Source organism: Triticum dicoccoides, chromosome 1A (genome assembly GCF_002162155.2).
Source record: "Triticum dicoccoides isolate Atlit2015 ecotype Zavitan chromosome 1A, WEW_v2.0, whole genome shotgun sequence".
Taxonomy (NCBI): domain Eukaryota; kingdom Viridiplantae; phylum Streptophyta; class Magnoliopsida; order Poales; family Poaceae; genus Triticum; species Triticum dicoccoides.
In genome coordinates this window covers 431,626,644-431,690,694 of record NC_041380.1, presented here as the reverse complement: position 1 = coordinate 431,690,694, position 64,051 = coordinate 431,626,644, and the positions used below count along the sequence as shown (strand labels likewise).

The window sequence follows — 64,051 nt, the reverse complement described above, 5'->3', positions numbered from 1 at the left end:
CCGCGACGCGGGGGAGATGGGCCGCGGGGGCCGGCCTTGGGCTTCCCAGGCCCGGGCGGCGCGGCGATCTGGGGACCGGGCGCGGGCGAATGGCGTGATGCCACGTGGCGGCGGCGGCGGGATTCGGACGTGTCCGTCGGCGGCTGATTTGTCCGGCGGCACGCGATGACGAGTGGATCTAGGGTTTTCGGGGGGAGGAGAAGGAGATTTTCGAGGGAGATGCATATTTATACATAGAGGGAGCTAGGAGAGTCCAAATGAGGTGCGGTTCTAGGCCACGCAATCATGATCGAACACTCTAGATGATGGAGAGGATTTTGGTGGGTTTTGGGCCAAATTGGAGGGGTGTTGGGCTGCAACACACACGAGGCCTTTTCGTCCCTTGGTTAACCGTTGGAGTATCAAACGAAGTCCAAATGATACGAAACTTGACAGGCGGTCTACCGGTAGTAAACTAAGGCTGCTTGGCAAGTCTTGGCCCAATCAGGAAATGTTTAATCCCCACACACGAAAGAAAACTAAAAATGACCACCGGAGGAGAACGAAGCGCCGGAATGCAAAACGGACAACGGGGAAAATGCTCGAATGCATGAGACGAACATGTATGCAAATGCAATGCACATGGTGACATGATATGAGATGCATGACAACGATAAAAACACACGGAGACAAAAACCCGAACCTGAGAAAATAAAATAACTTAACGTCGGAAACGACAAGAGTTGGAGTACAAATTGGGAAAGTCATATCCGGGGTGTTATAATGGGGCAGCACAACCTGAATTTAAACCTGATTTTCTGGCCGATTTAGTGCGGATTTGTGGTGATGAAAATCTGCCACTACTAGTCGGAGGGGATTTTAATATCATTCGGAGAAGAGAAGAAAAGAATAATGACAATTTCGATGGACGTTGGTCTATGATGTTTAATATGATTATCGAGAGTCTCAATTTGAGAGAAATTGAGCTCACCGGTAGACAGTTTACATGGGCCAACTCGTTACCTGTTTCGACTTATGAAAAGTTGGATAGGGTACTTGCTAGTGTGGAGTGGGAACAAAAATATCCATTGGTGTCGGTTCATGCGTTGCAGAGAGCGATCTCGATCATACACCACTCTTTTTAGATTCGGGCGAGCCTACCCATGTTGCAAATAAAAATATCTTCTCCTTCGAACAAAGCTGGTTTGAGCGAGAAGGATTTATGGAGATGATTGCACGCGAATGGACTAAGCCGGTTACGGGAAGAACACGTGTCGAGAGATGGCAGAATAAGATTAGACACCTATGACAATTTCTGAGAGGATGGGCCAGAAATGAGAGCGAGATTTATAAACAGAAAAAAGAACGTTTAACTCAACTCATTGAGGCACTAGATGTAAAGGCTGAAACCACTCTCCTTTCTGTTAATGACCATCGCTTCAAGTCTGAGGCTGAGCAAGGCCTACGTGCTCTCCTGAGGGAGGAGGAGCTCAAGTGGGCTTTGCGTGTGAAAACACTTAAGGTTGTCCAAGGGGATGACAACACATAGTTCTTTCATATGGTTGCAAATGGTAAACATAGGAAGAAGAGGATCATACAGCTTGAACAGGATGAGGGGACAATAGTGGGGCATGCAAATCTGAAAGCATATATTTCCAACTATTATAAAAACCTATTTGGACCCCCGAATACATCCACAGTGTCTCTTTATGAGTCTGTTATTGATGATATACCTCAATTACAGGCAGCAGAGAACGATGTTCTCTCTGCACCGTTTACTGAAAAAGAAGTTTATCTGGCCATAACCCAAATGAAGCCGAATAAAGCACCGGGACCAGATGGGTTTCCAGCTGAATACTATAAGAAATGTTGGTATATCATTAAAGATGATCTTATGCCTATGTTTCACGATTTTTTTCGATGGCCATTTGGAGTTGTTCCACCTCAACTTTGGTACGATAACGTTGTTACCTAAGAAGAATGAGGCGGTTCGGATCGAACAATTCCGACCCATTTGCCTGTTGAATGTGAGTTTTAAGATTTTCACAAAGGTTGGAACCAATAGATTGACACAAATTGCTCACTCAGTGGTTCAACCTAGTCAGACAGCTTTCATGCCGGGACGACATATACTAGAAGGGGTGGTCGTCTTACATGAAACACTCCACGAGATCCACTTGAAGAAACTAGATGGGGTTATCTTCAAAGTGGATTTCGAGAAGGCTTATGATAAAGTCAAATGGCCTTTTCTTCAGCAGGCAATGCGCATGAAAGGTTTTAGCGAAACTTGGAGGAACCAAGTGAATACTCAAATCCAGAAAGGTAGTGTCGGAGTTAAGGTGAACGATGACATTGGTCACTACTTCCAAACGCATAAGGGGTTGAGACAAGGGGATTCCATGTCGCCTCTTCTGTTCAATATTGTGGCAGATATGTTGGCCGTCATTATTGGCAGGGCCAAGCAGCATGGCCATGTAGAGGGTCTAGTTCCTCATCTCGTTGATGGAGGGGTGTCTATTCTACAATATGCTGATGACACTATTCTGTTCATGGAACATGACATGGCTCAGGCACGTAACATGAAACTTATTTTGTGTCTATTCGAATAATTGTCTGGCTTAAAAATTAAATTTCATAAGAGTGAGGTGTTCTGTTTTGGGAAGGCCAAAGACGAGGAACATACTTACAGACAACTGTTTGGATGCGAATTAGGTGCCTTACTGTTCAATTACTTGGGTATTCCGATTCATCACCGTAAGCTATCCAATAAAGAATGGAAATGTATTGAAGAACGAATTGAAAAAAAACTCAGCTGCTGGAAGGGCAAGCTGATGTCATACGGAGGTCGGCTAGTTTTGATTAACTCAGTATTGACTAGCATGCCAATGTTTTTACTTCCGTTCTTCAAAATTCCGAAAGGGGTCCGAAAGCGACTTGATTTCTTTAGATCTCGTTTCTTTTGGCAATCTGATGAGGCCAAGAGGAAATACCGCCTCGCGCAATGGGATATCCTTTGTCGACCTAAAGACCAAGGAGGCCTCGGTATTGAGAACTTGGAAATTAAGAATAGATGTCTTATGAGCAAATGGCTGTACAGGTTAGAGACAGAGCCGGAGGGCATGTGGTCTCAAATCTTGCGCAATAAGTGTTTGTACTCGAAAACACTAGCCCAGATTACCATCAGACCGACTGATTCGCCGTTCTGGAAGGGACTTATGAGAACGAAGGATATGTTCTTTCGTAGGGTTAAATTCTTGGTTGGCAACGGGATGTCAACAAGATTTTGGGAGGATACGTGGTTAGGAGAGACGCCTCTGGCCTTACAATATCCCACCCTTTATAATATTGTGCAACGTAAGGAGGATTACGTAGGTATCGTCCTCGAAACTATTCCCTTGAACATCCAGTTCAGACGTACGTTAGTGGGTGAGAGGTGGACATCCTGGATGCACTTGGTTCGGAGATTGATTGAAGTTCGACTCTCCGACATGCCGGACTCAACACAATGGAAGTTAACTAAAAATGGGATATTTACGGTGAAATCTTTTTATACGGATCTGATTAGTTCTGGCCCTCTCTCACGGTCACTACATATATGGAAGGTTAAGGTTCCTTTGCGGATTAAAATTTTTATATGGTTTGTCCACAAGCAAGTAATACTCACCAAGGACAACCTTCTTAAGAGGCGATGGGTTGGTAATTCGCGGTGTTGTTTTTGTGCTCAGGATGAGATAATATAACATTTATTCCTTGAATGCCCACTTGCCAAGTTACTTTGGAGAACGATTCATATAGCCTTTAATATCAATCCACCAGTAGATATTGCGTCTTTGTTTGGGACGTGGTTAGCTGGGGTTGAACAGATCACGGCGGCTCGTATTCGGATTAGAATATGTGCGTTATTATGGGATATATGGAACTGCAGAAATGATTTTTAACAGACAACACAACTTAATTTTTTTGCAGGTTATCTTCAGAGCTACAGCTTGGATCCGTACGTGGTCCTTACTCACTCCTGTGGACTCCAGGGAGCCTTTGATTACTGGATGCAACCAATGGGAGATGGTGGCTCGGGTTATATTCAACCGGTTCGGATGGCGTTCGCATAACAGGATAGGAGTCTAGAGAGCTTATCCTTATTATCACCGTTACGGTTGTTTTTGTCCACTTGTATTTTTCCGGGTTATGTACTTTGCTTTACTCCGTTCGCGAGCTGTAAGACCTTTACGTTGATACTCTCTGGATTTTTAATAAGAGGGCCGCATGCATCATCATGATGCAGAGGCCGGGGGTATACCTCCATTTCCAAAAAAAAGATTCACTCGTTTTGCTCCGTATGTAGTCTCTTATTTAAATCTCTAAAAAGACTTATATTTTGGAATGGAGGGAGTATTCATGAAGTAATTACTCACTGATGGTCGGTGTCCTTTAGGATACGGGGGTGGCATAGGCAAGAATTGGTAATATATAATTACCAGAATTTCTAGTGTTCGTTAGGTCCTGAAATGGTGTCCGGATCCCATTATATTGAGAGGATGCCATATTCAACTGTGAATCAACATTGGACAGGAAACATCAACTTTCAAAGACATTAATAAGCAATGGCAAGATTCTCTCAAATTCATTGGCATGAATATTTTACCTGAATTTTGTGGGGGAATTTGAATGCTCTGCACACTTCTTGAATCTTTTGCTCGTAAAATATCCACATCACTTGCTCCTCTTTGCAGGATAGAGGCTTCACATTCGAGCTCCCAACAACTGAATCCAAAACAGTGGCTTAACACTATTCACGGTTTTGGGTATCGAGCGAAATTCCGAGCTCTCGCGCGGTTACCGCGTTTACCGCCCCCCTCGAGAAACACGCATACCGAGCAAAAAATCTCGAATAATTTGAAATTTTTGAATTCAAACGCTCACAGTATAATTAAATGAAGCCCATCTCTAATACAATCACAAAGATGTTGGCGGTCTAGTGGTAAAGCTAACCTTTCATGAGTAGGTACAAGCAGGTTCGAATCTCGGCTCTCGCATTTTTATTTCTTTTCGGGGACGCGAAAAATTTGAAAAAGCAGCCAAATTGTGGGAGCGACCAGGGGTCCAACTCACGACGTCTGTGCATGTTGTAGCTGCGGTTGAATAGCCGCTAGACAACCTAAGTGATATTTTAGACTGATAAACTTATCTATATCTACCTCAAAAAAATTAAATTCAAAATTTGATTTTAAATTTTGTCCGATTTTTTTCCGGAATTTCGTGGTAACCGCGAATTCCGGTGCCCCACGAGAAAAAAGGTCCGTTCGGGATCCAAAATCTTGTTCAGTACAAGTGTATATGGGGAGATGGTGATGGACGCTCTTGTTAGATTTCCATCAAGTAGCAGGCCAATAAAATACCAAGATAATTAGCAGAATTCAAGAGGAGATGGAGAACTTGGTGGCCGCCTTGCCGGATTCCTTCTCCGCAGCTTGACACCGTGCCGCCGACGCCAGTGTGTGCACGCGCTCCTCGCCGCATCGCCTTACGGTTCCATTCAATGCGTGATGCATCGTCTTACTGCTACGACATGTGGCCGCTGAAACTAATCACATACATGCATGCATTCAACGCGTGATGCATCGTCTTACTGCAACGACATCAGGTGTTACCGGCAAGCCCCTGCGACCTGTTCGATCAAGATTGGCGGCTCAAGACTACAGATGCACATGAAGCTTATAGACAAACATTGGGTACAGAGCAGGACGACCACGGAGGCCTATGTGGGAGGCGCAAGAAGGTGATGCGCCCCGGTGGTACTGCCGTCCAGATCAAGGGCGTGTATGGCCTCGGAGCGGAGGAGACGAAGCCGGGGCTATGCAGATGGATGAGGGTATGGACGCGGCCGACGGCAGTCTTGCGATAGCCCACCGGCGGCGACGTGGGAGCGCACCTCGCCGCGTCGCCCGGTCGTGCAGCAAGAAGATGAGGTGGCGGCGGCTTGGCGGTTGGGAGGCACAGAGGTGAGGCGGAGAAGAGGCAGGGGGAGGTTATGGCATCGGCGGCGGCTGCGGGAGGCGGCTCCGCGCGCAGCAGTGCGGATCCTGTGGCTAATGGCGGCGCAAGGCTGCGGGAGGAACGGCGGGGCGGCGAACGGCGCGGGAGGAGGGGTCGAGAGACGTGCGAGGAGGAGGGGGCGAGAGAGGTCGTGCGAGGAGGAGGGGAGAGGTCGTGCGGTCGTGTGCGGGCAGCGTTTTTTTTTTCTTTCTGAACGGCTGGGCAGATTAGGGATCGATGGGTTGGCTTAATGCGTGGTTTCTTGCGTCAAACATCGGAGGATTAAGAGTCATTAGATCTTATTGGTGGATGGGTCTGATTGTTTGGTCCTCCGCCCTCTCTTCTTTTTATATATAGGGGTAGTAGATGAACGGCCGGGCAGATTAGGAATCGATAGGTTTGGCTTAATGTGTGGTTTCTTGCGTCAAACATCGGATAATTAAAGGTCATTAGATCTTGTTAATGAATGGGTCTGATTATTTAGTTCTTCGTCCTCTCTTTTTTTTATAGGGATAGTAGAATAGTAGATAGATAATAAATATGCACACTTGTGCAAATTTGAGGGAAAAAAAAAAGACGACGGACGGGGATGCCACTCCGCCGCCAACGCCAGCCCGACGCTTTCGGTTTTGACGGCGTAGTAGTGGGACGCTACTAGTAGAGCGTTTTCCGTGGTAGCGGACGCGAATCGCAGCCCGCAGGCGTGAGGTTCTCGTCAGGTTTGGTCGCGGCCGCACCCAGGTTCAAGTCTCATTTCTGTCTCTCAAAAAGAAAGTCTCATTTTTAGGAGTACTTTCCTTTTTTTTACCACAGTTCTACCTTAATTAATGTGTCACGAACAAGTATTATCATGTGTGTCTTAGTTCTACTACCACTTTCTCCTTCTCTGAATTAGATCATCTCCAATAAATGATGTAGATATATAAATAACTGTTTTTTATATTTTTGAGGCCTAAAAATCATTGTCCCAGTAAATGATATAGATGTAAACAGGAAATTACATCACCTCCTTCAGGTGATGTAGAATACAACACTTGAAGATGCAAATTCATCTCCGGATGCTTGGTGATATAAAACGTCCAGCCACGCAAACAGCCAACCGCGGAAACTGAAAGTTCCACCCGCCTCCGCTGATGGCGATTTTTCCTAGAAACGCCGCCGCGACCACCCGTCCGCCCACCCCCGATCCTGTCGTGACCCCGCCGCCTATCCCCGTAGACGACCTGTCGATTTGATTCCGTCCCACCGACAGCACGGCCGATTCGGATATTCGTTGGAGCTCTGGCGGCCATAATGGTTGTAGAAGCTCTCAGACGCCTTCTGATAGCCGTTGCCCGCCGCCAGAGCTAAAAGGGCGGCCGCGCGACCATAACAACCCGCTGAGCCGGTGGTTTGTCAGTTGTTTCCGCCGCCGGCCCGTCGCCGCGAGCTAAGTCTTTCGAAAATCACGTGGTCATCCAAAGGCCTTCTGTAGTCGCCGCCCACCCCATACGGGCTTCGTGTCGCCCATCAACACTCTGGCCCGCCACCGGCCGATTTCTTCCACCTCGCATGCAACGTGTTCGAGAAAATTCCTCCAAGGTAAAAATCGTGCAACCCAGGAGTTTTTATCGAGCATGAAGTTATAGTTTGACGGTGATTTCCGTATTGTAGATGAGCTCGTGTGGTTCCTTTTTCGTGGACGATTCCTCGTAGGATGAGGAATTTGATTTGATGGAAGAAGAGGACATGCTATGCTAGTGGCGATACACGAGAGGGAGAAGTCAGAGCACGACGGTTCTGTGTTTGGCCGTGAGTTCATCCGGAGAGAACGGTTGATGCACAAATATTTCGTACACTACCCCTTTTTCATAGAGGTACTTTAGTCACTAGTTCAAGATGTCTAAGGATTTGTTCGTTCACATTTGCAATTACGTGGAGCGACATGGTCGATCCTTCCAACGGAGGAGGAATTGTGCCGGTTTGCTCGGACATAGCACCTCTTGTGCATCACTTATATTTTTTGAGTTAAAGCAGTTTGCTCATGTGCTTCATTTATATCTTTAGAGCATGGCGGTACTTATATTTTATACAAAATCATTTGCACTCGCATGCCTCACTTATATCTTTTTAAGAGTTTAATTAAGAAGTGGTAATTTGCACGAGCTATATGTTTTGTCTAAAAATGATAGGTATACAAGAGTGGTATAACAAAAACTTTCATGTAGATCACTGAATGCGAAGCGTATGATCAACGGTATTGAAGTTATAATATGGAATCTTAATAGTTAATAAACATTAGTTACTAAGAATATCGGTGTTAAGGTTTATGATTCACTATTTCATTAAAGTGTCGATCGTGGCATGACCAGGACGTTGAAGGGTTTGGTATCCCTGATTGATATCCGTTGTGTTCTTCGGGCTGGGGTGCGTGGTGGTTAACTCCTTCCAACCTCATCCTTAGGGGTGAGATATAGTCGCTGCGCTCCCTTTTTTTCTTCTACATTTCTCTTTTTAAGTGCACGCTAACGAACGGCCCGTTATTGTAGACGCTTAAGCGAGAGATCCTACCATTTCGCTATAAGCGAGATATAGTCGTTGTGCTCCCCACCACCTTGTATCGGTTGGGCCGTTTATTCTGTATATATATAGTGGCAAAGCAGTATAGAAAATTATCTATCTATTAGTTAAACGCCTTTGACCGAACGGAATCGTGACAAAATGGTACAAGCATAAAGGGACCCAACGTGCTTGGACAAGACCTGGTTCTTTTTAAGATAGGGGCAAAACAAACGGGTGCGCTAAGTAGCGGCTCGAATGTAATTGTCCTAATTTAATAATGATTTAGCATTTAGAATGTAATCCTATATACTTAAAAAGTTCACCCCCACTACTTGATTTATCTCAACATGCAAAGTAGACACGTCAGCATCCAATCACAACTAGCCACGTCACACATCATGAAGTCCCACACAGCCCACCTCCAGAGGTCATTTACTCGGAAAAAAAAATCTGTCTCAATCATTCCCCACGTGGCCACGCCCTGGTCAGACCAGGAGAATCCTGTGATTTTTTCTACTCCGACTCCTCCTCCTCTAGCCGCGAGCCTCCCTCGCCGGTTGTCAGCCACCTCCTTAGAGCATGCTTGGATACGTTTTAGTCCCATGACTAAAAGTAGTGGGACTAAAACTTGCTAGTCTCACCCATGCTTGGATCCAAATACTAAAGAGACTAAAATCTAGTTATTGAGCATTTATTATCCTCCAAACCCTCCAATCCAGAACTAAGGAGAGGAATTAAATGAGGAGAAAGAGAGCTAATACATATTTTAGTAGGTTTCCCATGACTAAAAGATTTTAGCCTCAAGACTAGTCCTAGCCTCTCTTTAGTCAGGGGTGCTTGGAACTTTAGCCTCTAAAAGAGACTATTTTTAGTCAGACTAAAAATAGTCCCTTGTATCCAAGCACCCTCTTATCCGATTCTTCCGCCGCGGACCACGGATGGCCAGATCTGCAGCTTATGGGTTGAACCCCTGCACTGCAATCCCCCTTGCACTGGCTCCACCTTTCTCTTCCTCTTCCACTTCCTCTTTCTCTTCCTTTTCCCCTTCCTCTTCCACCTCCTCTTTTAATTGCCAACCAGTCCAGCCTCCCGGGCCCATCTTCTTGGTTCACCTAAGAAATCTTCCACCTGTTTAAGTCGCCGGCTCCAAGGCTGCCATCCACGCCAAATCGGTGGCCGCTAGCACTGCGCCCAACAGCCACTGCTCGGCTCCTTGCACCTGCCGCTGCTCGACGGATCCGAGGGGGGCGAGAAGGACAGGGCGTGTGGCAGCTGTGAGGGAAAGAGAAGCAGGTTACCATGGGGGCGTGTGGGACAAATCTCTAATGTACCAGGTTAGTCCAGATTACACTCTCGCCGACTCCAATCCTCATCTATTGTCTTGCTGGTTTGCCACTGATCTAGGTATATAAGATGCCATTTCTCATACGTTTGTTGCTTTGTTCATACATGAGTGAATACATCCACTGCTATGGAACCATGTACATAAATTTTTTGCATTCCTCTGAATTCCATTGACTCGAGTGAATGCATGCACCCAAATCTGAACATTATTTTTATTGATTTGCACATACACCTACAAATCTTTATCCTGTTGGATTCATTGAAAACACACAGTTCTTAAGATTCCTGTATATCTCATTTAGACTTGGGGTGGCTACTTCTTATGATTCTCCATGTATCAGTTCCCTCGATGATACATTTTATTTATTATTGTATTACCTTCAGATCTAATGGTTACAACTTTTATTGTCCTGTGTTTCAAGGTTCAACATAAGCATCTGGTGGATTGGTAAAATATGCCTGAGTTTCTTTTTTGACTTTTCAGGATCCTTGCTTGCTGGCATGCACATCAATTATTAGCCAAAATTTAATACTAAAGTGGGTGAAGTTTCTGCACATGGTTGTTAGTCAGCTGTAAATATTGCAGCATTTCAACCAAGTCTATAGAGGCAAGTAATTTGATTGCCAGGTATATCTACACATGGAATTATAAGTTGGGCAGTTTATGTTTATCAACATGTGATCCTCTTTTTTCATAGATGATTGTCTTAACGTGTTCAACACACTGATTAGATTTTCGTCAACTGTTTCAGTATGCTGTTTGTGGCTTTTATGGCTGTCACATTTTGGCCTGACAACAGTTTCCTACATCATTATTGCCTATAGGATTCCTTCGCTTGAATCGTGGTCTCTAGAACTATTCTGCAAGATTTGGTATGTACACTCCCTGTTGGTCTACTACTCAAATCTGAAAATTTTGTATGTCCTTGGTAACAACTTATTCCTCTCACTATTTATATATTTTGAACCCACTGACATCTTTATCACTAATGCCATCCTCCTCTTCTTTTCATCATAGCCAAGAATCAACAACATGCGCACCGGGACATTCACAATATATGCTAATGACCACCAAATTTCACCTTCATCCAGTGTTGTAAATCAATAAAATAAATATATGCTAGGATCTGAATTTTAGTCATTTTGGTAGGGCCTCAAAAGCATTAGAGTTTCTCATACAACGGTTGCATGTCATGGAAGCAATCTTAATGACTCTCAGCCCATGAAGCGGCGTGGTTGCAAAGAATGACAGGACTGAACGGCCGATGGCCATCATACAATCTGGTAGGTCTATGCCCAATCCTGCTTCTTCTATCTTTCTTTCTTGCATAGAAACTAAAACATTTAAATGTTTCCTTTTGAGAATAAATATAGCATGGTATATTATTTCTTTCATTATCATTGGTGCATAACTTTAAATGACTTCCTTGGTAAGAAACTACTTTGATCCCGCAACAACTGCTCTATTGTTGGATAGATTTGGATTATTCGAACGTCTAGGGAATGCATAATGGCTTAAACAAGAAGGTAAGTAATGAATTTGCGCGGGGTAAATATTCTGGATGTTTAAAGACGTGACATTGTCCAATAACATGTTGAACCCAACTATCATCTTGAGGGTTGTACCAAGATCATGTGGTTTTCACTTTCTCTCAGTTTACTTATGTTACTAATGCATGTTTCTTCTTTAGTACGAGTATTAATATTGTCAGCCATCATTCCTTGCCTATTAGGAAAACTGGAGAACATATATATCTTGCAAACAATTTGTTCCAAGTCTGCTGAATACACTACCAAGTGAGTTGAACCAAGGATTCCCCTGCTAAATTTGTGGTTGTACCTCTTTTTCCCTCCTGTACCTATCTACCAATTTTTTTGTTCACTTATCTGACATTTAAAATAGGCCATATAGCCTATAAATAATCATACTGTCAGAGAAAGCTTGGAGCAAGGGAGCTGTCAAGTGCATATTTTTTTGCACGATGTACATAGCTTTTAAGGCTAGCAGAACCTTGAGAAAAAGCTTAAAGCAAGGATGCATGTAGATCTGTCAAGCATGCATGTACATGTAGTGTTTAAGGCTACCAGAACCTTCATATGTCCATTTGTTGTATATAGTTATATCTGATGATATTGTATGAAGATTAGTTGCTCTCTATTGGCCAAATTACGGCTGTAGTTCCACATGTTTGTCAGACATGGAAATCCTATGGGAATTTTTATTGTATAATAATAATAGTTACTAATAATTATTAGTCAGTATTTGGTTTTCATTTGACAGTACTTACCTTTCATTTGACATGCCTCATGCTTCCACGCTTAGAAAAATAATAAGGTACAAGTTAACCTACTAATGGTGTCCTACACAAATGTCCCGCAGCAACGCGCGGGGTATTATCTAGTTGTCCCAACACAGACGACACATGATCCAGGAACCCGGTTTGACGAGACGTGTGGCATTGGTGAAGTGTCGCTTCGAGACAAGAGAAATCCCGCGTATCGGAAGCAAACGCTGGTTCGCGATGGTAATCGGTGCGCGATGGGCCATTTGTATGGATGATAATAATGCACAATGGACCATTCTTGACTGCTACTCCCTCCGTAAACTAATATAAGAGTGTTTAGATCACTATTTTAATGATCCAAACGCTCTTATATTAGTTTACAGAGGGAGTACCTCTGTAAGTTTTTTGACGGTCAAGAAATTCCTGATTATTACATTTTGTGCGGGGGAATTAGCGAGAATGTGCACGGCTACACGGCATTGGTTAACAAAAAAAAAGGGCATCGGTAACGCGGGATGATGCCCCCGGCCCGAATGTGCTCGGATCGTTTCATCCGGCCAATCAATCAGCTACCGCGTAGTATGAGGTCCCGTTTGCTCCACGAAATATCGCGGCGATCTCAGATTTGGTTCCCGGTCTTTTCCCCTGTCCCGCGCTGCCGCGTGAATAACAAATGGCCGAAGAAATATAGGACCTTTTTTCCTTTCGAAAATCATCAGGCAACTCACGGCAGCTCGTGGTTTCCAAAAACGGAACAGCCGCGTGGGCCACTTCGACCGGCGTCGTGCCCTCTCGACTCCTGTGCGTTCGTGCGCGTTGAGCGAAAACGCCTACTACAAATATCCCTCCGCACCGAGCCCGGAGCGGGATCTGCGAACGGACAAGCTCTCTCTCTCCACCTCTCAATCAAGTCCACTCGTTTCAAAAAGAAGTCCACCCGTTTCAAACTTCCCCGGCGGCTCCAGGGCCGAGATCAGGGATGGGAGGGTGCTTCTCCGGCGACGTCCGCGGCGGCATGGAGGCCGTCGGCGGGGGCGCGAGGGGGGCGACGGCGGCGGCGGGGCAGGGCCAGGGCCAGGGCGGGCCCAACGAGGCGGTCGACCACTTCTTCCAGGGCCAGGCGCTGCGCCTCTACACCCCTCTCGAGGTACGCTCCCTCGCTCCCCTCCCCTCCACGGGAAACCCTAGCTAGTGTCCAGTCCAGCCCTGCTCGCTAGCCGCGGAGACTTTCCCAGAATGGTATGCTTCGCTGATTCGTGGTCACCATTCGAGCGCGGGTTTTTGGGGTGGGAAGGAATTTGGGGGCCGTCGCGGATCGCGATCGGCTACGGCGACCGGAATTTGGTGGGCTTTCGCTGTCAAATGAGGTGGATTTCGGGTGCCATTGTTTGTTTATTTTCGTAGATGCGCTTCTCTGTCACAGCGTACAGATGTTTCGATTATTGCCACCAAAGACCAGACCTCTCGGCATTGCAATTGTCGCTTTGGTTTTGGTTTGGATGATTGGATCCCACATTTTTTATCTGCAAGCGCGCCTCGCTTTGCGCCATTTTTTTAATGCGCGCAAATTTAGGGGGCTTTTACTCGAGAGTTTGGGTTTGAGGCGGGTTTTGTGAAATGCCAGCGCTCGGCTCTGATTTTTTTTTTGCATCAACTGCATGCGTGCAATTATATTCGTTACAGTTTTTATTTACAAAATGGCATACGAGTTCTTGGTGACCTGCTTGTGCACAAATAAGATCCTGACGAAAGTGACGAAGTGCTGTTTTTCAGTTTCCGCATGCGGTTCCTCAATTGGTGATCGCATATAATTTGATGGACTGGTCTCTGGAAAACATTTTTTTAATATTGATTAATATTTTTGACGCTGTAGTATTTTCTGGAAGTGGATCAGGAATGATTAAATATACTTTAGGTTGGAGTGGGTGGTGGACACCAATCGTTTGCTTTAAAAATGGAACCATGTTGTGCAGAGAGTCGCACTAACGTTCACACACTGGACGATGAACTTTATGTCCTACATAGTACCAAACAATTTATTTTATTTTATGAAGATTTACTCAATCTATTTCAATTAAAAGAAGTTGTTCAGACAATATAATACCATGTCTTCGAATTCTCAAGGATCTAAGGATGTGCTTGCAGTGAGTTGTGCGCCACCTATGTATCATGATTTGTGACAATGGGTACAAGAAATGTGTGGTCTCTTGTTTCATACTCCCTCCGTTCCAAAATAGATGACTCAACTTTATACTAACTTTAGTGCAAAGTTGGGTCATCTATTTTGGAACGGAGGGAGTATTTTAGAGTTCATCTGTTAGAATGTTTATAATGTTTCCAATGCATGTTCAAGGATACCATATGCTTGGATATGTTCCAGCCAGCGATATAATGTAGAACCAGTTCGGTGTACGTCGGTGCTGCGTGCTAATATGTTCTCAACTAGCCAATAGTAAAAATTCGAAAAATAAAATAAACTAGCGGATAGTGGATGTCAATATGATCTGCCTTGATTGACATGTCGCAATCTTCCTGCATTGCAGCTATCCTTTTCAGCTTCCAAGTTGAGAAATATGGATGCTCTTTCTAAGGTAAAAACTACCATCCAGTTCTTCCATGCATTTCGATCTGTACGTATATTTATATTCCCTTTCCTGTAGTGCATCTTACTGTACCCTAACTTAAAAAGTGAAGTTAAACTCTGTTGGAACTGAAGTAGATGCTGCTCAATGTTGGATATCCTTTGGCTTTTTGCTAAAAAATGTCAAGTTTAAAACAAAGAAAACTATATGTTATTATGTATGAACAGGTGCAGAATTGTGATTCTGTATCCACATGCCATTTGTTTACCCTCTTATTGTACTGTTTTCACCTTTTCTAGGGCCAAAATAAGTGTACATGAACAATATTTGAAGTTTTAAATTGGCATTGATTCTCCTTGTAGTTCTATGATCAAAGTTGTGATACATAAGGAAAACAGAAATAAATTTCTATTTTGGCCCTATAAGTTATATGTAAAGAACAACAATGCAAGCTAATATTCAGTTTTAGCCAACAACAAGAAGGCTTACATTTCGAATAGCTGAAACATGAAACCACCATCCCGGAAAGTGGCATGCTCATTTTCAAGATATACTGCTGTCTTTTTCAGTTTATTTTGATATCTGTTTGTACATCAAAGATCATTGCATTGCCAATCTATTCATATTCAATCATTATGTTTGAGTATGTTTCCCTTGCACCAGCTACACTAGAAACATGCATCCTACTGTCAAAATTTTCATTGTAGTGTACAAAATCTTTTACAACAAAGTGTGTAACAGAAAATTATGGTGCTTAATTCTGTTTAGTTGTTTTTCTTGTGTATGTGTATGTATCCTCCTCAGCTATAACTCTGCTTGGTGCAGAGTGATCCTATGTTGGTGGTTTACACAAAAATGGATGGAAGGCTAGAAGAGATCGGCCGCACTGAAGTGATATTGAATTCACTGGAACCATTGTGGATCACAAAAGCTATGATAAATTACCAATTTGAGATTGTGCAACCGCTCGTGTAAGTTTATAAAACTATATACATACTGATTACTTGTAGAAAGCTCATACTTACTGCTACCTCTTTTTGGGCTCATGATAGGTTCAGGATATATGACGTTGACACAAAGTACCATAACACACCACTGAAGGTATATTCTGTGCCCTTAATTCATGTTTTTGCTTCACCCAAATTCAGTTTGAGTACTTAATATCTGTGTAGCCATGCTTCAAATCAAGACATGCTTTCTTGTTTGTATTTCACTGTTCTTTGTTATTTTCTTATGGCTACATTTAGTGTGTCAATTTTCTATAACCTTTCCTGCTAATATAAAATAATAATTTTTTAAAAGAGGTTTGTGGTCAGTACAAGACAAGGCAGTCATGCAGGAGAAAAGGGACAATATGTTAAAACATAGTGAAGGTGCCAAGTAAAGTGGTGAAGAACTTCAGTACAATGTTTTCTACCAAAAAGTACTACAGGATGATGCATGTTTGCTCATCAAAGAGTTAACCCTCCTAAACTAATGGACGCAGTAACTGTGTTAGATATACAGTAGCCAGATTACATGTTTAGGGCCTCATTCTTTTTTCCTCACACATGTAGCATGCTAGCTGTTGTTTTTTTGCTCATTTTTTTCGCCCCTGCATAATGTAACATCGGGTCAAAAGATGGAAGGTATGAAAATTTACATAAATATTGTGCACATACAGTCAATGAGTGCTCAAAACAAGCGGCAGAATTTTCACAGTTGTCAATATTTGGTCAAAATAATCTGGGTGATGAGGTGATGGTAGAGTTGTCTTAACAGTTTCATTGCACAGAAAAATAATTATAAGTTTGCTGTGGGCTATCTTTTACCTTCAGTGACTCACACAAGGCAGCAACATTATAGCCTGCTTAGAATTTGTAGTCTATTACTTCTATATGCAACTATAGAAGCCTGAGTCATTTGTATTATGCAGATGTTGAACTTGGCTCAGCAAGATTTTCTAGGGGAAGCATTCTGCAATTTATCTGAGGTTGTGCAAAATCAGTTAGATGATACAGTACAATGCATAATCCAGCTGCAGTATATAATTTCTCTAAATAAATGCAAATGAAGAAGAGAGACACACAAATGCACTCTCCTGATATTTATTTTGCACCCCTTTGCTCTTTTCACAGATAGTCACAAAGTTCAACCATAGCCTGACTTTGAACCTCCGAAATGGTTCTGGACATGCCCTTCAGGGCACAGTGACAGTACATGCCGAAGAAACTGCTTCATCAAGGATGGCAGTTGATATGCAATTCCACTGCCTGAACTTGGATAACAAAGACACGTTCTCCAAAAGTGTATGGATAACTTCCTTGGTAGTTATAAGGTGGCAAATTAATTGCAGTTCTAAATAAATGGTTTTTATTGTGCAGGATCCTTTCTTGAGAGTATCAAGACTGTCAGAAAGTGCTGTTGCCATTCCTATATGTAAAACAGAGGTGATCAAGAACAATTTAAACCCTGTTTGGAGGCCTATAACACTGACATCACAGCAGTACAGTAGCAAGGCAAGTAACATTTTTCTAGTATATGAATTTTTCTGTCGGACTTGTTTAACACATGTGTAATTCAAGGTTAATCTAATTTTTTTCTTCTAATATGTGACTTTATTTCAGGATGACCCACTGCTAGTTGAGTGTTTTGATTTTGATGCCAGCGGCAACCATGAACTTATTGGGTAGGTTGGGTGAGGAAGTATTCTGGCATCTTTTGTCATTGATCCCGATATTAATTGTTTTTTTATTTTTCTGACAAATAGGGCTCTCCAGACAACTATCGCTCAGCTTGAAAATCTATATAACTCAAAGGCTGGAGCAAATTTTTACAGCCATAAGGGACAAAAGAAGGTTAGGTTTCAACTATTTGACACAATAATTAACAAAAAATTACTCCATCTAACCTCTCGACGTAACCAATCTGTGTTCAGTTGAAAGGACAGCTGTTCTTGGATAAGTTCCAGGAAAAAGTTCAACATACTTTCTTGGACTATATTTCCAGCGGGTTTGAGCTCAATTTTATGGTGGCTGTAGATTTTACTGGTTAGTTTTAATTGTGAGCTTCAATGATTTATCTGTAGCTCTGTCAATCATCTGTGGCTTATGTGTGGTTATTATTCCATGTGTTTCCAGCATCAAATGGTGACCCCCGTGTACCACAATCTTTGCACTACATTGACCCCTCTGGCAGACCAAACTCATACCAGCAGGTTGGGAATTTTCTGACGTTGCTAGGATATTCTTTAAACTGAAAGCCTTCTTATTGAACCATTTGATGTACCAGGCAATTCTAGGGGTAAGCGAAGTTCTACAGTTTTATGACAATGATAGACGATTCCCTGCATGGGGTTTTGGTGCAAAGATACCACGAGGATCTGTATCCCACTGTTTCAACTTGAATGCAAGCACCAATGACTGTGAGGTGAGATTAATGCCTGATGAGCTACTGCCAATTTTATTTAATTAGTTTTTGACAATGGATGATATCAAAAAGAAACATTCCCCTATAAACCAACTCTCGGACATTTGTGTATCATAAGACTAAACTTTTTGAGCTATGGGCTTTGTTTGTTTCCTTGTCTTGCTTTTGCAGTAGTATTAACTGAACAACTAATGCTTCACACATGAGAATGTAGTGCTGCAAACCAAATTCTGTTCAGCTGCATCTCCTGCTTTTGGCTTCCTTACAAATGTTAGTGTGCAGATATTAATGACTAAGAAATTAGATTCCTGTTGGACTCATGAATCTCATTAGTTACAAAATAGTGATATGGCTTTATCATACTTCCCTGTCTCATCCTCTTTAATTACTTATATTTAGTAGATGTCACCTATTGGCACGGCAAATATAGTGCTACAAATGATGTGTGGTATTGTTCCTGAAATGTTGCTGAATGTTAGCAAAAAATAAAAGCAGCCTATAGAATACTTGATTGTATTATATTGCTTAGATCAGTTTTTCAGATCTTTTATATTTACCGGCTGATGGCACCTAGATTTCTTAGACCGCAGTTGATGTTTAGAGATTTTTCTGTTCCTATCACAGGTAGTTGGAGTTGAAGGCATCATGTCAGCATACTCTTCTACTCTTTACAGCGTTTCTCTCGCGGGGCCAACCTTGTTTGGGCCAGTGATCAGCAAAGCTGCAGAAATTGCCAGCCATTCTGTGCAATATGGAAACAACAAATATTTTGTCCTGCTCATTATCACGGTATGTAACCATATATATCCAACAGGAATCTGTCATGTGACCTCTGTTCAAAAATTTTACCTGAGCATTGTATGCAGGATGGAGTTATCACTGACCAGCAAGAAACAAAAGATTCTATTGTAAGGGCATCAGATTTGCCGTTGTCGATTCTCATCGTGGGAGTAGGGAATGCTGATTTCACTCAAATGAGGGTAAATCATTTACTGAATATGTGATAAATATTTCATCCCCTGAACATTTTTCTTGCCATCTCGGTCTTGAATGAGCTGCATGCTGTCATGCCTTGGCATCTGGCTATTTCTTAGTAGCTTTAGTTTTGGCCCGGCAGTTTGTCGCTGCACTTGTTAATTGCATCTGTAGTGCCATGCGTCCAACGAAGCCGCAGGCATGCACTTGCACCTACCAGAAAGTTTGCTCTAGTTATCACATGCAGTTTGCCTGATAAACAAAGGCCGCCGGGACCGGAACATGCTGCTCTGTGATCTTTATTTTTGTCACCGCAACACGAAGTAGCAGTAACATCTTATCTGGCAATTTTCTTTGGCTTTGTCAGATCCTGGATGCGGACTTCGGTAAGCGGCTTGAAAGCTCAACAGGCAGGGTTGCAACGCGTGACATAGTCCAGTTCGTCCCCATGAGGGAAGTCCAAGGTCAGCATCGGTTTCGCATTCTGTCACCATCAACTTACTCCAGCTCTTTGCACATAGTACCACCGCTGAAAACAAGAGTGACCGATCGACGACGATTTTTATCAGCAGGTGGGCAGGTCACCGTTGTCCAGAGCCTGCTGGAGGAGCTGCCTGGGCAGTTCCTGGAGTACATGCGCACCCGGGACATCAAGCCGCGACCGCCCCAGCATGCCTCGGCGCCGCCAGCCTACCCCCCTCCTCCCCAGCTGTGAAGGAACCCCGCCGGGCCCGCCACCCCACACAAGCTGGTCTGCGCGTATGTACCAGCTGGCAATTGTATAGATTCTGCCGTCTATCTGTCTGACTAACACCCGTCGCCTCTGCTCTCCACATCCTACGTTAGGTACTGAACCCCGTAGATAACTTTTCCGCCCAGGTTTAGAACGTCGCTGCAAACACTACGTATGAAAATTGAAAAATGAGATAGCTCCTAGTGATTTTTCTCGCTGAACTGCTGCTATGTTGGCCACTTTGTCACCGACAAGGAGTTATCTCCTAGGCGACCCATCTTGTTATTGTGTACATTTGCTTAAGGTTTTGCTTATCGTTGTTATCATCTATGGTATGCAATTCATGGGTCGGCAATCAATGGTCGCCTGTTGGCTGTTGCTGTAGAAGATGAATGAAAAAAATTCCAGGAGGCTTAGTATCACATTTGTTAAGCAGAGACATGTATAATGTATCCAAGACTCGTTTCTTTTGTCTGATGATATTCTATCTTTTCCTTGGTGGAACAAGAAATCATTTTATTCAATGAAATTCCTCTTGGTCTCAGGGAGAGATATAAGGCCGGTTTTACTTTTTCTCCTAAAATACCATTTGTCCATGAAATCTTGCATGCTCGTAGCACGCTCGATCAATTCTGGAGTCAATAATCCTTTCTTAAGGTTAGTACTGTCATCTATGTCATGCAATTTTTTCAATGGGTTGGCATTGGGTATCCAGTAGTCGCATGTGGCTGGAGACAATGAAGGAGTGAAATTTGTCTGACTGCGAATAAATTTGTCGACTTAACTCAACATTTTAAAAACCTCTCTCCTTTCCTTAGCGATGAAACACAAACCAATTTTATGCAACAAAGCTCTTGGTTTCTGGTAGGGCCGGGCGGAGATGATAACGCGGGAAATGAGCCGTGCCGTCGTATCCTAACGTGGGCGGAGGTCCAACGATCTCGCTATTTCTCTAAGACAACAAAAGAGCACACAACTGCGATAAAAGTGATTGCTTCCGAGAAAGAAAAAAAACAGAGTGGGCTAATTAATCATAGTATAATTAATTAAGCGGGTGCTGCAGAACGGAATGTGGCAGCATCAAATCGGTGGTGGTGGTGGTTATGAGTTGACCGTGCCTGCTATGGCTAGCACTAGTTGCTGGCCAACCGGCATGGCATGGCATGCGGCATGTGGCCGCACTGGACGCCAGCCTAGCGCTGGCGGGCACATGCTGGTACTCCGCAGTCCGGAACAATTACCGGTGAGCCCGCGAGGCGCCAGCCGATCCATGCCCGCCCGCCGCCCTGTCTTTGTCCCGCCGCGCCCGCCGCGCCCGCCGGAGTAGTATATCTCTCTCTCTCCCCCTCCCCCTTCCTTCGTTTGGCCCTTTCCCGACAACTGGAATGCGCTGGCCTCCTCCGTGCGATTAGTGCCTTCTCTCTCTCTCTCTCTCTCTCTCTCTCCCGCCCGCGCCAAGTTAAGCTCGATTATTATCGCAGAGGGTTGAAAGAATTCCAGTTTCAGTGTGCAGTATTGTACTCGGACTTTCTTTCTGCCATGGAAATGCCTGCTTTTATATACTACTGCCTATGCATTGAACTGCAAAAAAACGTCTTATATTTTGGTACAGAGGGGTACATGCTGTTAGTCGAATTCACGCTTTCGCAGGCACGAGAACGAAAGCTTGGATCGAAGCGAGAGTGACGTGCTGGAACATCCTCTATGCCAGCGGCGAAACAGATTTAACAAACTGTAGCTCTTCTTCTTCCTCTTCTATGACAGTAATGCCCAGGAACATTTCAGGCAACTCCGCACCCTGCTAGACATCACTGTCTTTTCCTTTTCTCAACACATGCCAAAGCGACCCACAAAATGATCATTCTGATTGACAGGCACAGCATCACCATGCATATGTCGCTTTTCTCTTTCTTTTCTCGGTTGATTGATGAAAGAGAAGGTTCCCCTCTCTCACTTTTCTTTTCCTTTTGCAATTTTACTATGCTTCCGAGAAGATCTTCTTCCTTTCTTGTACTAGTATTATTATTATCATCAGAACAAATATGGATATTAGTATTTCTGTAGAATAGTCATCTGCTAATAACGTAGGAGTATCTTCAATTTGCACCACACATTGACCTTTCACCGGGCAACTGACCCAGCACCTGCGGGGAGTGCTCGGCAAGATTGGTGCGCCTAGCGATTTGTTCTTTTCCCCTGAATACACCCGACACTATTTCATGTGCAGCTGCCATTTTTATCAGATGCATCACGAATTCCCTTTCTCGAAAAAAAGATGGATTAAGAAGAAAAGAGAGGGTGACATGCCAGCTCCCCCGTAGGAGGACTGAGAGGGATAGTTCCAATTGGCGCGCTTCTGCCTTTCAGTAGCCTGCCTGTCCTTGTCCATGCCTCCATTCTCATTGCATTGCATGGTTGGTGAATTACTTTCACTGCCACTTCAAGCAAGCAAAAAACATGGGGACGATCGTTAAAGGAAAAGATCCAAAGCCCCCCAAAATGCATGTACGAGCACGTACCCCCTCCGTCCACAAATATAAAATATTTCAACCTTCTTTTGATTCGGGCATATAAAAACATATTTTAATGTATTTGTTCACTCATTTTAATTCATATGTAGTTCATATTAAAATATCCAAAATATCATATATTTCTGAATGGAGGGAGTAACATTTTAACAACTAGCTGGGAGTGGAGTGGTTGTCACTACAATTTGTTAGTCATTTACCTTCCATTCTTTCGCAAAATTTGTCAAAAATTATGTTGACATAATATTGATGCAAACTTGTCAAAATTTGTGATGTGTAAATATTTATGTTGATATAAAGGTAAAAAGATTTTTTTTCAAAATTTGTCAAAAAGTCTTTTTTTTCTGTCGGGATTTTGACAAGTTTGCAAGTATGGTGATGTATAAAATTTGTCAAAAAATGTGATGTATAAATATTGTTGTACGTGGCAATCCACACTCTTTTTTCTATCGGGATTTTGACAAGTTTGCAAGTATCACATCGATTGAGCTTGAAAGTTTTTCTCGAATTTTCTGTAAATGCGAAAGAACGCCGGAATTTTACACGAGCTGACTTTGCTTGAACTTACCGAGTGGTTGCCGCTCAGTCGGCACACATAAATCCTCTTGACTTTGCTTAAATTTTAAACTAGTAGCATAACAAACACCATTTTTTAAATTAAAAACAGCTTAATTAGATGCACATTAACCGTCTCTCATAGACAAGGAAAACACCATCATTAAAATTTCAAAAAGAAAAACGAGAGCATGCAAGCAAAACCGTTGGGACAAAAGAAGGGGGGAAGATGAGGGGGGAAAAAGAGGGAGGGGGGGAGGGAGGTGGGAATCACACCACCTTGTCTTCCCTGTCCCTCACTGCCAGTCTGCCACCATACCATATCCATTGCTCCCTCCCCCCTCTCTCCTGTCCTAATTCACTACGCCGCTATTTATTTTACTATTAATTGCCCCGACTCCGTCCCCGTCCGCGTCCCCGCCTCCTACGCCGTCGCCACCCCAAATTCCCACGCAAACCCTAAGCCAGCCAGCCAGCTAGCTCGGCAGCCCAGCCCAGCCCAGCCCAGCCCAATGGCGGAGGACGCCGGCGACAGGGACCAGCAGCAGCAGCAGCCCGCCGCGGCCGTGGGGCCCGGAGCAGGGCACGCCTGCGGGGAGGACGGCGGCGGCAGGGACGAGAGCTCCGTCAAGCTCTTCGTCGGCCAGGTGCCCAAGCTCATGACGGAGGCCGAGCTGGCCGCCATGTTCCGCGACGTCGCCGTCGTCGACGAGGTCACCGTCATCCGCGACAAGGCCACCAAGGCGTCCCGAGGTCCGGATCCGTACGCCCCCGCCCCGCCGGATTTCCCCCCCTTGCAATGCCGTTCCCTGCGTGCTTTGCCGCTCTGTTTGTTTCCCTGGGTCGGGATCTGGGCGCGGTTACCGTTTGCTTGCGGCTTTTCCTGCTCCTCCCGCCCGCGGCGGTTCCGCTGTGCTCTCTGTCTGTGCTCTGCTGGTGGCTGGCAATGCCGCCCGGCCATTTGAGCTGCCTGATTTCTGCTTCTTCCGGCTGAAAGTTCTCGCGCTCTGCTGGGAATTGGGCTTCTTCCGTGCCGATTTAGGCGCAATTCTCGCTGCCCGTGGGGAATTTTGTGCAAGGGGAGGGCTGAATTGCTAGCTTCTGCTATGGTGTGAACTCCCTGCGGAGAAAAGTCAAAACGTTTGCCCAAGTCTGCTTTATCCCGCGTTTTTCATTTGGATGTTCTCAACTTCTCATCTCTTGTGTAGGAGCTCCGAGCTGCATCAGATTCTCTGCTCCTCGGCCGCTCGAGCTCGGATTTTGTGCTGAATCAGTGGGGTTTTACCCATGCCAGTAAAAAATGTTGGAATTTAGTGTTGCTCGCAAGCGTTGGGTCTGAACTCCGAATTTCATTTTTTCTGGTGTCGGATTGGTAAATTTTCTTCTCTGGAGAACTTTGTTGCTTCTCGGGTGCGTGCGTGCGTGCGTGTGTGTTTTTCGATCATGGGATGTGGAATTAAACGTTTGGTCATGGCTAAATTTTTAGATGGACTTGAGCTCGAATTTAAGCTGGCAGATTGGACCACAGATATAAGCTGTCCTTGTTAGTACATAAATTCATTTCAACCAATAGCTGGACGAAGGTGTGTCTTCTCTGTACGTGCGATAGGCTGGAATTTAGGACCAGTGGAATTGTAATGTGTTTGTTGCCGTTTCGGTGGATTTCAGAATTCCGTTGGTCCCATCAAGGAATTTACCTTCGCGTGGTATTTCGAGGTTTTGCTCTGGATTTTTTTTGGGCTATTTTACCTTACATTTCCCTACTACGAGATCATGATTCAAGATTATGAAATCTGATGGTAACTATTTAGAACTTGTCCTAGGAGAGTACTTCCCTATACCATGGGGAATCAGTGCTTCTTCGATTTGATTGGTTTGAATTATATCTGTTCTTGTTAGTAGGGATTGATTGTTTTGCATTTGTTCTCCCAGGAGTAGTTACATGTGAACGTCATAAGATGTTTTGCTGCATATGCAAATTCACAATCCTGTTTGCGACAAACTTCGGTATTACACTGGTGTTTTCATATGAGAGTCTTTTGTTGGTATTGGTGTCCCAGTAGGTTTTTAGTTGTATTTTGTGTTCTGTTTTTGCTCGACTGTAGTCTCTCCTCATGATGTTTTAGTTTGATCTTGATATACAGTATGTTGTACATTGCAGGCTGCTGCTTCCTGATCTGCCCATCAAGGGAGGAGGCTGACAAGGCAGTGAATGCATTTCACAACAAACGCACGCTTCCTGGGGTATGCAGACACAACCCTTCTTGTTTCACATGTATCTGCCTGGGTAACTCGGGTATAATTTAACCAACTGATGCATCTAAAGGGTTCTTTCTGGATCTGTTGTTGTTGGGAGCTCTTGAATGTTGGGTATTCTTGGCAGTGGATGAACCAGGAATGCAGTACATGTCTATGCTGGTCTAGTTAGGGTTAAGTCTTAAGTGAATACTTAGTGGGAGATTCCCAGGAAGTTGGTTCATTATTGGTGATCTGTAAAGTTTTTTTCTGACTGACCATTGTCGCTATATTTGCATTTAAGATAACCATTTTGAGTTTGCCTATTTGGCCCAAATGATCCTGCGTATAGACTATGATGTAGAAGAATGATTTGTCTGACTTGCATTCAAGATTTTGGTTAACTGATGAATACTGTCAACAAAATCGTCCATGCCCACACTTGACCAACTGATGGATTGTTAGTACAGTTAATCTAACTTATTAATTTGGCACTTTCTTTTAGTTTGTTCTTAGAAAAAAGTTGCTCCAGGTGTGTCCTTAATCTGGTCAAGGCAAACTGTGTTAATGTCTATGTGGAATGCATGTCATCATCCATTATGCTAGCCGTAGACACAGTACAGTAGTGCAGACAAAAGTGTTTCAAATATTTTATGAATCACTTCAGTTATTATTACTGCTCCAAATTGCTCTGTTGGCACCCCTAGAATATGAAGGATGTTACATTGTTGTACATGACTGGTATCAAGTGGATTTCTGTCAGACTTATCTTTTCTTGTAGAATTGATGTAGCTGATCAGATCTAAAACCTTGTAGCCAGGAATCTTTGATATGTCGATTTTGGATAAATTCAGAAAGCAGGTGCCTAAGCTTAGCTAAGAGTGATGCACCAGCGGTCCCAATTATGATATTTTAGACCATGTTGGCTGGTAGATATGGAAAGGGCAGTCCAATGGCTTAGTAGTAGTTCTTTTGGTGATCACAGGTTTTCTTTTGGCCAGCACGAAAAGCGAAATGACCAAAGGGATTGGGGCTGTTTTGGCACCAAGCCTTTTTGAGGTTATATGAACGTGAATAAAATGTCTATATCTACTTCAGAAAGATGTGACACATCCTTATCATGATCAATGAGCATAACCAACATCTTCTTTGCATATTCACCGAACATCAATACAATTTTGCAAGGGCTGCTGTTACTTCTCTCTGAATGTCATTAACATTTTTTCCCATTTTGTCTGTGTTTGGAACCAGGCCCCAAGTCCATTGCAAGTAAAATATGCCGATGGAGAGTTGGAAAGGCTGGGTATGAGGCTCTCTAAAATTATTTCATTCACAAGCAAACTTGTGTATCAATTATTGATCGAAGTTTGTTTTGTTTCTCATTGTGCTGACATGTCTTCACCGATACTTCCAGAGCACAAACTTTTCATCGGAATGCTCCCCAAAAATGTAACAGATGCTGAAATGACTGATTTATTTTCACAATATGGAAATATCAAAGATTTGCAGATTTTGAGAGGTTCACAACAGACGAGCAAAGGTAAAAATTTCTTGTGGGACCAGTTGATTTTCTTATGACTTCAAATGAACATTACTTTTCTTCTACACTTGCTTGCACATTTAGCTGCTTACCAACTGTGGGTGTTGCAGCCGGCTGTGCCTTTCTGAAGTATGAAACAAAAGACCAGGCTGTGGCAGCTATCGAAGCTTTAAATGGGAAGCACAAAATAGAGGTTTGTGAAAACATGAGGACTCAAAGCAATTGCAGTTCTCTTTAGCCAAATTCAAAATCACTTGCAGTGCATAAAGAAAGTGAGGGAAGACGAAGGTTTTAATACATGCAGCAAAATTTTAGTATATCCAGATCAAATAACCATTGTTGAGTGCAGAAATTGCTTCGCCCACATGTGTGGTGGATTCTGCTGACCTATTTGATCTGAACATTCTTGATCTCTCATACAAGTAATGGCACCAGGCTTACAAAAACAGGAATTATCCAGTTTGTTTGCTACATTTTGAGTTAAAAAAACAAAATATAATGGTTGGAAATTGGAATCTTGGACAATATTATGCACATTTGTATTAGTTATTTCCCTTTCTTCTGCAACTTCATGATTGGTAAATATACCCTGACATGCCTTGATCTTTTTTCTCAGGGTTCAAGTGTACCTTTGGTTGTAAAATGGGCTGACACAGAAAAAGAAAGGCAGGTTCGAAAAGCACAAAAGGCTCAATTTCCGCCGTCTAATATGTCAAATGCAAATGCCATGCAACAGAGTTCATTATTTGGTGCCTTACAGATGGGATATGTGCCTCCATATAACGGATTTGGCTACCAGGTGAATTTATGATACTGAAACCTTGAGCTTATTGTGCCCATACAATAAAAGGCTATTCCTATAATCTTGAGCTTATTCTTAGAATAGATTTTCAGTTTGCTGAAAGAAATGACTGTTCAAGAGCATGTTTTGAGGAAAGTGGAAATGTTTGTTTCCACCTTTCGCTATTCATGTTGTTCTATGTCTATAACCTTTGTATAGTTGTTGCACATGTACTGTTGCAACCAACCAAACAGAAAAGGCATTGTTTTGAACTGCTGCGATTTCCTATCTTTCTTAAAAAAATAGAATAGGAGGTTGAAACCCCCGGCCTCTGCATCATTGTGATGCACATAGCCATCTTTATTGAAGTTGATGTAAGGCAACAAAGCCAAAACATCAACAGACAGAGTACCAAACATGGAAAACTACATCAGAACCATTACAAGATATAATTTTAACACCAATGACCTATCTTTCTTAATGTGCTAGTAGTGTTAAGCAAGGTCCAAAATGGCTTGAATCAATGGCATGTTAATGCTCTATGACCTTTGATTAGTGCCCACCACACTAGCCCTGAATATGATACGCCTTGTGTTGTGGTATATAACTCTCAGTTATTGATATGTGCAGCCACAAGGAACCTATGGGCTTATGCAGTACCCTTTATCTCCAATGCAAAATCAAGCAGGCTTCCAGAATATGGTTCAGCCTGTCAATCAAGGAAGCTCAATACGGGGCGTTAATTCTGAACTATCCCCTAATTCAGTTGCAAGGTCATTCAATTCAATGCAGTTGGGCAGCCCTTATCCAGCTGGGCCTGGTATGCAGTATCCTGGGTCATATCCTGGTGGTGGCATCAATAGTCGTCCTTACATGAATTCTCTTAATTCAGTTAAAGTTCCGAATGCAAATGCTACATCTCCCACATCTTCAAGTACCAGCAGCAACACTGGTCCTCAGCTAGAGGGTTTGTCTCCTTTAATATAGTCATTCCATTTTTTATTTCTTCTCAGGTATGTTTTACAGATGATGTGTTTCATGTGCACAGGTCCTCCTGGAGCTAACTTGTTTATCTATCACATCCCGCAAGAATTCGGCGACCAAGATCTAGCAAATGCATTTCAGAGTTTTGGTAGAGTATTGAGTGCCAAAGTGTTTGTAGACAAAACGACCGGTGCTAGTAAATGCTTTGGTAACTAATTCTTCCTTCTAGCTGGATTTCTTAGGACTGGCATCATACCATCATGATTTTTGTTAATTCGTTCCTGGCTGGATGCAGGTTTTGTAAGCTACGATTCTCCTGCTCCTGCGCAGGCAGCCATAAGTATGATGAATGGGTTCCAATTAGGTGGTAAAAAGCTGAAAGTACAACTCAAGAGAGACAACAGCAAGCACAATAAACTTTATTGACAGCGCCCAGTCGATACCCCCCAACACGATCAGGAAAAACCGGTACATATGTGTCGCACAATTGATCGTTCGTCCCATTGTTTCTTCTGGCCACCACCATGTGTCGTCTTCGGTGGGGGCTTGTGTATCTTGGCTCAATTCAATTCAACATTCTTGAAAACTGCTAAAGTGTGTATTTTGTCGCAGCATAGTTGTAGCATCTGTACCATCAGATTCAGACCCATTGTACATCAGACATTGATTCATTCAATTGCTCCCTTTTTTCTACTGAATTCCGCTTGTTTTCCTAAAGGTTTGACGTGCCCTAGTGTCTTGATGAATTTTGTGTGTGAATAGCCCTTTTCGTATACTGTATGGGATGGAGTGGCTTCTTGAAGTCTCATGGGCCTGCCTTTAGGATGAGCTGAGCGTAGCTATTACTACATCAACAACATATTACTACTAGGTTAAATTAGCTCGATTGTGAGGAGTAGATCGTAACATGTTACTACTAGGCTAAATTAGCTCGATTGCAAGGAGTAGGGTGTTTTGGAGGACGGGCTCCATGGAGCCTGTTATTTTAATTCAAAATTTTAACTTTCAGTTTCAAAATTTCTGAAAAGAAACATACACGTTTACGAGGGTGTAATGTACATATGTGTGTAAAATTTGATGATGAAATACCTTGAATTGTGAGCTGAAAAAAAATCGTGGACTTCATGTGCTAAGAAGGCACAAAGTTTTTCCTTTTCTGTAGCTCTCATTTTAATGTATTTCAACATGAAATTTTATACATGTGTACATTATGTGTTTGGTATATGTGAATTTTTTCAGAATCTTTTGAAACATAAAAGTATGATATATATTTTTAAAGTCGCCCTACATGGAGCTCAAGCTCCATTTAGCATTTTCAGGCTGCTGAGTCATTTACTTCCAGTCGACTTAAAAATGGCTGTTCTGAACCACTCAGTCACAACTGCAGCTCCATGGACACAGTTTCACAAAGTTGGTGCTTCACCTGAAATGAAGCTCACAATCACGCTGCTTTGCATCGACCATATGCTATTGCCGACCACGTGAAAGAAAGAAAAAAAAACGCATTTTCAGACACAAATTTCCTAGATCCCAAGTGAAATTTGGAAACATGCTCAGGTGAATCCCAGCCAGCCAAAAATGGCTTGCCTTGAAATCCCTGCAACTGCCATCAGGGGTTTGAAACCCTGGTTTGTCAGAATGATCATGTAGGATGTCAAATTCAAGGCGCAATGTGTCATCAAAACACATCATCACGCCTTCTGATGCTCAGGTTTACTATTCAGGAGAATCATTGAGCATCGGTCCACGCAAAATTCAAACCCCTGAGAATTTGAACCGGAGGCAACCGCTACACGCGGACAACAAACAGTATAAACTTTTATACTGGATTCCATCATCTTTTGTTCACCACTGCACAGCAAGACTGGGCAAAACATGTGCAACGACACTGAAGGGCCCGCCGCCTCTGGCTTTGACCACTATACACAGAGATGCCCAGTTGCCTGGCTTATATCCCAACACCAGAGATGCCCAGTTGCCTGGCTTATATCCCAACACCAGAGATGCCCAGTTGCCTGGCTTATATCCCAACACCAGTATTTACATGCTATAAAAAACACCCCCTGCTCATAGGGTGCACAGTTTTTCACGCCTAATGCGACCTCCTGAAAACAGCATGCTAGCTCTTGAAGGCTTTTTTTTATTTTGGACTGCCTTCAGCATGCTACCTTAGCTCTGTCATGGTAGACCAGCCAGCAAACACAATAGCATCGCAAGTGCCCATTGACAGGAATGCCTTCGGGTGGCAAATGCTGTAATAACAAAACAGCGGATGGTAAGTTGCAGGAGAGGATATGCTGCTAATTTACATGACAGGTAGGTATCAGGATGTATAATTGGATAGTCTACACGTGACAACACAGATAACAGGATGAAAAATTTCCTAGCATGAATAAAAAATATTGAAACAGCGAACAAAGATGATACTAAGCATGTCTTTTTGTAAGGATTCCTTGAGACATGCATTAAGCTATTAGCTAGTCTCATCAGTATCACCGACATAGCAGTGCAGTTTAGATGGACTCGTTTAGCATCACAAATTCACAGTACACCAAATCATTTTAGTAAATCACTCAAATTGCAGTGACAAGCACGATAACTGATCGCTGAGGTCTGCATGGAATAAAACTGCTATTCTGTACATAGAACAATCTACCAACTCCAAGCCTTGATAAATGTTGGTTGATATTAGCAATGTCTGGCAGCTGTGGAAATGAGAAAAGATAGAGAAGACTCACATGTGTTGGGAGCAGGGGCCACAGCTGGCACTTGAGCAGGATGATGTGCATGAGCGAGAGACACTGTATGCAGCGGGGGCTTCACATTTGCTGGAGATGGAGCAGGGGAACTATGGTGCCTGTTGGGAATATTTGTAGAGTGACGAGCAGAAGGTGATGGACTGACAGAAGATGGTGACACTGCATGAGGCATGGTGGGAGGGGAAGCATAATGATGATTCCTAACTACTGGCTCAGCCGCTGGGGCCACAGGAGCCTTATTTTTTGGCTTATTGGTGTATCCATATGAATAACCAGATGGGGATGGAGATCTATATTTGGGCTGTTCCACAGGAGGATGTACAGGTGCAGGAGATGGAGGCAAATGCCTAATTACTTCATGACTACGGTGGTGGCTATGGTGGTGGTGATGGTGGTGGTGGTGGTGGTGGCGATGATGATGGTGGTGGTGATGGCGATGATCTTCATGAGTCATGGGTGCGGGGCTTGGTGCATCACTATCACTCCCGCTGTGCAAAGAATGCCGCAGATACGACGAAAGACTTATCTGCTTTACTTTGCCAAATACAGTGTGATTTAGTCCCAAGTTTCCTGAAGATGAATTAGCAATCGTTTGTGCCAACTGCTTCATTCTTGGAGGGGAAGGCTGGTGATTCCCAACTTCTAGAATAATGGAGGACCGAACAACTGTTGGAGGAGCAACCGTTGAACCTTCCAAATTTGTCAATTTGATATAAAGGATCTGCAAAGCATGTGAACAGGGGATCAACTAAAAAAGAAAAGCAGCATATAATATTCACTTCACATATTATGACCTTGGAAAATTATGCTTCCCCGTCCAACATTTTGGAACGTTCAACAAAATAAGAGTCTTAGGGCAAGTATGGAGTTCCAAGTTACGATCTCTACCCATACTGTCGTACTGCTATTGAGTATTGATTGCTGTGTTAGATCATTTATATTGCATATACTCCCTCCGTCCACGAATAAGTGTACATCTAGCTTTTGTCTTAAGTCAAAGTTTTAAAACTTTGACCACCTTTCTAGGAAAAAGTAAAAGCATTTATGGCACCAAATTAGTATCACTAGATTCTTCTTGAAATGTACTTTGATAATATAGCAATTTTATGTCATATATGTTACTACTATTTTCTATAAAGTTAGTCAAAATTTAAAACTTTGACTTAGAACAAAAGCTAGATGTACACTTATTCGCGGACGGAGGGAGTAAGTATGTTCTTTTCGTTCTTAATATTTAACTCTACAAAAATAGGAAAATGGGAAGGAAAAAAAATCCCATATGTGTTTCTTGCATGTTCGCCCATACGGCCATACATGTATACAAAAACAAAATATTCCTGGTGTACTTTGTCCCTAGCAGAGAAACTACTCAGAGGACATGGAGTTCAGGTACATGAGTATAAAATGAATTTTATGTGGTCATGTACATGGTTGTTCTGCTTTTGCATACAAATGCGGACGCAGGAATCAAACCCAAGACAAATAACAAGAAGCAAGCATTCCTTTCAAAAAAAAAGAAAAAAACCAAGCATCCAACCTTTCAGATTTGGTTCTACAGCAATTTGGCGGTGACAAGTGTGTAAAACTAAACTAACATGACATGGTAGTTATTGCTAGAATGGAAAATATTAAATAGAACTCAACCAGATGCTAGCACCAACCTCATTGGTATCGAGAAGTAGTCCTGCCCTCATTTGGTCTTTCAACTCATTTGTTTTATCCTGTACCTTGTCGATTGGGAAATTCAGAGTGAAGTTGAAAGATGCATAAGGCTTCTGCACAAGAAAAGCAGCTTGCGGAGGGATAATGGTTATTCCTCCAGGGAACTTAAGCACCTCGAAGAATGATGAGTTCCCAAACAGCGACTCTGTCAATTGGAGTGTTGACTGCTGTACAACCAAGGACATGAAATGAGACCTAAGAATGCTCAACCATGTTGATGACATAGTTGAGTATTTTGGATAAGGCACAACGCTGAAGATGACATTTGTCCAGTTTGATGCACCTGATGGTTGTAGAAAATTTACAGCAACCTGTACAATCATTTAGGAATCAGGAATTACGTTGACAGATTGTGGGGCACACTGTACATGACAGGAAGAAGATTCGCAAAAAAAAAACATGAAGTAAATAAATAAGGTGCAGCATTTCTGCCTTACAGTAGAGTTAGGGATGCCAATTTCCTCATAGATGTCAAACTCAAGCTTAGGTATACTTTCATTCAACTCTGAAACCGTCTTTTGTAGCACAAAGCTTGCCACTATATCAGCTGCAAAAAGAGGAGTACTTCAATTGCCAAATATTCTCAATAATGTCATGCTGAAATATTTATTTTAAAGCTCAACAGAAAAGATCACAACACACTAGTTCTCGAGAAGTCAAAATGGGAATCATTAGTGAAGTAAACAAGTAAAAGAGACAGACATTACCTCAACTGAGCGGACATGAGTATTAAACTATTAATGATTGTTAAAGGTCATGGGCATGTTTGGTTGCCATCCACACTTTGCCACACTTCTGTGCCACAAGTGTGGCAAACTGTGGCAAGCGTTTGGTTACAGCCACAACTGTGGCACTCCGCACTTTTTTAGTCACATACCTCACTTGCCATAGACTCGGTTGCTAGCCAACTTTTGCCATAAGTGTGGCGACCAATTTGGCCACCACAAAAACTGTGGCATGCCACACTTGTGGCACAAAAGTGTGACTAAATGTGGAGGCCAACCAAACATGCCCCATATTTGTAAATAAGATTCAAGGCATTTTTTCTCCTAGCCGCATCATGTGGATGCAAATGTAGAAGGACCATGTTCCATTTTTTCTACTTTTGTGTGATCAAAGCTACTTAGACAGGTTTCACACAATATCTAGTATCATAACTAAGACCTTGCTATTTGTTGGATGCCCTAGGTGTTCGTTTCATTTATAAATTGGCATTCTTAAAACTGATAACACCCTTTCTTGCATATAGGAACCCAATTATTTCAATGTTTCGATCTATTTCCCTGATTCCCTGAAAGATTAGAGCTCACTGTAGACAAAATTATGCATACACTGAACTAGCGAACTCACACTTCCGTGCATTGACCATACTCTCCTCAAAGGTTCTTTACATCAAAATTATATCTCCAAGAGCTGACATAATCACTTCCATCAGTTCAATATAGCTACCACCATTCCGTATATGAAAAGAAAATTATTTCTAACATCAACTTCTAATGTCACCATTTTATAAACTTTTGCCTTTTCTATCGCGGCAGTTTTTGTTAAGGCATGGAAACTTCAGGCATCACTATTTTATAAGTAATCTTTTTTCCAGGGAAGCACTTTTTGTCGAGTCTTCTAACGTCACCATTACGTAAAGTATTGACTCTTCTACCACGGCAAGTTTTGTTGGGACCTCATGACATAACCCGTCATTAAACTGTTGTCTCTTCTTGCACAATTTTTTTATTTGGACTTTATAACATCACCATTGAAAAAGGAGTTCCTTATCTATCGCAGCTTTTTGTCGTGAACATGTCTATTCGGCAAAGCATTGACGTTTTCACGGCAACTTTTGTCATGATCTTGGAAGTCTAACGTTATCTATTGATCTAATCTATCCAAAAGGTGCCTTTCTTTTATGGCAATTTTTGTCGGGATATTATCTCACCGGCCCATGAAAGGTTGCCGTTTCTTAAACTGAAAATCGTGTCAGGATGTCATAACATCAATACATAACTATTCGGTAAAATCTTGTATTTCTATGCAGTTGCCATGATCTTCTAATGTGACCTTTCAATAATTTTTTGGCAAGAACTAAGATCTATAAAACGATGTTTTCATGAACAAATACCATAGATAGCCAACAAGGCCCATTTTTAGTTCTCCTACCGCCAGCTCAAGCATATATCTATACCCAGATCTTCAATACACAAAAACTCCCACTGCGGCATGTACTAAGAAAATGGATTTATTCTTTTCGTCCACCATAGTTCTAGAGACAATACAATAAGAGAATACACCACAACTGATTTTAAACCTTTGTTAGCTAACATTAATAACTAAATGCACGCATCGTTCACACATTGAGCTCCACAGTAACTAAGAAAAAAAAATCACAAATCTGCACCAGAAACTCCCCTAGAAGCGCCACCAAGAGCACCCTAAAAAATTTGTTTGCTATCCAGATAGGGAAAAAAACTGAGTGAACACAATGTGGCAACTCAGCGGCCATCCAGACTGGCCGAAATTGGCACAAAGAAGATTTGGTGGTTTGGCCGACATTTCCTATCATGTTTACCAGCAAGATAGCACCTAGATAACTGTGTTATACCGTATGTGTCCGAATTTGGGCTGGCAGAAGCTAATAAAAACATGTATTGGAGAAAAAAGGAAACAGATAAAAGAACTACCAGATGCAAGTATTTTGGTTCATATTTACTCTCAGAGGCGCAAAACTATGCTTGAATCACCCGCGAATCTCCAAAGTCTAGTCGCTGATTTAGTCACCACTCGTGGCGTTGGCGTCCACACAACGAGATCGATTTAAAAACTAAGCAATTTAAAAACTGAAGGTGGCCGAGATCTCGCAATGCGAGCTGACCTGCGAGCGCGTCCCCCGGGGGATCCGGCGGCCCAGCTCGGCGGCCGCGGTGGCGCCCGGCGAAGGGCGGCAGCCAGAACAGGGCGGAGAGGACCACGGCGGCGCCGAGAAGGAGCGCGGCCACGCATTGCGGACGCACGGACCGGCGGCATCCGCTGCAGCTTCTTCCTCTTCTTCTTCCTTCTCCCCCTACCTCCGCCGCCGCCCCCGGCGGCTGCTGCTCCCGCTGCCCCCCGGCCGCCTTTCCCATGGCGCGCGCCCTCACGCATCACCGCCCGCCACCATTGCCGCCGGGTGGAGCAGAGCAGGGGCGGGGACGGGACCCACGTGAGGCTCGCTAGGGTTTGGGCTTGTGGCGTCGCCGCGTATGCTACACAGCACAGCAGAGCAGTGCGGCGCGCACGGGTGAGGACTGAGGAGGTGGGGTGGTGGAGTGGAAATGGTGGGAGAGAGAGGGGGGGGGCTGCGTGCGAGGACAAGGGGTGATGGCCTGGCCGCTGCATTTATTGCGCAAGTCTGCTGACAGCGTAAATGATTTTAGCTTGTCACTATTAGTGATAAATAAAATCCTTATATGTTTTTCTTAAACAAAATTATAAATTTAAGAAAAACGTTTCTAACCCATCGGTTGATGATGCCACAAGTGTCGTCCGTCCTTGCCACGCGTCCTCGTGCATCCTCCACGTAGCACACGCCGAATTATCCACGAACCACCTTCATTCCTAGGAGAATGTCCGGTGCTACCGAGGGCCACGCGCTACCGTGATATGGACTCATGGCCCTCGGATTCTTAGATCAGATGGCTTCCAAGAACTCTGCAACATTTGCAAAAAAAACATTTTAGGTGTTCGAAAATTGAACATAGATCCAGCAGATACAACAACTTCCAGATGTCGTTCGATCTGAGAATCTGATGGCCTAGGAGCCCGTATCACAGTAGCACCTGGCCCTCGGTAGCACCAAACATTCTCCTCTTCATTCCCTTTCCCTCATCTATCACGATCAGGCTCCTTTTTTTACGATTCACGCGCCACAAGCTTTTGGCCGCCATGCGCAACCAGGGAATATCACCACGACTGCAAGCCGTCGTCGCTATTCTAATGTTGCAAGTACTTCCCTGCATCGCTGGCGTGCTCCCCTTTCTTCTCATTATCCCTTCCACACCTGGTCAGTGGAGCTCACCATGCCACTACTATGAGGGACGACAGTTGTGCTGCAAGAACAACCACTGTGGCTTGCGTCGTGTTGCGGGTTGACTCGTTGTTCGCCGTGGACTGATGCAAGCCTCCCCATCGGTGCTGCAAGGAGGCACGCGGTGTTGGAAGGTCGGAGAGGGAACATTTAGCGTGTTGTTCACTGTTACGATAGTGCGTCAATGGTGTGTGCTAGGAGCCCCTCGATGTTTGTAAGGTGTTCCGCGCGATGACAACACTCGGCGTTGCAAGGTGTGGGGGTGACCGACATGTTATCTATTGCTTTGCAGATGGTGTGTCGGTGGTCCGGGGGTCGCCACGTGCCTTCGCTACTGCGAGTGACAACCGGTATTGTTGGCCAATAAGGGAAAGCGCTATTGTGGGGGCATCATTAGGAGTTGGACGATGATACTTAGTGGGCCGATGGCTGTGTTATAGCGATGGTGTTGCGAGGGACACTGCTACTAGTGATAGGCATTGGGATTTCCCCGAAGAGGAAGGGTGATGTAGTATAGCAGCAAATAGTATTCCCTTAGTTAAGAACCAAGGTTTATCGAACCAATAGGAGACACCACACAAAACATATAAGCGGTACATACACATACATAAAGCAAATACTTGCACCCAATGCGGGCAAGAGGGTTGTCAATCCACTTGTACTCGTTAATTGCAAGGACTAAGTCTGATAGTGTTAGATAGATGAATAAAAAGGAAAATTAAAGTGACAAAATTGCCACAAGTATTTTTAGGGTTTTAGTAAATATAAAGTGAATGGACCAGGGGCCCATCGCGTTCACTAGAGGCATCTCTCTCATGAGCATAATACGGTGGGTAGACAAATTATTGTTGGGCAATTGATATAAAAGCATATAGTTATGATGATATCCATGGCATGATCAATATACAGGCATTACATCCGAGACAAGTAGACCGACGTCCATTTGCATCTATAACTATTAGTCCACCCCTCAACCGCTATCCAACATGCATCTTAAGGTATTAAGTTCATAACAAACAGAGTAATGCTTGAAGCATGATGACATAATGTAGACAAAGCAAGATTAATTAATATTATCGAGCCCCATCATTTTACCCCTAGTAGCAACAATACAGATACGTACCTTGCAACTCCTCCTGTCACTAAGTAAGGACACCGCAATATTGAACCTACTACCAAGCACATCTCCCACTGAAGATAAATCAATCTAATTGGCCAGAAGAGATAGATAGATGGACTGGAGAGAAATACAAGGCTATAAAATAATCACACATAATAAAGTTTAGAAAAGAATCAATTACTTTCAATGAAAAATCTAATAATAAACCCACAATTCATCTTATCCCAACAAACACACACCGCAAGAATTACATCGAATATGTCTCCGAAGAGACCGCCATGTGAGCGTGTGGCCCTTTCGTGGATCTTCTGGCATTCCCTCGGAGCTTCTAGGGTCTCTTCTGGTTCATAAAAAATCACTGTAAAGTTTCATCGTGTTTGGACTTCATTTGGTATGGTTTTTCTACAGAACAAAGAAATAACAAAAAACGCGAACTGGCACTAGGCACTGAGTTAATAGGTTAGTTCCCAAAAATAATATAAAATAGCCTATAAAGCATACAAGATTGATAAATAATATAAAATGGCCTATAAAGCATACAAGATTGATAATATAATAGCATGAAACAATAAAAAAATATAGATACGTTGGAGACGTATCATACGCCACTGGCGCGCCGGTGCGTCCCGTGTGTCAAGGGAAAGTGGATTTGCCAACTTTACTGCTATCATATTTTCCTTACTTGGGTCATAGAAACCCAGGAAGGAATATGAGAGGGGCCCACATACAGGGGCATCGACTTCCATAAACTTGTTGACCTCGGTTGTCTTACCGAGGGGGCCTCGGGGCACCGGGACTTCGTGGAGGAGGCGAACTAAGATACCATGATGGAGACGGCCAAGGCAATCGACTAAGACACTAATAAATTGTTGGAAATATGGCCTAGAGGCAATAATAAATTGGTTATTATCATATTTCCCATTCATGATAAATGTTTATCATTCATGCTAGAATTGTATTGGTCGGAAACTTAAATACAAGTGTGAATACATAAACTACACCGTGTCCCTAGTAAGCCTCTACTAGACTAGCTTGTTGATCAAAGATGGGTAAGGTTTCTAACCATGGACATGAGTTGTCATTTGATAATTGGATCACATCATTAGGAGAGTGATGTGATGGACAATACCAAACCGTGAGCTTAGCATAAGATTGTATCACTTAGTTTATTTGCTATAGCTTTCTTCATGTCAAGTATTAGTTTTTTAGACCATGAGATCATGCCACTCCCAGATATCGGAGGAATACTTAGTGTGCTATCAAACGTCACTTCATAACTGGGTGATCATAAATGTGATCTACATGTATTTCCAAAGGTGTTTGTTGGGTTGGATGAATCGAGGCTGGGATTTGTCGTTCCGTGTGACGGAGATATATCTTTGGGTCCTCTCGGTAATACAACATCACAAGAAGCTTGCAAGCATGTGACTAATGAGTTTAGTCATGGGATCTTGTATTACGGAATGAGTAAAGAGACTTGCCAGTAACGAGATTAAACTAGGTATGGAGATACCGACGATCAAATTTCGGGCAAGTAACATATTGCCGGACAAAGGGAATAGCATACGGGATTGCCAGAATCCTTGACATCGTGGTTCAACCGATAAAGATCTTCGTGGTATATGTAGGAACTAATATGGGCATCTAGGTCCCGCTATTGGTTATTGACTAGAGAGGAGTCTCGCTCATGTCTACATGATTCTCGAACCCGTAGGGTTGCACACTTAACGTTCAGTAACACTAGGGTAGTACTGAGATATTAATAGTGGAAAGTACGAAGATTGTTCGGAGTCCTGGATGGGATCAGGGACATCACGAGGAGCTCCAAAATGGTCCGGAGGTAAAGATTTATATATGAAAAGTTGTTGTCGGGGTTTCGGAAAAAATTCAGTTTTCTTCCTACCGGGAAGCTTCCAGAAGGTTCCGGAGAACTCTGGAGGGGTCCGGAAGTCCGTAAAGGGTTCCACCATGTCCCATACAACAGAATGGGCTGTAGAGGGGCGCCCTGGCCTTATTGGGACAGGTGCACCAACCCCTACAAGGCACATGCGCCTGGGGAAGGGAAACCCTAAGGAGGGCCCTCCACTTGGCTTGGAGGGCACTCATCCCCCCTTGGCCGCCGCCCCCTGCCTTGGTAGGGGGGGGGTTAGGACTAGCACGCCCCTCCCTCACCCCTATATATAGTGGGGAGGCGCAGGGGGTAGCCAGCCCTTCCGCGCTTGCCTCATCTCCCTCCCGTTACTCCTCCTCCACGTCCCGTCAGTGCTTGGCGAAGCCCTGCCAGAATTCCGCTGCCACCATCACCACCACGTCATGTTGGTTCGGATCTCATATACCTCCTCTCCCGCACTTGCTGGATCAAGAAGGAGAGGAGGTCACCGATCTGTATGTGTGCTAAACTCGGAGGTGCCATCCGTTCGGCACTAGATCGGATTGGATCATGATTGGATTGTGAAGAGTATGACTACATCAACCGCGCTACGACGCTAATGCTTTCGGTCTACAAGGGTATGTAGACATACTCCCCTCTCATTGCCTTACACCTCCTAGATTTGATCTTGGGTCTTCGTAGGATTTTTTTATTTTCATGCTTCGTTCCACATTAGTGGCATCATGAGCTAGGTCTATGCATAGATGTATATGCACGAGTAGAACACAAAGGAGTTGTGGACGTTGTTGTTCAAATTGCTTACTTCCTTTATCTTATTTGGATTCGGCGGTATTGTGCGATGAAGCATCTCAGACCAACCTTACTTGTCCACGCACAAGAGACCGGTTCCACTGACTGACATGCAACTTGTATTGCATAAAAGTGACTTTGCGGGTGTCTGTCTCTCCCGCCTTAGATGGATCTAATTTGACAACGACGGTCCTCGTAGAATGTTAAAAGGCAACTTGTATATCACCGTTGTGGTTTTGCGTAGATAAGAACGGTTCTTATAGTTTGCCCTAGTAGCCACGTAAAAATTGCAACAACAAAGTAGAGGGCGTCTAACTTGTTTTTGCGGGGCATGTTATGATGTGGTATGGCCAAAACATGATGTGATATATGTTGATGTATGAGATGAACATGTTTTGTAATAGGTCAACGACTTGCATGTCGATGAGTACGAAAACCGACATGAGCCATAGGGTTGTCTTTAATTTATTGTATGACCTGCGTGTTAGTGATTTAGTGCCATGTAATTGCTTTACTTTATTGCTATGCGTTAGCAATAGTTGGCGGAGACAGCCATGTGATGACATGATGATGGAGATCGTGGTGTCATGCTGGTGACGATGGAGATCATGTTAGTGCTTTGGAGATGGAGATCAAAAGCACAAGATGATAATATCATGTCACATATTTATTGCATGTGATGTTTATCTTTTTATGCATCTTATTTTTTCTTAGGACGAAGGTGGCATTATAAGATGATCCCTTCACTTAATTTCAAGATAAAAGTGTTCTCCCTCAATATGCACCGCTGTGAAAGTTCATCGTTTTGAAGAACCTCGTGATGATCGTGTGTGATAGACTCTACGTTCGCATACAATGGGTGTAAGCCAGTTTTACACATGCAGAATAATTGGGTTAAACTTGATGAGCCTAGCATGTACACACATGGCCTCGGAACACGGAGAATCGAAAGGTCGAACATGCATTGTCGGTGTCAAAACCGGCGGATCTCGGGTAGGGGGTCCCGAACTGTGCGTCTAAGGCGGATGGTAATAGGAGGCAGGGGACACGATGTTTACCCAGGTTCGGGCCCTCTTGATGGAGGTAATACCCTACGTCCTGATTGATTGTTCTTGATGATATGAGTAGTACAAGAGTTGATCTACCACGAGATCAAAGAGGCTAAACCCTAGAAGCTAGCCTATGGTATGATTGTCTATTGTCCTACGGAGTAAAACCCTCCGGTTTATATAGACACCGGAGGGGGCTTATATAAACACCGGAGGGGGCTAGGGTTACACAAGGTCGGTTACAAAGGAGGAGATATACATATCCGTATTGCCTAGCTTGCCTTCCACGCCAAGGAGAGTCCCATCCGGACACGGGACGAAGTATTCAATCTTGTATCTTCATAGTCCAATAGTCTGGCCAAAGGATATAGTCCGGCTGTCCGGAGACCCCCTAAACCAGGACTCCCTCAGTAGCCCCTGAACCAGGCTTCAATGACAATGAGTCCGGCGCGCAGTGTTGTCTTTGGTATTGCAAGGCGGGTTCCTCCTCTGAATACACCATTGAAGAGTTTGAATACAAGGATAGTGTCCGACCCTGCAAAATAAGTTCCACATACCACCGTAGAGAGAATAATATTTCCACAAATCTAATCTGTTGACACGTTTTGACAGCATGACATCATGCCATGGCCCGGTTATTATTCGAACCGCTTTTCTCAACCAGCTCCGCACATATCGCGAGGCGGTTTTCTTGACACGTCTTGTCAAAGCAGAGATCGTGTTCCCCTTATCACGGGATTCTCATCAATTCGGACGTGGGTAACCCAACCGCGCCATCAATTACGGCGCCTGGGGAATAAGCGGTTTTGCCAGGCAAGTGGGGAGACACATCACCTCTTCCGCCCTTATAAAGGGACAAAGATTTACTTTTTTCACCCATGCCTTCTTCCTCCTCGCTTACCCATTCCCGCACACTCGAGCTCTAGCGCCCAAGCTCGCGTTCTTCTTCTCAAACCACTCCAAGCATGTCTGGAGTAGGAGGCAAGTGGATGGTCTCCTCCGTCACGGAGGAGAACATCAAAGAGTTACGGGAAGCCGGATACCTGGCTGCGGATATCGCGCACCGGCTGCCCAATGCGGGGCAGATCGTCCCAACGCCCGAACCCCATGAGAGGGTAGTTTTTCTTACCCATTTTGTCCGCGGACTGGGATTTCCTCTCCACCCGTTCGTCCGCGGGCTCATGTTCTACTATGGGCTGGATTTTCATGATCTGGTCCCCAACTTCATCCTCAACACCTTGGCGTTTATCGTCGTGTGCGAGGCCTTCCTCCGCATCAGGCCCCACTTCGGCTTATGGCTAAAAACCTTCAATGTTAAACCGAAGGTAGTGGGTGGCCAGCAAGCAGAGTGCGGAGGCGCCATGGTGGGCAAGATGCCTAATGTCACCTGGCTCGAGGGCACCTATGTGGATACCATAAAGGGGTGGCAATCGGGGTGGTTCTACATCACCGAGCCGCGCGGCTCCAACTGGGTGGCGGCCCCCAAATTTCGATCCAGAATCCCCATGCGGCTCACCTCCTGGAAAAAGAAGGGCATGTCCTAGGGCTCTTCAGTAGAGTTGACCGGACTCCAGACCTGCATCCAGAACATGACGAGCAGAAAAATCAAGCTTGTCAATGTGGTCCAGGTTATGCTCTTCCGTCGGATCCTTCCGTGCCAAAGACGGGCATTCAATTTGTGGGAGTTCGACTTGGCCAAGCACCAGACGCTGCGAGATCTCTATGACACGACACATGAGGACGTCTGGAGGGTGTTGTTCAAGAGCGCCGAGACGCCTCCCTCCCTCACTGAGGACTGCAGACTCAGCGCAAAGCGCCGCGCCAATCCGGTAGGCTTTTATATCTCTCAGGGTATTTATTTGCCCTGGTTTAGTTATGTGCTGGATCTAGGCTTCCATGACATTAACAGGACTGGATAGAGACAGCGGAGCAGCTTGATTGTCCAGCCCCCCTACTCGAAGATCCCGCAGACGCTCTTCTAACGAAGATGCTGACTCCGGCACCTTACGAGGTGCCGGCAAATAAGGCCAAGAAGAAGGCCACGGGGACGCGAAAGGGTCTCCGACGCAAGGTTGTATCGGACTCATCGTCCGATGACTCCGACGCGCACTCCTCCCACGGAAACGAGGAGGAGGAGGAGGAGGAGGAGAAAAGTTCTCCCCCCAGCTCGGGGAGACAAGAAAAGGAAGGCCGACCCATCCGGGGAGGCCGAAGGCTCCAAGAAGGGAAGGACCCTCCTTCCGGAATGTGCCACGACGGCCGCCGACAGCGGCGACCAGTGGCTACCCAGGGACAAGCCCTGGCGAAATTGTAAGTGTCCGGACACCATAGTACTTCATGGTATGTTTTATTGCACTGCCTCTCCTCATGCCGAACAGGATTATGCAGTCCGTCCCGAGCTCATCTCGACGTACCCTCGTCGAGCGGCTCTTTGGACTCGTCGGATATGAACAGCGATTCTCTTCCGACCGCTTCCACCCCTCGCCCTATGGACAACGCCGAGGTGTTATCTCAAAAGGCACCGAGCCAAGGGGAGGTGGTCCTGGGGGTGCCTTGCGGCGACTTCCCGGACCCTGGGTACCAAGGGAGCTAGGCTCCTATGGGCTTCGAGTTTGGGCCCCAGCCGGACACTGCGCCGGAACCTTCGATGGTTCCGGACTCCGGCAGGCGGTCCCCCATCAAGGGGGGCCAACCATCCGTGCCGGTGTCCTCTGTCCAACCAGAGGCACCGGCAACCTGCTGGAAGCGCTTTGCAGCGCTTCCATCGAAGAAGAGCACCGCACTATCATGAGTGCGGTGGTCGAGAAGGTTCAGTCCGCCAAAAACAGACTGACCGAAGCTTGCGCCAGCCTCCTAACAGGCTTTGAGGTAAGCAATCAAAATATAAGAAAATATTACCGCATAGATAGTAGCCCCTAATGCTCTGTTCGGCGTTCCCGAAGAAAAACCAAATAGAGGATCAAATGATAACTCAGGAGTCTAATTAGAGTATGTCTATGTGTATGTGCAGGCTTCACTGCTGGCCACTGCCGCACGTACTGCGGAGGTCCCTGCGCTGAAGCAGGACCTGAAGCGGTCCGAGGATGAGCTCGGCCTTACCAAGAGGCAGCTCGAAGGGAGGAAAGGTAAGATATACCTCTGTCTATATAGTTAAGAATAAGTTCGGGTGTAAAGTAATAGGATCATCATGAATTTGTCGGGGGCCGCGACCGAGGTGGAGACCCTGAGGAAGGCGTTGTCCGAGGCCGAAGACAAAGCGGCCAAAGAACGCGTTGAACGGGAGAAGCAAGAAGCTCGAGTAGGCGAGGTGCAACAAGAGCTCGAGGCTCTCGCCAAAAAGCACGAGTCCTTGGAGCTTGACTCTAAGACGCGAGAGTCCGAGCTCGCGCGGGTGCTTGAAAGCGTCCGGAGCGCCAAGACCGAAGCCCACAAGGCCCTCCAGGAGATTGACGCGGTGAAGAAAATAGCGGTGGGTAGGGCATTCATTATGCAAAGAAAGCACGTGAAGGAGGCTTTCCTTTTTCTTACCCGAGTTCAGAGCTCTCCAGGAGTGTTTGCAGATCTTCCCCGCAGTGTACTGGATGCTGCGGAGTTTTACCGGGCTGAGGAGGGGAGCTCAACGGAGAAGTTGTTCTGGTCTCAGTATACTGGGACCAAACACCCCGTGCCCTTGAGTGACCAGCTTAAGCAGTTGGTCGAACTTCACAAGGCGGCCGAATAGGCCATGAGGGGCCTTATAGTCTGGATGTGGCCTGGTGAGCCCCTGTCCGACAGCTACTTCGGTCTGGTGAGGCGGCTTGTAGAAGCCTGCCCACGGCTTGAAGTCATCAAGCCATCCGTCTGCATCGAGGGTGCACGGAGGGCTTTTACCCGGGCGAAGGTGCACTGGGCGAAGCTGGACGCCGTGAAGCTAGTGAAGGAGGGGCCACCAGAGGGCAAGGAGCATCGCCGCCCCGAGAATTACTAGGAGAGTGTCCTGAAGGGTTCCCGCTTAGTGGCAGATGAGTGTGGCAAGGATGTAATTTTTGAATGAACATGTCCATGTGATCCTGTAATATGAAACGAGTTCGTTTGCGCCATGCAACGCTTTCTTAATTTAAAATATTACCTTATGTGCGGCCGTTTATAAAATCTGAGAGTTGGCCAGTCGTCGGCTTCTATCCCCATGTAACTAGTACTGGGGTGTTCGGGATAAACCTGAACACTCTTTACCCCAATTTTGGGTCCTTCAAGGGAGGTGTTCAGCGCAACGAACCAGGCAATCGGACTATAATTCTTTATCACTCTCACTTAGCCATAGAAGTCTATGATTTTAAATTTTTGGTGAAGCCCTTGGTATTCGGAGGGCCGAATTTGGGGCGCTATACACGCCTAAGCCGGACAAGGCCGACTCCTCGCCCGAAGCGGAAAAAATCTTTAAGGACTCGAGACCTCTCGAACAGCGACCAGTCTCTCGCCTTATCATGACAGTCAGTTTTGGGCTTTCTCTACTGAGGTGCTCGTCCGGAAAAACTGGGACACAATCGCAGTAGTTCTGCCACCGCTACCTTAGCCGATATAGCGGAACGTAAGGTACCAAAACATGGGAGCCGGGCGACCCAACATTTGACCAAAGACATGATTCGGAGCTGATGCATATAATGCTATAAGTTCGCGGTGCCGCACTGTCGAAAGTGTTTGGACTTCTTGCTCTGTATTATGGGGTAAACGAGGACCCCTGGCGAACTGACCGTACCCGCACGTGAGGGTGTGGACTGTCGTAAATGGACATATAAGAGAAAGAGAAAAACTTAAATAATGCAATGACAGATTAATGATATGCATTGTTATTTAAATAATACGTTGAAGCGTACTGGTACAAGTAGTGCAATAAGCATAAAGTAGGACAATTCGAAATGTCCTGTCCCAGGGCAAGTTATGCATGAATAGTGAAAACGGGTATATCAATTATTATTAGAGACCACCTGGCGCTTCCCGTGTTCATCTTAGCTTCTTGCCGCCTTGGTTGTTGCTTCCGGAATGTGTCCGGCAATCGTACTGCCGGAAAGAGCTTCCAGAGAGTTAGGCCCTGAAAGAGAAAAGGAATGTCAAAGGTATACAACCCCTAGTGTGGTTGAGCCACAATGCGGGGCGTGTCCTGATAGTGCCCCCGCCTATGTCCATGGTATTTTCAATGCGTAGTTATGTACGCGCAACACGGATTTCGTCGCTTCACTGGGACTGGGATGGGGGCCGAATTGCTAGGCGAGCTTTGATCGTGCCAAGCGATCTTGTTGCAGCTTGTTCCGGACTCGCTTGAAGGTGTCCGGGGGCCGTGATGCCGAATGAGTGGTCTGCCTGAACAGGCTGCTTTGTGCTTCTGCTGCAAGGGCCACAGTGTGCTCCTCCGTACGGAGCGAGTGTTCTGTGTTTCCATTTACTGTTATGACCCCACGAGCTCCTGGCATCTTGAGCTTGAGGTATGCGTAATGCGGCACTGCATTGAATTTTGCAAATGTCGTCCGTCCGAGCAGTGCATGATAGCCACTGCGAAACGGGACGATGTCGAAGATGAACTCTTCGCTTCGGAAGTTATCCGGTGATCTGAAGACCACTTCCAGTGTGATTGAGCCTGTGCAATGGGCCTCTACACCTGGGATGACGCCTTTAAAGGTGGTTTTGCTGGGTTTGATCCTCGAGGGATCGATACTCATTTTTCGCACTGTATCCTGATAAAGCAGGTTCAGGCTCCTGCCGCCGTCCATAAGGACTCGAGTGAGGTGAAATCCGTCAATGATGGGGTCTAGGACCAGTGCGGCGGATCCGCCATGACGGATGCTAGTAGGGTGGTCCCTACGATCGAAGGTGATTGGACAAGCAGACCATGGGTTGAACTTCGGGGCGACGGGCTCCATCGCATAGACGTCCCTTAGTGCACGCTTCCGCTCCCTCTTGGGAATGTGGGTTGCGTATATCATGTTCACTGTCTTCACTTGTGGGAGAAACCCCTTCTGTCCTCCTGTGTTCGGCGGCCGGGGCGCCTCCTCGTCATCGCTATGCAGCCCCTTATCCTTGTTCTCGGCATTTAACTTGCCGGCCTGCTTGAACACCCAGCATTCTCTGTTGGTGTGATTGGCTGGCTTGTCGGGGGTGCCGTGGATTTGACACGAGCGATCCAATATGCGATCCAGACTAGACAGAGCCAGAGTATTTCTTTTAAATGGCTTTTTCCGCTGACCGGATCTAGAGCCTCTGAATCCAGCATTGACTGCCGTATCTTCGGTGTTATCGTCGTTATTGCGGCGCTTTGGTCTATTACGACGCTGCCTACCGTTAACATCTTTGGTATCTGAGGTATCTGGATTCCTCGATGTGTTGTTGCTGCGAGCCAGCCAGCTGTCTGATAACCCGCAAGTATAGGGGATCGCAACAGTTTTCGAGGGTAAAGTATTCAACCCAAATTTATTGATTCGACACAAGGGGAGCCAAAGAATACTCTCAAGTATTAGCAGCTGAGTTGTCAATTCAACCACACCTGGAAACTTAATATCTGCAGCAAAGTATTTAGTAGCAAAGTAATATGATAGTAGTGATAACGGTAACAAAAGGTAACAGTAGTAAAAGTAATGTTTTTGGTATTTTGTAGTGATGATAGCAATAGCAACGGGAAAGTAAATAAGCGAAGAACAATATGTTGAAAGCTCGTAGGCAATGGATCGGTGATGGAGAATTATGCCGGATGTGGTTCATCATGTAACAGTCATAACCAGGGTTGACACAAAACTAGCTCCAGTTCGTCAATATAATGCAGGCATGCATTCTGAATATAGTCATACGTGCTTATGGAAAAGAACTTGCATGACATCTTTTGTCCTACCCTCCCGTGGCAGCGAGGTCCTTACGAAAACTAAGGGATATTAAGGCCTCCTTTTAATAGAGAACCGGAACAAAGCATTAACACATAGTGAATACATGAACTCCTCAAACTATGGTCATCACCGGTAAGTATCCCGATTATTGTCACTTTGGGGTTAATGGATCATAACACATAATAGGTGACTATAGACTTGCAAGATAGGATCAAGAACACTCATATATTGATGAAAACATAATAGGTTCAGATCTGAAATCATGGCACTCGGGCCCTAGTGACAAGCATTAAGCATAGCAAAGTCATAGCAACATCAATCTCAGAACATAGTGGATACTAGGGATCAAACCCTAACAAAACTAACTCGATTATATGATAGATCTCATCCAACCCATCACCGTCCAACAAGCCTACAATGGAATTACTCACGCACGACGGTGAGCATAATGAAATTGATGATGGAGGATGGTTCATGATGACGATGGCGACGGATTCCCCTCTCCGGAGCCCCGAACGGACTCCAGATCAGCCCTCCTGAGAGTTTTTAGGGCTTGGCGGCGGCTCCGTATCGTAAAACGCGATGATTTCTTCTCTCTGATTTTTTTCTCCCCGAAACTCAATATATGGAGTTGGAGTTGGAGTCGGAGAGGCAACAGGGGGCCCACAAGGTAGGGGGCGCGCCCTGGGGGGCAGGCGCGCCCCCACCCTCATGGGCAGGTGGTGGGCCCCCTGGCCTTCATCTTTTGCAGGTATTTTTCTTATTTTCTGAAAAGTGGCTCCATGAAGTTTCAGGTCATTCCGAGAACGTTTGCTCCTGCACATAAATAACACCATGGTAATTCTGCTGAAAACAGCGTCAGTCCGGGTTAGTTCCATTCAAATCATGCAAGTTAGAGTCCAAAACAAGGGCAAAAGTGTTTGGAAAAGTAGATACGTTCGAGACGTATCAACTCCCCCAAGCTTAAACCTTTGCTTGTCCTCAAGCAATTCAGTTGACAAACTGAAAGTGATAAAGAAAAACTTTTACCAACTCTGTTTGCTCTTGTTGTTGTAAATATGTAAAGCCAGCATTCAAGTTTTCAGCAAAGATTATAACTAACCACATTTGCAATAACGCATAGGTCTCAAGTTTACTCATACCGATAACATAATCAACTAGCGAGCCATAATAATAAATCTCGGATGACAACACTTTCTCAAAACTATCATAATATGATATAACAAGGTGGTATCTCGCTAGCCCTTTCTGAGACCGCAAAACATAAATGCAGAGCACCTTTAAAGACCAAGGACTGACTAGACATTGTAATTCATGGTAAAAGAGATCCAGTCAAGTCATACTCAATGTAAACTGATAATAATGAATGCAAATGACAGCGATGCTCTCTAACTTGTGCTTTTTAATAAGAGGATGATGACTCAGCATAAAAGTAAATAGATAGGCCCTTCGCAGAGGGAAGTAGGGTTTTGTAGAGGTGCCAGAGCTCGGTTTTGAAACAGAGGTGAATAATATTTTGAGAGGTATACTTTCATTGTCAACATAACAACCAAGAGATGGCGGTATCTTCCATGCTACACACATTATAGGCGGTTCCCAAATAGAATGGTAAAGTTTATACTCCCCCTTCCACCAACAAGCATCAATCCATGGCTTGCTCGAAACAATGAGTGCCTCCAACTAACAAGAATCCCAGGGGGAGTTTTGTTTGCAATTATTTTGATTTAGTTTGCATAAAGCATGGGACTAGGCATCCCGGTCACCAGCCATTTATCTCGTGAGTGAGGAGCGGAGTCCACTCCTCTTGAGAATAACCCGCCTAACATGGAAGATACGGAAAGCCTTACTTGATACATGAGCTATTCGAGCATACAAAACAGGATATTTATTTGAAGGTTTAGAGTTTGGCACATACAAATTTACTTGGAACAGCAGGTAGATACCGTATATAGGTAGGTATAGTGGACTCATGTGGAATAACTTTGGGGTTTAAGGGATTGGATGCACAAGCAGTATTCCCGCTTAGTACAGGTGAAGGCTAGCAAAAGACTAGGAAGCGACCAGCTAGAGAGCGACAACAGTCATGAACATGCATTAAAATTAATCAACACCGAATGCAAGCATGAGTAGGATATAAGCCACCATGAACATAAATATCGTGAAGGCTATGTTGATTTTGTTTCAACTACATGCGTGAACATGCGCCAAGTCAAGTCACTTAAATCATTTAGAGGAGGATACCACCCTATCATACCACATCATAACCATTTTAATAACATGTTGGCACGCAAGGTAAACCATTATAACTCATAGCTAATCAAGCATGGCACAAGAAACTATGATCTCTAATTGTCATTATAAACATGTTTATTCATAATAGGCTGAATCAGGAATGATGAACTAATCATATTTACAAAAACAAAAGAGGTCGAGTTCATACCAGCTTTTCTCATGTCAGTCAGTCCATCATATATCATCATAATTGCCTTTCACTTGCACGACCGAACGATGTGAATAATAATAATAGTGCATGTGCATTGGACTAAGTTGGAATCTGCAAGCATTCAATAAACAGGAGAAGACAAGGCAATATGGGCTCTTTTGTCAGATAAACAATAATGCATATAAGAGCCACTTCAACAATTTAATCATGGTCTTCTCCTATCGACCCCCAAAGAAAAGAAAAGAAATAAAACTATTTACACGGGAAAGCTCCCAACAAGCAAAAGAAGAACATGAAATATTTTTGGGTTTTCTTTTCAATTACTACTACAAGCATGGAAAGTAAACTAATTAAAATCTATAACTAAATTTTTTGGTTTTTCTTAAGGTTTATTAAACACACAAGAAGAAAACATAAAAGGGAATTAAACTAGCATGGATGATACAATGAAAAAGTATGAACACGGACATCTAGCAATGAGTGTGTGAACATAAATGTAATGTCGGTGGGAAATACATACTCCCCCAAGCTTAGGCTTTTGGCCTAAGTTGGTCTATGGCCATGGCTGGCCTGGCGGATATCCATAATAGTAGTTGGGGTCGTACTGCGATGCAGCGGCTATCGTCTGCTGAGCTGCAGCGTGGCGACGAGTGGCCTCCTCTCTCCTCTCGTACTCATCTGCCTCCTCTCTGGTAATAGTATATCTTCCTCTTGCCTGACAATCAAAGAAGGCAGGAGCAAGGAGAGTAATATGGACATCACGACGTCTGTCAAAGATTAGTCGATACTGGAGAGGTGATTCGTTCCTCTCGACAAACTGGTGGTGAACCATAGCATTAAAATCTAGATAAGCAGGAGGTAATTCAACATCATAATCGCGTATGGCTACACCAAGAAAATTAGCTATGCGGGTTGCATAAATTCCACCAAAGAAATCTCCGTTAAGTCTATTAAGATGCAACCTACGTGCAACAATGGCTCCCAAATTATAAGATTTATCTCCTAACACAGCACTCCTAAGAATACTGAGGTCAGGGACACACATGTGACATGCCTCATCTTTACCATCAATACATCTACCTATGAAGAGAGCAAAATAATGTATAGCAGGAAAGTGAATGCTCCCTATGGTAGCTTGTGTTATATCTCTAGATTCTCCCATAGTTATGCTAGCAAGAAAATCTCTGAATTCAGATTTGCAAGGATCCCTTATACTACCCCATTATGGAAGTTTGCAAGCAGTGGTAAAATCCTCTAAGTCCATAGTGTAAGATTTATCATAAAGATCAAACAGGACAGTTGGAGAATTACGTGAAGTTGAAAATTCAAACCTCCTCACAAAGGTATTGGTGAGGTTGTGATACTGACTGCACTTCTCTTCCTCGAAGCTCACAAGATCGGCGTTACGCAAATATGCGTTGAATTCTTCTTTAATTCCTGCTCGATCCATAAAATTTTCAGAAGGCCATTCACAAGGACGCACTGGAGCGTCTCTTGGTGGCTCGTCATCAACATCACGCATTGCAAGCCTGGGTCCTTGCTTCCTTGAAGAACCACCTTGGAACATTTTCCTAAGCATATTTCTTCCTCTGAAAAATTCTGAAATTTTTTAGTAACTTCAAAATAAAAGTAAACCAAACTCAATAATATTGATAGCAACTACTCCTACAAGTGCCTAGAGCCTATATCATGCATCAAAACTACTTTTGACCATATAAATTTGACATGCAAGCTCAAGAACAGGGTCACCTAAGCAGCAAAAATTTGCAATGAATAAAGCACTAGAACAAAAACTAATTGGACCAATGGAGGAGTCACATACCAAGGAACAATCTCCCCAAGCAGTTTTGTGAGAGGTGCTTTGAGCAAGGAGATCGAAAATGACAGCAAAACGAGCTTGGACTTAGGTTTGAGTTGGTTATTCGTGTTTGGGGGAGGAAGAAGGAGTGTGTGGGTGAAAGGATAAGTGGAGGAGGGCCACCGTGGGCCCATGAGGCAGGGGGCACGCCCAGGGGGGTAGGGCGCGCCCTCCACCCTCGTGGGCAGGTGGGTGTCTCCTCTGCTGTGTTCTCAGTGCCAAATATTCTCAAATATTCTAGAAAAAATCATATTCAAATTTCAGGGCAATTGAAGAACTTTTATTTTCGGGGTATTTTTATATTGCATGGATAATCAGATAACAGACAGAAAAATATTTGTTTTTATTTTATTTAATATAAATAACAGAAAGTAAAAGTGGGGTACAGAAGGTTGTGCCTTCTAGTTTCATCCATCTCATGATCATCAAAAGGAATCCACTAACAAGGTTGATCAAGTCTTGTTAACGAACTCATTCCGAATAACATGGAACCGGAGAAATTTCGAATAATACTATGTTACCTCAACGGGGATATGCACATCCCCAATAATAATAAGAATATCATATTTCTTCTTGATAGTAGGAAGAGGAAATTCAAAACCTCCAAATATAATCGATGGAATTTTTCCAATAGAATTGATACTGTGAACTTGAGGTTGTTTCCTCGGAAAGTGTACCATATGCTCATTACCATTAACATGAAAAGTGACATTGCCTTTAGTGCAATCAATAACAACCCCTGCAGTATTCAAAAAGGGTCTTCCAAGAATAATAGACATACTATCGTCCTCGGGAATATCAAGAATAACAAAGCCCGTTAAAATAGTAACATTTGCAACTACAACAGGCACATCCTCAAAAATACCGACAAGTATAGCAGTTGATTTATCAGCCATTTGCAAAGATATTTCAGTAGGTGTCAACTTATTCAAATCAAGTCTAGGATATAAAGAGAGAGAGGCATAACACTAACACCGGCTCCAAGATCACATAAAGCAGTTTTAACATAGTTTCTTTTCATGGAGCATGGTATAGTGGGTACTCCTGGATCTCCAAGTTTCTTTGGTATTCCACCCTTAAAAGTATAATTAGCAAGCATGGTGGAAATTTCAGCTTCCGGTATCTTTCTTTTATTTGTAATAGTATCTTTCATGTACTTAGCATAAGGATTGGTTTTGAGCATATCAGTTAATCGCATACGCAAAAAGATAGGTCTAATCATTTCAGCAAAGCGCTCAAAATCCTCATCATCCTTTTTCTTGGATGGTTTGGGAGGAAAGGGCATGGGTTTCTGAACCCATGGTTCTCTTTCTTTACCATGTTTCCTAGCAACAACGTCTTTCTTATCATAACGTTGATTCTTTGATTGTGGGTTATCAAGATCAACAACAGGTTCAATTTCTATGTCATTATCATTACTAGGTTGAGCATCATTATGAACATTATCACTAGTTTCAGGTTCATTACCAGATTGAGTTTCAGCATCAGAAATAGAAATATCATTTGGATTCTCAGGTGTTTCAGTAATAGGTTTACTAGAAGCATGCAAAGTCCTATCATTTTTCTTTTTCTTCCTTTTAGAAGGACTAGGTGCATCTATATTATTTCTCTTAGAATCTTGCTCAATTCTCTTAGGGTGGCCTTCAGGATACAAAGGTTCCCGAGTCATTCTACCAGTTCTAGTCATAACTCTAACAACATTATCATTATCTTTACTGTTCAATTCATTGAGCAAATCATTTTGAGCTTTAAGTACTTGTTCTACTTGAGTGGTAACCATAGAAGCATGTTTACTAATAAGTTTAAGTTCACCTTTAACATTAGCCATATAATCACCCAAGTGTTCAAGCATATTTGAATTGTATTTCAATTGTCTACCAAAATAAGCATTAAAATCTTCTTGCTTAGCCATAAATTTATCAAACTCATCTAAGCATGGGCTAGCAAATTTAGTAAATAGGATCTCAGCTTTATCATATCTATAGAGAGAATTTACCTTTACTACCTGTGTCGGGTTATCAAGACCATGAGTTTCTTCAATAGGCAATGGATTAAGATTATATGTTTCTTCAATAGGCGGTAAATTAAGACCATGTATTTCTTCAATAGGAGGTAAATTCTTAACATCTTCAGCTTTAATACCCTTTTCTTTCATAGATTTCTTTGCCTCTTGCATATCTTCAGGACTGAGAAATAGAATACCCCTCTTCTTTGGAGTTGGTTTAGGAATAGGCTCAGGAATTGGCTCCGGAGGTGTCCAATTATTTTCATTTGTCAACATATTATTCAATAGAATTTCAGCTTCATCCGGTGTTCTTTCCCTGAAAACAGAACCAACACAACTATCCAGGTAATCACTGGAGGCATCGGTTAGTCCATTATAAAATATATCAAGTATTACATTTTTCTTAATAGGATGATCAGGCAAAGCATTAAGTAATTGGAGAAGCCTCCCCCAAGCTTGTGGGAGACTCTCTTCTTCAATTTGCACAAAATTATATATATCCCTTAAAGCAGCTTGTTTCTTATCAGCAGGGAAATATTTAGCAGAGAAGTAATAAATCATATCCTGGGGACTACGCACACAACCAGGATCAAGAGAATTAAACCATATCTTAACATCACCCTTCAATGAGAACATAAATATTTTAAGGATATAAAAGTAACGAGTTCTCTCATCTTTAGTGAACAGGGTAGCTATATCATTCAATTTAGTAAGATGTGCCACAACAGTTTCAGATTCATAACCATGAAAAGGATCAGATTCAACCAAAGTAATTATATCAGGATCAACAGAGAATTCATAATCCTTATCAGTAACAAAGATAGGTGAAGTAGCAAAAGTAGGGTCAGGTTTCATTCTAGCATTTAGAGATTGCTTACTCCATTTAGCTAATAACCTTTTGATTTCATTTCTATTTTTGCAAGCTAAAATGGCTAAAGAAGCTTCTTAATCAAAAACATAACCCTTAGGAATAACAAGTGATTCTTCATCATCACTTTCATCAGTATCATCAGATTCAATATTTTCAATTTCTCTAGCCCTAACAAGTTGTTCATCAAGAAAATCACTAAGTGGCATAGTAGTATCAGGCATAGAGGTAGTTTCATCATAAGTATCATGCATAGCAGAAGTGGCATCATCAATAACATGCGACATATCAGAACGAATAGCAGAAGCAGGTGTAGGTGTCGCAAGCTTACTCAAAACAGAAGGTGAATCAAGTGCAGAGCTAGATGGCAGTTCCTTACCTCCCCTCGTCGTTGAGGGATAGATCTTGGTTCTTGGATCTTTCAAGTTCTTCATAATGATAAGCAGATATATATCCCAAGTGACTCAAAGAATAGAGCTATGCCCCCCGGCAACGGCGCCAGAAAATAGTCTTGATAACCCACAAGTATAGGGGATCGCAATAGTTTTCGAGGGTAAAGTATTCAACCCAAATTTATTGATTCGACACAAGGGGAGCCAAAGAATACTCTCAAGTATTAGCAGCTGAGTTGTCAATTCAACCACACCTGGAAACTTAATATCTGTAGCAAAGTATTTAGTAGCAAAGTAATATGATAGTAGTGATAACGGTAACAAAAGGTAACAGTAGTAAAAGTAATGTTTTTGGTATTTTGTAGTGATGATAGCAATAGCAACGGGAAAGTAAATAAGCGAAGAACAATATGTGGAAAGCTCGTAGGCAATGGATCGGTGATGGAGAATTATGCCGGATGCGATTCATCATGTAACAGTCATAACCTAGGGTGACACAGAACTAGCTCCAGTTCGTCAATATAATGTAGGCATGTATTCCGAATATAGTCATACATGCTTATGGAAAAGAACTTGCATGGCATCTTTTGTCCTACCCTCCCATGGCAGCGGGGTCCTTACGGAAACTAAGGGATATTAAGGCCTCCTTTTAATAGAGAACCAGAACAAAGCATTAACACATAGTGAATACATGAACTCCTCAAACTACGGTCATCACCGGTAAGTATCCTAATTATTGTCACTTCAGGGTTAACGGATCATAACACATAATAGGTGACTATAGACTTGCAAGATAGGATTAAGAACACTCATATATTGATGAAAACATAATAGGTTCAGATCTGAAATCATGGCACTCGGGCCCTAGTGACAAGCATTAAGCATAGCAAAGTCATAGCAACATCAATCTCAGAACATAGTGGATACTAGGGATCAAACCCTAACAAAACTAACTCGATTACATGATAGATCTCATCCAACCCATCACCGTACAGCAAGCCTACGATGGAATTACTCACGCACGGCGGTGAGCATAATGAAATTGATGATGGAGGATGGTTCATGATGACGATGGCGACGGATTCCCCTCTCCGGAGCCCCGAACGGACTCCAGATCAGCCCTCCCGAGAGGTTTTAGGGCTTGGCGATGGCTCGTATCGTAAAACGTGATGATTTCTTCTCTCTGATTTTTCTCTCCCCGAAACTCAATATATGGAGTTGGAGTTGGAGTCGGAGAGGCAACAAGGGGCCCACGAGGTAGGGGGCGCGCCCTAGGGGGCAGGCGCTTCCCCACCCTCATGGGCAGGTGGTGGGCCCCCCTGGACTTCATCTTTTGCAGGTATTTTTCTTATTTTCTGAAAAGTGGCTCCGTGAAGTTTCAGGTCATTCTGAGAACGTTTGCTCCTGCACATACATAACACCATGGTAATTCTGCTGAAAACAGCGTCAGTCCGGGTTAGTTCCATTCAAATCATGCAAGTTAGAGTCCAAAACAAGGGCAAAAGTGTTTGGAAAAGTAGATATGTTGGAGACGTATCACTGTCCTCGCCCGCGAAAAAGCGGGTCATGAGTGTCGTGAGGGCTGCCATAGATTTCGGCTTCTCCTAGCTGAGGTGGCGGGCGAGCCACTCGTCGCAGATGTTATGCTTGAATGCCGCTAGGGCCTCTGCATTCGGACAGTCTACAATTTGATTTTTCTTAGTCAGGAACCGTGTCCAGAATTGTCTGGCCGATTCCCCTGGCTGCTGGGTTATGTGGCTCAAGTCATCAGCATCCGGTGGCCGCACATAACTGCCCTAGAAGTTTTCAAGAAATGCGTCTTCCAGATCCTCCCAACTGCCGATGGAATCTGCTGGCAAGCTATTCAGCCAATGCTGAGCTGGTCCTTTGAGTTTTAGTGGGAGGTACTTGATGGCATGTAGATCATCACCGCGAGCCATGTGGATGTGAAGGAGGAAATCCTCAATCCATACAGCGGGATCTGTTGTGCCATCGTATGATTCGATATTTACGGGTTTGAAACCCTTCGGGAATTCATGATTCATAACTTCATCAGTGAAGCATAGGGGGTGTGCGGCACCTCTATGTCGGGATATATCTCGACGTAGTTCGTATGAGTCTTGTCTGCTGTATTCGGCCAGGTCGGATTTACTCTTGGTGTATCCGACGCGACGATCATCATCCCGTGTGGGCGCACGTGCTCGTGTCCCGTATATTGACCTTGCGATTTTTGCCTTACTGTCCAAGATGTCTCACAGGTCCTCTGTGTTGCCCCGGGCCTTAGTATTTTTGACTGAGTGGCGACGGGGTGCGGTCTGAACTTTAGGCTGAAACACCTCTCTGGCTCGGCCGCGTAGTGGCCGGTCAGCCGCATCGTACACTGGTGAATGAGGCTTCAATGCTTCCTCCACGAGGTTAGGTAGCAACCTGCGTTTTGGGTAACTCTTGGACGGGCGCTCGAGTTCATGCTCCTCGGCCGCAAGGACTTCGGTCCACCTGTCTGCTAGCGAGTCCTGATCAACTTGAAGCTGTTGCTGTTTTTTCTTTAGGCTATTTGCCGTGGCCATAAGCCAGCGCTTGAAGCGCTCTTGCTTGACGGGGTCCTCAGGCATGATAAACTCGTTGTCGCCGAGGCTCGCCTCATCTTCGGAGAGAGGCATGTAATTGTCCTCCTCCGGTTCTCCATCTGCTTCCTTCTCTGAAGCGCTAGCTTGTTCGTCCTCTAGCTTTACACCGTGCTGGAGGGGATTGTTGTTGTCTTCGGTGCTATCCGGAGTGTTATTATCTCCTGTGCCGGTATCACTGCTCTTGCTGTGGCGGGACTTAGAGCAGCGCCGCTGACGTCGGCGCTTGGGTTGTTTCTTGGAGGGATCATCCTCCGCTATCTCGTCGCCATTGCCTTCTTTGGGGGTATCCACCATGTATATATCATATGATGAGGTGGCGGTCCAGCGCCCTGAGGGCGGTGGTTCCTATTCATCTCCGGCTTCGTCGTCCATACCGTCGAAGTCCTCGGAGTCGAAGTCGAGCATGTCAGTTAAGTCATCGACAGTGGCTACTAAGTGGGTGGTGGGTGGGCAACAAATTTCTTCGCCGTCCGCATCCCATTCTAGCCGGACATAGTTCGATCAAGGTTCTCCTGACAGGGAGAGAGACCTTAATGAATTTAGCACATCTCCGAAAGGTGAGTGCTGAAAGATATCCGCGGAGGTGAACTCCATGATCGGCGCCCAGTCAGACTTGACGGGCACGGATGTGAGCGGCTCTGAGTCTGTGGCCGGAGATGAATCCAGTGGTTCGGCGACACGGTTCTCGTAAGGGGTGAAGTCAGTATCCGTCTCTATCGCCACTGAGAGTGCGGCCTCCATGGCCGGGTCCATCCCTCCTCTCTCGGATGGCGTGACTTGCTCCGGATTGATGGCCGGAGTAGTTGTGGATGCGATCTCCCAAACATTGTCCGACGGCAGAGTTACATCATGCTCATCACGACTGTGCAGCGCGTCCGACATGGGCTCGAATCCGTCGAAGATCAAGTCTCCGCGGATGTCGGACGTGTAGTTCAAGTTTCCAAATTTGACCTGATGGCCAGGGGTGTAGCTCTCGATCTGCTCCAGATGGCCAAGCAAATTGGCCCGCAGTGCGAAGCCACCGAATATGAAGATCTGTCCGGGGAGGAAAGCCTCACCCTGGACCGCATCGCTAGCGATGATCGAAGGAGCCATCAAGCCTTATGATGACGACACAGTGGAAATCTCAATGAAAGCACCAATGTCGGTGTCAAAACCGGCGGATCTCGGGTAGGGGGTCCCGAACTGTGCGTCTAAGGAGAATGGTAACAGGAGGCAGGGGACACGATGTTTACCCAGGTTCGGGCCCTCTTGATGGAGGTAATACCCTATGTCCTGCTTGATTGTTCTTGATGATATGACTAGTACAAGAGTTGATCTACCATGAGATCAAAGAGGCTAAACCCTAGAAGCTAGCCTATGGTATGATTGTCTGTTGTCCTACGGACTAAAACCCTTCGGTTTATATAGACACCGGAGGGGGCTAGGGTTACACAAGGTCGGTTACAAAGGAGGAGATATACATATCCGTATTGCCTAGCTTGCCTTCCATGCCAAGGAGAGTCCCATCCGGACACGGGACGAAGTCTTCAATCTTGTATCTTCATAGTCCAATAGTCCGGCCAAAGGATATAGTCCGACTGTCCAGAGACCCCCTAAACCAGGACTCCCTCATGCGTCATATAGTAGATATGGTATAGGATCAAAAGTATGTCTAGAGGGGGGGTGATTAGACTACTTGACCAAATAAAAATCTAGCCTTTTCCGAATTTTAAGTCTCGGCAGATTTTAGCAACTTAGCACAATTCAAGTAATCAACCTACACATGCAATTCTAAGAGTATAGCAGCGGAATGTAAAACAATTGCATATGAAGGTAAATGGAGGAGTTTGGAGGGAGCAAACGCAATGTAGACACGGAGATTTTTGGCGTGGTTCCGATAGGTGGTGCTATCGTACATCCATGTTGATGGAGACTTCAACCCACAAAGGGTAACGGTTGCACGAGTCCACGGAGGGCTCCACCGATGAAGGGTCCAAGAAGAAGCAACCTTGTCTATCCCACCATGGCGATCGCCCACGAAGGACTTGCCTCACTAGGGTAGATCTTCATGAAGTAAGCGATCTCCTTGCCCGTACAAACTCCTTGGTTCAACTCCACAATCTTGACGGAGGCTCCCAAGTGACACCTAACCAATCTAGGAGACACCACTCTCCAAAAGGTAATAGATGGTGTGTTGATGATGAACTCCTTGCTCTTGTGCTTCAAATGATAGTCTCCCCAACACTCAACTCTCTCTCATAGGATTGGATTTTGTAGAAAGATGATTTGAGTGGAAAGCAACTTGGGGAAGGCTAGAGATCAAGATTTATGTGGTTGGAATGGAATATCTTGACCTCAACACAAGTGTAGGTGGTTCTCTCTTGGAAAATGTATGTTGGAAGTGTAGGCATGTTCTGATGGCTCTCTCTCCACGAATGAAGAGTGGGTGGAGGTGTATATATAGCCTCCACACAAATCTAACCGTTAGACACAAATCACCAAACTCAGTGGGGCCGAATTATAAAACTCGGCCAGACCGATTTAGTTCAAAATGTGAACGTTAGGATTTTCGGTGAGACCGACATGTCAACTCGGTGGGACCGATTCCATTAGGGTTAGGGCATAATGTAATCTCGGTGAGACCGATTGCACAAACTCGGTGGGACCGATTTTGGTAATTGACAAATAGAGAGTTGGTCAGGCAAACTCGGTGGGACCGATTCGCTCATCCCGGTTAGACCGAAACGTTACGAAGGGGAAACAGAGAGTTTGCATTGCAATCTCGGTGGGACCGACCACTCATCTCGGTTGGACCAAAACGTTATGAAGGGAAATAGAGAGGTTGCAATCCCATCTCGGTGAGACCGAGATCCCTATCGGTGAGACCGAAGTGACTAGGGTTTGTGGCAGTGGCTATGTCAAGTGAACTTGGTGGCGCCGGATAGAAGATTTTGGTGGGGCCAAGTTTGACTTTTGGTTTGGGACATATGTGGATATGAGAAAGTAGTTGAGGGTTTTTGGAGCATATCACTAAGCATTTTGAGCAAGTAACTCATTAAGCAACACCTGACCCCCTTTTGATAGTATTGGCTTTTCCTATGGACTCAATGGGATCTTGGATCACTAAAAGTAAAATGTAGAGTCTTGTGCTTTGAGCTTGATCCAATCTTTTGTCCTTAGCATTTTGCGGGGTCCACTTTATAATCCATGCCATGCCAATCATTGAGCTTTCCTGAAATATTTATCTTAGAATAGCATTAGCTCAATGAGCTACGTGTTGTTAGGAATTACCAAAACCACCCAGGGATAGTTGCACTTTCAATCTCCCCCTTTTTGGTAATTGATGACAACATATAGATCAAAGCTTCGACAAATGATCATAAGGTTGAAAAACATCATCGCTTTGAGAAGTATGTGATAAGCAAGAGCTCCCCCTAAATTTGTGCATTATTTAAGATTTGCTTTTGAATGCAAATGCACAATCAATTAGGATCATGGGTTACTCTTCCATGTCACATACATCTTGATGGAGCACTCAAAATGATAGAGATTAAAAGCATGCACTCATCACCAAGCAAGTGAATGATCATATATGAGATATAAAAGATAATATCATCCAAACAAGCATTAATGTAGCAAATGATCAACCACATGATCAAATAAGTATCTCATAAGGACATAAAGTACCTCACACAATAAAAGGTTCAACCAAAAACAAGAGAGATAAACAGCAAGACACACTCTCTCAAAGCCTATGATCTATACATATTTCTCCCCCTTTGGCAACAAGTTACCAAAAAGTTTGAAAATGCATAGTGCTATGCGTCTATCAGGCTTGGTCTTCGGGAGGTGGTGTAGAGAGAACTCCAAGGACGAAGGCATCTGTCGATGTAGTTAGAGCTAGTGGAGTGGGTGCTGGAGGTGGCACTGGAGCTGTAGCTGCTGGTGCTGATGTTGTAGCTCTAGCATCTGAAACGGGCACTACAGTAGACCTCAGACCTCATGGCACACGCTGAAAAGCATCAGTAGTTGCCTTGCCTCTCCTCTCTTCTGCTTCTTCCTGAAGCTGCTCAACTGCAGTCTGAATCTCAGTTACCTTCAGATCAAGATCATAAAATTTTGTCTCAACAATCCTCTCCAAGATTTCCTGATTTTGAGTCAGGGTGGCCAAGCCCTTCTGAATCCTCAGCGTAGCTTGAATCAGATAGCCTAATTGATCTTGTTTTGTCTTCAGGAAAACTTGAGATGCTTCTTCTGCGCTTGGCATCCTTGCAACTTTCTCAGCCTTTGCCTTGGCTCTCTTCTCTTGGACTTGAGCAGATGTGGGGTCTTCCTCATTCATCACAACAGTGTTGTCTTCAAATTTAGAATGTAAGGGTAGATGCTCCTGAAGGAAATATGCCCTAGAGGCAATAATAAAGTTATTATTTATTTCCTTATATCATGATGTAACATCCCAAAATTTCAATTTGGAATGTTATACATGAGAGCATCATTGCATATCATGTTTTATTGCATTTTGGTTGATCCTAGAAATTCCAAGAAACTCAAGGACCTACGGAGAGAGTTGGGGATTTCGTTATTTTCATATTTGAGATTTTCTCGAATTATGAAAAGAGGATCGTTTGATTTTAATTATTTTTCTCTGAATTATTTATTTTATTAAAAATACAAGAGAGAGGATAAAATGACTTCCGCAAAATAAAGAAATATCAGAGATTTAATATTAAAATCAAATAAGATTTTTATTCGGAGTTTTGTCGCTATTTTATTAGAATTAGGAAAAAAATGTGTTTTTCAAAATTGCATTTTAGGCCCAAATAAATGTTCACCTTGTCCGGCTTACTTTTAGACGATGGGGAAAATTTATTTCGGGATTTTTGGAGTCCGTTTAGTATTTCTTTTTTTTCTGCATGTCGAAAATATTTATAAAAAAAGCCAACCGACTTAGGGCCGTATTCGGCCAGGACTTCTCGGGCCAGGCCTTTAAAAGCCACCGCCCCAAGGCCCGTTCAACCCGCCAGCCCCACCCGAACCCTAACCCTAAGCCGCCGCCGCCGCTGCGCACCACCGCCCGCGCCCCTCGCCGCCGCTCGCACCGGAGCCCGCCGCCGCCCGCGCCGCCGCCCCGCCACCCG

The 64,051-nt window shown here is 44.2% G+C and overlaps 3 protein-coding genes across 5 annotated transcripts; 2 read left to right on the top strand and 1 right to left on the bottom strand.

Moving 5' to 3' along the window:
* The first annotated feature begins 13,018 nt into the window (after nt 1-13,018).
* On the top strand, nt 13,019-20,394 carry LOC119277229 (protein BONZAI 3-like). 2 transcript variants are annotated; one of them, XM_037558489.1, is made up of 16 exons: nt 13,019-13,329; nt 14,726-14,773; nt 15,590-15,735; nt 15,817-15,865; nt 16,680-16,736; nt 16,882-17,052; nt 17,128-17,262; nt 17,371-17,432; nt 17,514-17,601; nt 17,682-17,793; nt 17,884-17,960; nt 18,035-18,172; nt 18,797-18,961; nt 19,039-19,152; nt 19,515-19,611; nt 19,720-20,394. In XM_037558489.1, the coding sequence occupies exons 1-16, from the start codon at nt 13,162-13,164 to the stop codon at nt 19,860-19,862; spliced, it is 1,770 nt and encodes a 589-aa protein (XP_037414386.1). In that variant the 5' UTR covers nt 13,019-13,161; the 3' UTR covers nt 19,863-20,394. The 2 variants fall into 2 exon arrangements, with proteins under 2 accessions (XP_037414386.1, XP_037414382.1); XM_037558485.1 differs by having other exon boundaries at nt 13,021-13,329; nt 19,717-20,394.
* A 2,909-nt stretch (nt 20,395-23,303) lies between these two features.
* Nucleotides 23,304-29,205, top strand: LOC119277218 (RNA-binding protein BRN1-like). The gene is made up of 9 exons (XM_037558473.1): nt 23,304-23,716; nt 25,125-25,207; nt 26,450-26,501; nt 26,613-26,738; nt 26,849-26,931; nt 27,355-27,537; nt 28,150-28,486; nt 28,568-28,711; nt 28,799-29,205. The coding sequence occupies exons 1-9, from the start codon at nt 23,476-23,478 to the stop codon at nt 28,927-28,929; spliced, it is 1,380 nt and encodes a 459-aa protein (XP_037414370.1). The 5' UTR covers nt 23,304-23,475; the 3' UTR covers nt 28,930-29,205.
* Nucleotides 29,206-30,281: 1,076 nt separating this feature from the next.
* LOC119277206 lies at nt 30,282-36,306 on the bottom strand. 2 transcript variants are annotated; one of them, XM_037558462.1, is made up of 6 exons: nt 35,851-36,306; nt 33,422-33,531; nt 33,236-33,295; nt 32,924-33,151; nt 31,242-31,983; nt 30,282-30,755 (listed from the first exon to the last, which is right to left on the bottom strand). In XM_037558462.1, the coding sequence occupies exons 1-6, from the start codon at nt 36,098-36,100 to the stop codon at nt 30,682-30,684; spliced, it is 1,464 nt and encodes a 487-aa protein (XP_037414359.1). In that variant the 5' UTR covers nt 36,101-36,306; the 3' UTR covers nt 30,282-30,681. The 2 variants fall into 2 exon arrangements, with proteins under 2 accessions (XP_037414359.1, XP_037414352.1); XM_037558455.1 differs by having other exon boundaries at nt 32,924-33,295.
* Nucleotides 36,307-64,051: the final 27,745 nt, after the last annotated feature.

Excerpts from the sequence above, each read along its gene's own strand:
- LOC119277229 (XM_037558485.1), top strand. The coding sequence starts at position 13,162 with ATGGGAGGGTGCTTCTCCGGCGACGTCCGCGGCGGCATGGAGGCCGTC. Across the intron at positions 14,774-15,589 it reads ATATGGATGCTCTTTCTAAG|AGTGATCCTATGTTGGTGGT; the intron begins GTAAAAACTACC and ends TGCTTGGTGCAG. Across the intron at positions 18,173-18,796 it reads CAAGCACCAATGACTGTGAG|GTAGTTGGAGTTGAAGGCAT; the intron begins GTGAGATTAATG and ends TTCCTATCACAG.
- LOC119277218 (XM_037558473.1), top strand. The coding sequence starts at position 23,476 with ATGGCGGAGGACGCCGGCGACAGGGACCAGCAGCAGCAGCAGCCCGCC. Across the intron at positions 23,717-25,124 it reads GGCCACCAAGGCGTCCCGAG|GCTGCTGCTTCCTGATCTGC; the intron begins GTCCGGATCCGT and ends TGTACATTGCAG. Across the intron at positions 28,712-28,798 it reads CGGTGCTAGTAAATGCTTTG|GTTTTGTAAGCTACGATTCT; the intron begins GTAACTAATTCT and ends GGCTGGATGCAG.
- LOC119277206 (XM_037558455.1), bottom strand. The coding sequence starts at position 36,100 with ATGGGAAAGGCGGCCGGGGGGCAGCGGGAGCAGCAGCCGCCGGGGGCG. Across the intron at positions 33,532-35,850 it reads CCCGGGGGACGCGCTCGCAG|CTGATATAGTGGCAAGCTTT; the intron begins GTCAGCTCGCAT and ends CTCTTTTTGCAG. Across the intron at positions 33,296-33,421 it reads TTGGCATCCCTAACTCTACT|GTTGCTGTAAATTTTCTACA; the intron begins GTAAGGCAGAAA and ends ATGATTGTACAG.